At 36.8% G+C, this 72,089-nt stretch overlaps 2 protein-coding genes across 2 annotated transcripts; one reads left to right on the forward strand and one right to left on the reverse strand.

Annotated features, from left to right (window-relative positions):
• The first annotated feature begins 13,893 nt into the window (after nt 1–13,893).
• On the forward strand, nt 13,894–15,195 carry LOC111918385 (protein OXIDATIVE STRESS 3). The gene is made up of 2 exons (XM_023914060.3): nt 13,894–14,420; nt 14,576–15,195. The coding sequence occupies exons 1-2, from the start codon at nt 14,170–14,172 to the stop codon at nt 14,838–14,840; spliced, it is 516 nt and encodes a 171-aa protein (XP_023769828.1). The 5' UTR covers nt 13,894–14,169; the 3' UTR covers nt 14,841–15,195.
• Nucleotides 15,196–68,286: 53,091 nt separating this feature from the next.
• On the reverse strand, nt 68,287–70,499 carry LOC111918386 (protein IQ-domain 26). The gene is made up of 3 exons (XM_023914061.3): nt 70,012–70,499; nt 69,733–69,909; nt 68,287–69,117 (listed from the first exon to the last, which is right to left on the reverse strand). The coding sequence occupies exons 1-3, from the start codon at nt 70,375–70,377 to the stop codon at nt 68,518–68,520; spliced, it is 1,143 nt and encodes a 380-aa protein (XP_023769829.1). The 5' UTR covers nt 70,378–70,499; the 3' UTR covers nt 68,287–68,517.
• Nucleotides 70,500–72,089: the final 1,590 nt, after the last annotated feature.

The following is a 72,089-nucleotide window of genomic DNA, read 5'->3' on the forward strand; positions in this document are numbered from 1 at the left end:
AAATCGAGGTAGTCATGCGGTGGGAGGTTCCGAAATCTCCCTCAGACATCAGGACCTTTTTGGGATTGGTAGGGTACTACCAGAGATTCATACAGGATTTCTCTAAGATTGCAGTACCCTCACTCGTCTGACGAGGAAGGGGGGGATTTCTAGTGGGGTTTCGAGCAGCAGAGGGCGTTTGTGACCCTCCATCAGCGATTGTGTGAGGCTCCAATTTTGACACTCCCAGAGGGAGTTGGGGAATTCGTGGTGTTCTGTGATGCATCCATCACAGGTTTAGGAGCAGTCCTCATGCAGAGGGGACGGGTGATAGCTGATGCATTGCGGCAGTTGAATCCGCATGAGACGAGATATCCTACACATGATCTGGGGCTGGGAGCGGTGGTGTTCGCTCTCAAGATATGGAGACATTACTTATATGGGGTTCGTTGTACCATATATATGGATCACAAGAGTTTGAGACACATCATGGATCAGCCAAACCTGAACATGAGGCAACGTACGTGGTTAGATGTAGTCAAAGACTACGACTGCGAGATCCTTTACCACCCCGGTAAAGCGAATGTGGTTGCGGACACTTTGAGCCGAGAGTTAGTTGGGTGTTCCTTTCTAGCGGTATGTATGAGGATATCGGTGGATTCTCCGCTTGTGAGTTTGATCAGAGATGCCCAAGTTGAGGGCATGCGACCAGAGAACTAGAGGTTGGAAAGGATCAAGGGTGAGAACACTTGTGCAAGATAGGCGAGGATTATTGACCTGGTGCGGTCGGGTATGGGTTCCGATGTTTGGTGGAGTCAGACAGACAGTCATGGAGGTGGATCATAAGTCTCACTTCTCTATTCACTCGGGGGCCACCAAGATGTACATGGATTTGAGTTTGAGCTACTGGTAGCCGTGCATGAAGCGAGAAACCGCTTGGTACGTCGAGAGGTGGTTGACCTGTAGGATGGTCAAGGTCGAGCATCAGAGGTCGCATGGAAAGCAGCAGCCCCTGGAGATTCCCATGTAGAAATGGGAACATATCACGATGGATTTTATTACCAAGTTGTCGAGAACGGCAAAGGGATTTGATGCTATATGGGTCGTCGTGGATAGATTGACTAAGAGTGCCCACTTCTTGGCCATACGGGCGAGTGCGTCGGCCGAGAAATTGGCCGACATATATGTCTGCGAGATCATTGCTCGCCATGGGGTTCCGGTCTCCATTGTCTCCGACCGAGATGTTAGATTTACCTCCCGCTTCTGGCAAAAGTTCCACGAGGAACTGGGCACGCGGTTGCACTTCAACACAACATTTCACCCCCAAACAGACGGCCAGATCAAGCGGACCATTCAGACCCTCGAGGATATGTTGAGGGTATGTATCATTGACTTCGGTGGGAGCTGGGATTCCCACCTACCGCTTGCAGAGTTCGCCTACAACAAAAACTATCATTCCAGCATTGGTGCCCCGCCTTACGAGCTGTTGTACGGGCAGAGATGTCGCACCCCGGTTTGTTGGGGTGAGGTCAGACATAGGGTGATGGGTCGGACGGAGGTGGTCTTGCAGACTACCGAGAAGATTCAACAGATTAGGAAGCGACTGTAGACCGTTCAGAGTCGGTAGAAGATTTATGCCGACCGGCGCCGATTCAAACTCGAGTTTCAGGTCGGTGATATGGTACTCCTGAAGGTCTCGCCTTGGAAGGGTGTGATCTGCTTCAGGAAGAAGGGAAAATTGGGTCCCCGATATATTGGGCTGTTCAGGATCATTGTCAGGATTGGCAAGGTGGCATACAGGTTAGAGCTTCCGGAGGAGCATAGTCGAATTCACAGCACCTTCCACGTTTCGCAATTGTGAAAGTGTGTTATGGACCAGGAGGCGGTGGTATCACTGGATGATATTGAGGTCGATGAGTGCCTGAATTACGTGGAGAGGCATGTGGCCATACTGGAGAGAAAGATGAAGATTCTGAGGAACAAGGAGATACCCTTGGTGAAGGTACAGTGGGAACATTGTAGGGGGTCCGAGTGGACGTGGGAGCCATAGGTAGAGATGTGGGAGCATTATCCGGAACTGTTCACTGCGGCAGACTTCGAGGATGAATTCTAGTTCAAGTGGGGGAGAATTGTAACACCCCGTTTTTCATGTATTGATTTAATATAAATTTTCTTGATTTCAAGGGCTACTCAATGAGTTGGTTTCCCTACTCGTCGAGTAGCAGCGGGTTAGTCCACGCGTTTTAATGACCTACTCGTTGAGTCCAAGGAGGGAATCGACGAGTAGGAGCTGGCAGATGAAACCCTAAATCCCGGGGTTTTGCACCCTATTTAAAGGATCAACAACCTCCCTTTATCCCCCTTGCAGTCTTTTGAGAACCAAACCAACCCTAATTCGTGTGTGTGCTTCATTTTGTGTGTTATAAGTTTGGAAGTTGAATCTTAGTGAGGAAAGCTTGGAGAAACAAGTGGCTAGAAGCAAGGAACTTGTGGGGATCTGAAATCTACCTCAGTTAGCATCATTTGAAGATATCAAGTCGTCACCTTTACCTCATTCCTTTCTAGATCTCATTTGGGTGGAGTTTAGGGTATTTTTTGCTTGGTTATTGTAACGCCCATAAATCTGGACTAGTCAATTTAGAGATAATAGGGGTCGAAAACGACTTTTCGACAAAAGACTATTTAGAATAAATAATCGTAACCAAGTTGTATAATATGTCTCAAGGGTTCCGTACATATAAAGAGCGCTGTAATCCGAGTTATAACGAAGAAGTTATGACCCGTCGAAGTTTAGCGACGGAACCGACACAGCACCGCGAAGACGCAAATAGTGAATTTATGATAGAGCGGCTTTTAGCCTTACTAATCTAAATTAAAGTCGTAGAATATGTTTACCTGAGAACGTCCATAAAAAGAAAGCCTAAATCTGACTTTGTATGAGGAAGTTATGATTTTTCGAAGTTTCGGCTTAGCGGTGTACAGCCCGAAGTTCGAGTATTAGATCGAGCGGTTTTTAGCCGACACAACCTAAACGAGAATCGAAGATCTCGTTATTAGTAGCGTAACAATAAAAAGACAGACGAAAATGGACATTGGATGAAGAAGTTATGTGATTTTAATGGACCAATCCTGTCCCGGCCTGTTAAAAATATAACTTTAAAAATAAATTCAAAATTAGCCGACGGAGTCTAAACGAAAGTTGTAGAGTATGTCTCCACCTACGCGTGGATATAAAGAACGTCAAAAACGGAGTTCGTATGAACGAGTTACAAATTATAATAGCATATTTACGTATTAAAATAAAGTATAAATCATATATATACGTACACACACACACACACACATATATATATATATATATATATATATATATATATATATATATATATATATATATATATATATACATATGTATATATCATTAGAAAGGTATCGACGATGCGGTCATTATAAGACTAATGTTGAGTTCTTTCGATATTAGTTTAGTACAAATATCGTTAAATCTATTTAAAATAGTAATATAAAGGGGTGTTTAGTTGTTTATATAACTATAAGGTCATTAATTAATTATGGGGGGTAGTTTTTGTAACTTCAATTACTATAAATAAGAGGCTTGGGCTTTCATATTTCTTGCACCATTCTCTTGATTCAAGAGTCTTTCTCCTTATCCCCCGAGCATTTCGGTCCCTCGTGATTCAATTTCTCTTTTTGTAGTTTTAGTATAGTAAGGTGAGCGTCGAAGCGCTGCACGAATCTTTCTTAAAAAGATTCAGCGACGAAGTTGTGCCCCTGCAGAGCCCGACTCCTAGCTAAAACCCCCTTGTAAGTAAGTTATGTTTACCCTATTTTAATATAGCTTATATTTAAAATTAGTATTGTTATTATGAACTTATAATAAATATTTGAGCTATTATTATATAAGTGTCGTTATAATATCTTTTTAACTACTCGCGGTACAGGGAATCTGGTTTAAAGGGCCGCATAGGGTTGTTGGATTTCAGAAGTGCTATATTCCAAAATGGTCCTGCCCTCCGGTGTTTTATGTCTGGCCCCTATCTGTACATAATGGTTGGAAAGTATTGTTTAAACGCTTATATAATAATAATAATAATAATAATAATAATAATAATAATAATAATAATAATAATAATAAGACTAATAAATTAGTCACGGTAAATATTAGACTAAAATCTAGTGGTATTAATACTAGGTTTCGTTGAAGGAAATTATTTTAAAGTAAACGAAGCGTTGTCCGAGTACCGAGTCACCACCTTCTCACGTGAGTGCATAGTTACTTTCATCTTACACATAGATATGAAGTATTTAATATAAATTACGTGCTATGTGTGCATATTATCTATATACTTGCTATCTATACTGGATGAACGTTTTATACATGTTTTAACTGACTTAAACTGTATACGTATTTTATATCTACAAATATGTTGGGTATAACATGGGTAGATGAATGTTGAGAGATAAAAGATGATGTAAGTAAACATTGGCAACTATAAACTTAGTGCCCAATAAATAAACACCGGCAGCTATGGACTTAGTGCCTATTGGACAAACGATGGTAGCTATAGACTTAGTACTTATTAGGTAAACACAGGTAGCTATGGACTTAGTACTTGTTAGGTGTTGGTAGCTATGGACTTAGTACCTGTTAGATAAATGTTGGTAGCTATGGACTTAGTACCTACACTGGTAGCTATGGATTTAGTACCCAATGAATAAACTATAGCAGCTATGGAATTACTGCTTTACGAACGAGCATTGGCAGCTATAGATTTAGTGCCAGTCTTATAACCTTGGAAGCAAGGGACTTCGGAATAAACGAATGCCCGATATATGACTCTTAGGATACATCCTTAAGAGTAAAGAAGATAATGGGGATAGGTAATTGGGTTGATTGTTTGATTGTTTAAACATAATAATTATATTATTGTGGGTTGAAAACCCTATGTACTCACCAGGTTTCCCAACCTGACCCACTCAGTTTATTTATATCACAGGTGTCGATATGAAGTTACACTACATTGAGAGATTAAGGAGATATAAATCACTAGTGATAATAAATATAAGTTCTGTTTATGCTTATGTTTCTGTATTGACGATGACATCCCAAATGTTTTAAAATGAATAAAAATACTTTTCTTCGAAATTCTTTGATAACGTATTTATCATGTTTTACTAGGAACAAATTCCGCAACACTTTTATTAAAAGAGATACTCTGATTTTTATAAAGCATAAACAAAATCGGTCTTTTCTGGCCGTGAAAATGGGGATGTCACAGTTATGATGATATTGTGGTGTATGAGCTAGATCTGAAGTTGCAACTTCATATCTGGACCATTCTAGGTTCATAAAGTTTCGAGCTTGGTTCTGCATGAACCCCAATTTCTATTTTGCGTCGGGCCTTAAATGGGCTTGGAACGGCCCTGATCCTTTGGAACTACTCCAAGGGTCCCAAAATCCGACCATAAAGCTTGAAGGTTCAAAGGCTTAACCAAGAATCACTAAATCCTTATAGACTGAAACCCAACCTTTCCAAAAGAAGAGATTCTAGCAACAAAACCATCCTAAAGGTCAATGCTTTATAGACATGAATGTCCACTACATGTCTTGAACCCAAAATAGGTAAAAAAAAATGTGGATTTATGACTTACTCTCCATGTATGGCATCAAAACTTGACTATAGGTCATATCCAAGACTCTACAAGGTCACTTAGACTTGGAGATTCATAAAGTTGCTAACTTTATGAGATCCAACCATTCCCTCACTCAAGAACAACAAGAAAAGGGCCAAAACTCAAGATCTAGCAACATAGAGGAATAAAAATCAGATCTTGGACACTTACAAAGGTCCAGAAGAGTGCCAAACTAAAAGATGAGGGATTGCTTGTTGGATTCTTAGTTCCTTCTTCCAACTTCTTCCTTCTTTGGCTCCAAAAACACCACACTAACTCACAAATAAGAGGGAAAGATGATTAGGGTTCTCAAGGGTCGATATGGGGAGTTAGAGGCTGATAAAAGACCACCCCTTGGAACTTAAGGAGAATATATAGGGTGCAAAACCCTAAAAATTAGGGTTTTCTCAACAATCCACCAACACGTCGTGTTGCTCCATAAACACGTCGTGTTGACCTTAAAGAAAGTCGTGTTTCTTCAATTTAGAGACGTCGTGTTGGTTCCTCTAACACGCTGTGTCTACCCTGTAAAGGGGATTTATTTCCACAATTATTCTTCAAGATTTCGGGTGTTACACTAATCCAATCTGGTCTCTACCCTAAATGATTCAAATCAGAACATACGTATTTTCAACAAATTTTGTATGAGAAAAACAAACATGTACTTAACAAATTGTGATAATTCAGACTAAATGACAAGACATGAAAAGAATTACCAAAATTGGTCCATTGATAGCTCAGTAGGCTTATTGAGTAGTGTATCTTTCTATGGTTTTCAAGCAAACTTGTGTTGTATATTTTTGTGTGATTTTTAAGGAACCATTCTCAAGCAACTTTTCTATAAGTATAGACCAATATGTACTCAATTCCTTGCAAACTTGAACACGTATAATAGAAAAATGGAAACTTTGATATTGAAAAATTATTAAAAAAAAAAAGATTAAATAAAATTTAAGATTAATATTTTTCCTTACCTCTTTGATCACTCTCCAAATGGATTCAAATTGATAAACCTCGGAGGGTTTAACAATATGTTTTTTCTTCTAACAAAATTTCTACATAAGAAAGTACAGAATTTCCAATCCTATCAGATTCTATCAGAATCTAGGAAGTAAAGACGGTTACAAAAACAATCAAGCAACCATTTCTATGGTGGGGAATAATCTTACAACATCTTTGAATTGAAGCACATGTGCACAAGAGATATTTGGATCATTTGTTTCAAAAGGGACCATTTTACCCCAACATCAATGAAATTCTCATCATTTACAAATAGTAAAGTTATTTTATTTAACAACCAAATATTTTTACATATAAAATAGTTAAATGTACATACTTTCACCACTTTTTACAAAAATAACAACATACTCTAGATTTCATAGTACTTGTAGTTTTAAGATATGTTACCGAAAACAAAAATAGGCATCAGATATATAGTTTGAATTACATTTTCTATTTTTGCTATTATAAAATATTAAGGTTTTGGTTTCATATAAAATTAAAATGACAATTTATTTATTTATGATACTTGCGGTTTTAATTTAAACATATAGTTATACTCACTATAGTAGTGATAGTTTCATTGCAAAATAATTATTAAAAACTGCCAGAATTTACGCATTTAAGAAAGCATATTTTTTTGGTATATGATGATGAATAATTTATAATGAAAAACTACATATACAATAATTAAAATCAATTCAAAACCCTATACCTGAAAATGTCGCAACCATCTTCATAACTTTCCTCTTGTCTTTTTCATCATTCAATTCTAACTTCAATATAAATTTCTGGAAATCCAATACAATTTAAAAAAAACATTGTGATATTGCCATATTTATACACATTTTTAGGCAATATTTTAATACATTTTGTTTAATATTTTGGTTATTTGAAAAGATATATGGTACTTAATAGATTGAATTATATTTTGCAGCCAAAAGGAGCATTTTTGAATATAAAGGACAAAAAACGAAAAGAATTAGAACTTTTTAGGCTTGGAGCTCAAAAGAAGAAGAATCAAGCTGAAAAGTCAACCTCAAGACGTAAGCATCAATATTCTAGAAGATAAACATTTGGAGGATAGATTCTTTGTTCGATATGGATTACAACTAAACTCACGACATGAGCAGAGCTTTTTCAAATATTATATATATAACTTGGCACTTACGATTTTCGGGAGACTACAGGGTTTTTTCTGGAGACTTGGAGGGTTTAGAAAGAGATCTAATCAAGAAAACCAAGTCCAAACATTGAATCAATGAAATTGATTAAAGGTTTAGAGATTAAAGATTATAAACATCACTTTAGTTAGGTACATTTAATCATGTTTTTATTTATTGGATTTGTGTTTGTTTTATCAGCCATGAGTAGTTGAATTTAGCTTCTTTCGTTTAGCTAGATGAAGCTCAACTTTATGGTTTAGTTATTTGATTTATGGATCTTTAATACTCGTTTATGTGTTTGTGTTTGATTGTTAATACCTAACATGCTAATATTAGATATTAAAATTTCTTGAATTCATGTCTTGTGTAGTTTAGTGACTGTTAAACTACATGAACTTAACACCTAGTGATTTAGTGACCATTGAATTGCTAGAGCTAGGATCGACCCAATCTTAGATAAGTAGTTGAAGTAATTGAATTTAGTTGTGCTGGAGAACATAAATTATGACCATAATTGTGTTTGATAAACAATCTTACATAGCCCCAACCATAATTAATAGTTGATTATCTGTTAGATTGTGTGTCGCCATACATAGTTTTGCATGAATTAGTTAAACATTAGTAAATTTGGACTTAAATTGCTAATAATATAAAATTTGGTAACCAAATTTAATGATCCATAATTAGTTGCTAACCATAAAGGAGTAGTGGATTCAAACTAAACGAAAGTGTTTCTGATATTTGATTGAATAGTTGTTAAGTGATTAAGTTTTTCTAAACTTACAAAATCAGATAAAAACCATTTAAACTTTTTCATAAATTTTAGGTTAATTTAGTAGTAATTAGGTTAATTAATTAAATCTTTTCTCTGTGTTTGATACCCAACTGTTTGTGCTATACTATTAGCGAAAAGGTACACTGCCTTTAGTCGAATAGCTATTTAGATAGTAGGTAAAATTAGGCGTAGTAATATTTCGACATCACCTGGTATTGGAACTTTGGGATAGATTTTGTGAAGAAGGTGAATATTAGGATCCAACTCTTGTCTCACAACGCACAAATCCAATAAACAAATAATTAACCCATTTTGTTATAATAGCATACAACCTATGTTAGTAGATTGAGTCAAAATCTTACTCCTTGTAAGATATGATGAATAAAACTAATCACTTCTCAAGAAGGCATCTCTTGTCTTGAAAAAAAAGTGGAAGACAAATAAGTAACCAATAAAACAATATCATATATTTAGATATTTGGGTTATCTATGAAATTAGTTAACAATCAAAGCAATCCAAAAGACAATGAAGAAGGCAACAAATGGTATATCTATGCATTTTAACATGTTAAAAAGATAAAAATCAGAAAATAAGAAAGAGTCATTTCATTACCATCAAAAGCTCTAACAAGACTTTCATCAAACAACTTATATGCATAACTCAAAATAAGAAAAAATGTTATTTTCATAAACAAAATACTACCATGCATCCCATGTTTTACCAAGAATGAGAATGAGCATCTGGTGTCAACCTTTCCAAACAAATGCAACAATTCCCAATTTAATCGATCAACTTCAAACTACTCAAAAACTGAGCTCTAATTTCACATAAAAACAGATTTTTTAGTGTATTACATAGACAAACGAAATGAAGATACTATTAACTTGCCATCGTTTTCCTGTAATAAATTGTGATGATTGGCAGCTTTTTACCACATCTGGTGTAGAAAATGAATCAACATTTGAAGAGTCAATTGAACATCTATCTACAAAGCTTGTATTTTTCCATTACAATTGAGAAGTAGAAGGTCAAAACAAACCCATGTTCCAAGAAAGGCTAAAAATTTATACTAACAAGAAAAAGTCAAACCAAATATAGTAGATTTGACAAATTCAAAAATAAAATAATTTAAATGCAAACCCCAATAAAAAAGTGTCCTTTCTATAATCTATAAATCATCGTGGAATCAACAATCCTTTTTTGGATACAAAGTATTTAACAATAAAAGAACTGATACCTGGAAATCATGTTTATTGCTAAACCTTTGAAAGCATTGATTTCTTCTGTCACAACTAAAGAAACACATTCACGCAAGAAATTATAGTAGAAACTTAATAATTTTGAATTTGATGAGACAGAAAAGAGGAGAGAAATTACGGTCAAAGATGAACAACAAAAGTAAGATTAATGAAAGCAGAGGAAATTAGTGGTCTTATGCACTGAACGTCGCTGCATCAACAAGGCATCAACACCAGCAAAGATCAGAGTAGTGGTCATGTTATAGAGGGAAGAGCGGTAAAGTGTGAGTGCGAGAACATGTTAAAAAATGGATGATGAGCACACAAAAATTGATAAAGAGTATGAGATATATTTGAATGAAGTATTTGAGTTGGTGAGGTGGTAGAAGGAAGAGAGGGCGATGACTAAGCATAACCAACCGGATATTAGGTTAAAATTATACAATCTAATAAGTAAGGGAGCAAAGCTGCCGAAGTCTGAAAAAACAGTGGCAAGAGTCTAAAGCCCACAAAATGTATTTCCTAACCTTTTATGAATATATATATATATATATATATATATATATATATATATATATATATATATATATAATGTTAATAATAATGCATAATTTTACTTAAATTTGCATTTTTAATGGACCCAAAAAATCTCAAAGGATAAGACTAAACATTTTATAAAAGCTTAAGAGTTTTTATAACATTAATTTAAAAAGTATAATAATTATTAGGTTAAACGGTATCATAAAGGGGACACCTGCGGTGTCCGACGTGGCCCTCTCTCACCGCCGGTGAACACCGCACCATGAAGGGGATTTCACCGCTGGTGGTCCTTTACCGATGGAAAATGTGTGATTTTTGTGGGGATTTTAAAAATGGAGCATTGCCAAACAGTCAGGCAACGCCTAGTTTGACATATTTCAAAAAAAAAATTAATCTACTATATATACAAATCAAATTTCCAAAAAATAACCACACTATACACTCTCAACAACATTTTTTTCTTTGAAAATGTCTTCTTCCAACAATCCAAACTCTACCGAACAAAATGCTCCAAACCAAAATTTTAACAACGCCTACGCATTTGTTGCCTACGATCCGTCATAATCACCACCTTACCAGCCACAAATGGATGATGTTCCTAGCTATTATTCACAATTCCAAATGCCCTAACAATTCCATTTCCAATCTCAACCTCAAACCCAATTTCCATCCCAACTGCCATTCACACCTTCAACGTAACACATAGAATAGCAGCAACAACCTCAACAACAAAAGAAATGGAAGGTTGATCCGAGAAGATGGACACAAAAAGAAGAAGTTGAGTTAGAAAGGGCATGGGTCGACATATCTGAAGATGGTGGCACAGGAAAGGGTCAAAATCGTGATCAGTTTTGGTTACGTATCACGGAGCGCTTTTGTAGGGAAAAGGGTCAAAATCCATATTATCGGACCTCCGACCAATGTAACTCCAAATGGAATCTTATGAACAAAGTCGTCATACATTGGAATCGAATTTACACAAACTTTGAGTAGCAATGGGCTAGCGGAGAAAATGACACAAGTTTGTTGAACAAAACACACACTACATTCCAAGATGATATGCAAAAGTCTTTTAAGTTTTTTCATGTGTGAGAAGTTGTCAAAAGAAGCATTAGGTGGAGGGAACTTGCAACACATGAAGAAATTGCAAATCCACTAAAAAGAAGTCGGACAACTTCATATTCGAGCTCGCAACAAGTTTCATTGGATGGTCACGTAGGCGTTAATCTTAATGATGATAACAACGACATTGAAGAAATACGCCCACCTCCTCGTCCAATGGGAAGGGACAAAACAAAAGATCGAGCAAAAGGAAAAGGGAAAACGATTTCTTCAAATTCTTTAGTCGGAACCAAGCGGTCAGCCAGATCGAAAGAAATGATAACACAAATGGCACAATTAAATTCAACTTTGGAGAGACATATGACTAAAACCGTCCGACTCACCGAGTATACGTTGTTAATGCAAGACATGAGACACCTCGACCCCGAAGATCAAGAAGCGACAAGAATTATGAAAGCATCGATTAGGGAAAAATATAATCTGAAACACAACTGAAAATTCGATGCTTCATTTTTTTTTTCTAGGTTTTTAAATTTTAACATCATGTTTTATTTTTATTTTTTAGGTTTTCAATGTAATTTTAATTTTCATGTTTTTTTTTAATTTTTAGGATTTTTAAATTGTAAATTTTAAGTTTATGTTATTTTAAATTTTGGTATGGTTTTAAAAAATTTAATATTTTTTTTAAAATGAAATTAAAAAGAAAACTCATAGGCATGACACTATAATTCGTAGGTAAAAAATGTGAAAATTATAAAAATCTAAATAACGCCTACGTGACGTCGTAAGAAAAACATAGCATCCTTTAGCCTTAGAGTGATTTTGTATTATTATAAATTTCATATAAGAATGATAAGATTAAAAGTACGATAATTATGGATCGAAACCTCAAGTCAAAAGTCATAGATGAGCCTTTGAACCAAGGTGACCAGGCAATTGCAACCATGTCAAATTCACAACCACATAAAACTAAGATGTATTAGCCAATTTATATCCATTAATTTATGTGGCTGAGATTGCTATGAGTATAATTTTAAATTGTTAAATAAAATGATTAAAAACACCATTTCATCATTTGGGATGGTAACAAAACAAATACAAAACAAAAGATCGTGTTAATGCGCTAGTGATGTATTTTGTATCCATTTTCACGTATTCTTTTGTTTTTTGTTCCCCTTCCAACTTTGGAATTGGATCTAATTTATGCCGATGACTTGATGGCATGTTCATTCCGGCACAATTGATGAGGAATAGAAAATTGTTGTCACAAAGTAATATGAAATTCAATGAATTTTTTACTAATTTTGCTTTATTTGATTGTTGTATAAACATTATATCGCACATAAATTGTTTGATAATTTATTGTGGTTTGGTATTATTAAAAAACATATTGAGTAAATTAAAGTGTTTAAAAATGATAAATTATATCATTTGGACAGCCAATGACGAACCCTCATATATGAAGCCCTATCACGTGATAGTAAATCTCAAAGCACTAACAATATTCAATATTTTAAATGTACCATGTATTTAACCTTAATAATTTTTGTGGTTCCAAACACTAGAAGTCTAGAAACTCATCATATGGACAAAAAAAATGTTTATTGTCTTAAGTAATCAGTGATAAATTATTTCTTTCTAACTTATTTAAACGTGATTATAACTTCTTTGAAAATGTTTATTATATGTGAAAACTAATTTACTATTTACTGATATTTTAACCCTAAAAATCATATAGATCATTGCCTTTGATCAACAATATACATACCAATTTATATTTATTCATGATCACCAATATACATATCAATTTACATTTTTAGCATTGTTTTTTTATGTCATTTTATTTATACAAACAAAATTTGTTGAACACTAAAATAAAATTTATTAATTTATTTTGTTTTGATACCATATATATATTAACTCAAACATATATATTTTTAAAACTCTTTTAATCCCATATAAACTACTAACCACACTTCAAAACATAAGGTGTTTTTAAAAGAATAAATCCCGAACACCCTCATAATGTAGTCATATATGTGTGGAAAGTGTAAAAACCAAAGACTTTGGGTGATGTAGTGGAAATTTGAGAAAAGGGAAAAAGTGAAGGAAAGTGTGGGGTGTAAAAGAGTGCATATGAAAGAGACCAAAGTGGCCATAAGTGGAAGGTTTGTTTGGTGACTAGATGTGGATGAATTCTTATCCTATTCCTAGTTCCTAGTACCATTTACAAAAAAATTTGAACCATACACGAAGTATGGGTGGCAACTCCAAGGATAAAACCAAGTAACATGGACCCATTCAACATTATCTACCACTTTTGCCCTTTCAGTATTTGAATCTCTATGTTATATTTTTAAAATCCACGTTTATTATGCATTCACATGTATATGTTATGGCTTGGTATACCTTATCCATACAAAAGGAAGTATAATCATAATTTTCAACTTAAAGTTTTTATATTTGAAATAGTTTCGGAATAACTTGTACATCATGTTATAAAAGCTATACAATTGTTATGATCTTGAAAAAGCGACATTCAAAAGAAAGGTTTATACTTTATAGTTTATACCTTATCTATGCCACGTATATCCTCTATATATATGTTCCCTCAAACACATGCCATTTTCAAGAATCTGTGCTTCATAGTTCATACTCTTTCTAACTTGTTTCCAAAAGGTTTCTTTCTTTTTTATCAAGATTTGATCATAGCACAAGATGGGTGAGATTGAGAAAAGTAAGATATGTCAAGATATGGGATTCAAAAAGAATGATGCTCAATGGGTTTTAATGGAAGCTAAAGATGATGTTTGCAAGTATGGCCTTATGGAATCGGATTCAGAGGATTTATCTTTCGAGTCATCTTCTTCATCGGAAATGATAGATGATGCATCTTCATCATCTTCGTCTTCATCTTCATGTGGTCCTTTGTTCGAACTATCTGAACTCATGGCACAACTACCTATTAAGTAAGTAACTCCAACCTTTTTTAAAATTTTATGACTTGGGTATCAAGAAAAGATCGTTCAAGTTCAACCTTTGGTGTTCTAAGGGGTGTATAGTACATCCCTCGATGTAAATGTTACAATATTAGATTGCTTATATGATCACTTGTATTATGTAGGAGGGGCATATCAAAGTTTTATCAAGGGAAGTCCGAATCATTTGCATCACTAACAAGTGTGCAAAGCATTGAAGATCTTGCAAAGAAAGGGAAGTATTGTTGTAGATCAAGAAGGTCAATGAAAACCTATGGAGGTGGTTTAGACGGTCAAAGTCAAAGATTAAGTCCAAAAGCCACCATAGCCAAGAACAAGAAGGGTTCTTCAACTGCTAGGACATCAATATTTTCTTCACTAGGAGAAATGAGTTCTTTATTGGCTAATTAACTTTAATACTTTTTAGCCTTTGGTACAAATTATGGCTACCCATCGGATCGAGGTTTTTTCAATCTTCCTTTTTGAGGATTGTTATTTAATCATTTGGGTATATTAGGGTTTCTTTTTTATATATTTTTGGTTCTTGTTTTATCAAAATTGTACCTGAATGTAGTTTTTTTAAACGGCAAGACAGTTGTTTGCAGATATCTCATGAAACTACACGTTTATGTAGTTGGGATATATGTTTTGTTACTTTTTATCGTGATAAACATATTTGAAGTCTTGTACATCTATGTATAGTGTATTGATACTGTTGTTTTAAATCATACGATAATTATATCTGGATAAGCTTAAGCTTTGTTTCTGTATGTTGTCAAATTACGAGATCGCTTTTTGTTTAGATAAATATCAAATAGTAGGATTTGAAATTAATGTCCTTAGATCGTCACGAATAACCTAGACAACGTAAACAAACCCAACCCGATGATGGAAGAGATTAGCAGTTGAGACCAAATAATAAAGAATGTGATATAGAAGAATTGTTTATTTTACAAAATCAATTCTAAAAAGTAAAAACTCTCTCCAAACCTTAATCATAGTTTGAAAATGATGAGGGGAAATTTTTACAGTATGTTTGTAGTAATAGCAGGTTTACTTTTTGAGATTTTTTTATGATTATGTTTGATAAATCGAAAATAACTTACAAACTCTTCTTTTAATAAAAGAAAAAAAAACTATTTATTAGTGTTTGATTAATGGGTTTTCATGTAATTTGATTAGAACTAGGAAAGAGTCATGGGTTAGAAAAAATCTAGAGTTTTGTCATTTCCATATAAAAGAAGTGATGATAGCAACCAAAAGCATGTGACAAAGAAGAATTCCAAGAGTGTAAACCAGGAAAACATTAAGAAAAATCAATGAAAAGGGTTAATTTTGTCAATGAATTCTTATGCGGCTGTATTTTTGACCTTGTAATTCCTCTTATCCTAATTCTAATTGCAGCTGAAGCAAAGGAACCAAAACCTTCCAAAATACAAGGGTAAGAATGTATGAAGTCTACATTTGAAATAATCATTAGTTTCTTGTGCATTGTCAACTTCTTGAAGTGGCTTTGTCTATATTTTAGAGATATGGTAAAAATATTTATGTTCCGTATTGTAGACTTGAAGCTCCACGATAGAATTCTATATCTGCTTCCTTCATTTTATTGTATTCTTCAAGGTCAACATCTATCTAGTATGTGTCATGCAACATTTTCTGAACAATTTTTGTTGTCGCAATGATCTGATAAACCTGTGAAAATGATAATTTATTTGTAGTTAGATTAGACCAAAAAACATGACAGTTAGATGTTTAGCTTTTGTTGTCAAAATGGCATGAAATAACATCAATATTAGAACTAAACCAAAAAGTGTTTTGTACAAATAAAGTCAATATTATAGCAAAATCAAAGCGTTTTGTAACATAGCTCACGATCTAAATGACATGCTATAAAACCAATTTTCTTGGAAAAAACCAACCCAAATAAGTAAACAAACTATTGATCACGTATTGCCTAAATATGTAGAAAAATGAAAGTTGGGTTTGTTGCCTAATTTGGTAAATATGGTAGAGTAAGTTCGGTCCTTTTAGCTTATTCCATGTTTTTGTTTAGCTGACATGGGTTGATGTAGGCTTGTTTACTCTAAAATTCTTGATTTGAGTACAAGTTGAGGCATGCTCAAATTGTTGACTCATTAACACCCTCACTGATGACTCATTCAATCAGGAAAGATCACGCTCATTTTCCTAGATTAGACATCCAAAGCTCTACACTAAACAAAGTGGGACAAGTACAATTGAAAAGAAAGCATGGCAGTAACCATGTATATGATGATATAAATCTCTGGGAACCGGTGAACCATTTTCCATTAAAATATGGTCATTTTGTTCCATTAAAATATACATAAAATTCAAAAAAAAAAAATTCACAAACACATTCAAAACATTCCATAATTCAATATCGAGAAACATAGGGGTAAAAAAGTAAATGTAGTTAGGACTTTTAATAGGTACAATGAATACCTCATTCATTTAAAATGGATAATCCAACAAATATAATCAACCAATGAATTAGGTAAACTAACCTGGAATTAATACCTTAATCGGATCAGGCATTTCATCGAACGCCTTATAGGCATGTTTCTCATCCAAAAGCAGTAACCTTGTTGAGCCTTTCCACTTCCCAAACCTGTACTCAACGTCTCCAACTAACCCATTCAAATCCTCCTGCCCACGTATTCCTAACAGACATAACTACAGGGAGTCTACAAAATGCAAGAACTCGTGAAGTTTCAGCCCCAAGGGCACTTAAGGCTCCTGAAATAGCGAAATGGAACAATCACAACAAAAACAAATGTCATCTGATGGTTTTGGTTAAGCTATTTGAGGTGTGGGAAGGAGAAATCAACAACGAAAGAATATAATATAATAATAAAAAAAATTACCTTACTCCACTTTGGAAGAAGCATATGGCGGTGAAACAGATCCCCCTTTGAATGAGGGTCCACACGTAACAATGGTTTAAAGATTCGGAAAGTGTAAGAACTATTGCTGGAGCAAAACAAACGTCTCAATTAGTTCGGAGAATATTAAAATTCGTCATGAAAGACGAACAATAGAAAAAAAACGATAGCTGATGCACCGACTGTTACCTGGGCGCGAGCACCGCCATTGACTACCCTTTGTGCGGGTATGTGGTGATGGCGGTTGATGTTGCTCTATCGCAGCAACAACAATCGACGTTTAGAAGGGTGGAGAGAAAGGGGTGGGTGGAGAAGAAAAGGCTACATGGCTTCAAAATAAGCAACTTCAAATCAAGGGTTTTTTAATTAGCATATTCGACGGGCAACAGTCTGGATGTAAAATCGATGTTAAGACAGGGGAAAACAGTGAAGCAGGAAGTAGGAAGGTCGGGGACGCTCTGAAAGATGGAGGTGGTGAAAGGGTGACGTGTAGGGTGATGGTGGTGATTGTGAGATGGTCGGATAAGAAATTTTGAGACTTTGAGGATATCGGGGTAGATGAAAGGTAGAAGGCGGTGGAAGGAGTCGGTGCATTGGAAGATAGAGGCGGCTTGAGGATATCGGGATAGATGAAAGGTATAAGGGGGTGGAAGGAGTCGGTGCATCATCTGATTGGAAGACAGAGGAGGCCAGGGAGGAAAAGGTAAACTCCTATGGTGGCAAATCTATGAAGGAAAGAAAGTATGTGCCTAAAGTCAGAATGATAAAAAGTTCCTGCTCAAACGTCCCATGAGATTTAATATATGTATATAATTGCATTTAACTCGTGACTTCGGTGTTTGGTAAAAAAAAGTATGCAAAGTTAGGTTTATGTCATTTTTTGTCATTTAACTTTTGGTTTTGTGTTCATTTGTTCACTTAATTCTTTTTAAGTTTTAAAAGGTCATCAAATTTTTGACTTTGTGTTCATTTAGTCACTTAACTTTTGGTTTGGTCACTTAACTTTTAGATTTGTGTTCATTTAGTCACCTAACTTTTAAAATTGTGCTCATTTAGTCACTAAACTTTTGAAAACATTTAAAAGTTTAGTGACTAAATGAGCACAATTTTAAAAGTTAGGTGACTAAATGTGACCAAACCAAAAGTTAAGTGATAAAATGAGCATAATGCCAAAAGTTTGATAACCTTTTAAAACTTAAAAAGAATTAAATGACTAAATGAGCACAAAACCAAAAGTCAAGTGACCAAAAATGACCTAAACCCAAAAAGTTACATAAATCTATAAAATTACTTTTTTGAATTCCTAAATTTATTAAACACATCTTAGCAAGTGATTAGAGCTAGAAAAAAAAACAGACACATGTAAAATGGACAACTCCAACCCGCCCAATTATAATTTTCAGATTTACCTTTATGTTTTACCCACCCATACACCAGTGAAATTATGTAGTCTCTCGTCTTTGTCGGGATAGAACTAATATTGCTAAACACCTTATCGTTTCTCACATTCCAAATACTTCATATGGGTATGTATATAATAGCTAGCAATGTCTTCTTTTTTGTTGGACAGTTACCCCAATTAGCTGCAAAATTAATATAATCGTTTATAATTGGTCTTCTTTGAGCTGGGATACAACACCATTTGAATATTCATTCCAAAACCTCTTGAGTGAAAGGACGGGTTGCAAGAAGACGACTGAAGACAACTAAAAGTTTCAACTTCATCAGAACACATTGGGTAAACTTGTGATGAGATATTCACGTCTCTCCAACCCAAATCTATAAAATGTTGGATGGTTCTTAGAAAAGCTTCATATACCCGTAAAATTTTATTTTCTACGTATTATTAATTGTTAGACGAATAAACCACATAAATCATCATTGTGATTGACATTTTGACATCATCTGTGTATTTAATCTTTTTTTTTAAATTGGAATATCTATGTGGTTTGTTTTTGTTTCGTATTTGATTAGGTTGACTTAAAATGATTCTTACCGAATATTTTTATATTTTTTTTTATTATTATTATTATTACTATTTCTTTTCTTATTTTAAAATTATTATAAGACGTGACAACTACTCTAAAGCCTAAGTACAACCATCCTCTTATACCAATAAAACTTTGTCAATCTCATTTGACAAATGAAAACTTAAGCAAACACCATCGTTCCTCTCCTCTCTCAATGACATTCGTAAGGAACATGAGAATCCAACCGAGATCAATAATCATCAGAATTCTCTTCCGTCATAATGGAGACTGTTCTTATACCCCGAGTAATCTCCTTCACCTGAAACTCGTCGGCTTTGGGTTATATCAGCATTGTCTTGAAGACAAATATGTGATAATGGGTTGAATTTAGTGCTTATTGTAATTGCTTTGAGTTATGTGTGGTGTCGTAATAAGGGATGCATTTGTAGAAAAAAGTTGTGGATCTTGATATTTCAACACGTTGCATGTTCAAAATTGAAACAAATACATTAGTAGGAGACACTCTATTTTGCAAGTTTTACACGACATTAAAACTCGTTTTGCCATGTCATTTCTTAGCCTTTGTGTGTATTATGCAAATGAGGTTGGTATTTCTTAGGTTGTATTTGGAGCGTTTTTAGATCCAACTGGGTTTGGAATTTGAACCCTTCACCTCTCGCAACCACCACAACCTTATGTATATTTCTAATAACGATGACTTTGAACTCGTAGGAGTCAAAGGTGGTGATGCAGGGAACGAGACAAGATACAAGTGAATGTACTAATGTTTAACAATGACAAGATAAAGGGTTGAGGGGTGAGTGGGTTTGTCGGTGACCCACGTCCAGGTTATAATGGCGGCCGAAGAACGGTTATGGTGTTGGAGGGTTGTCGTCAACAGAATAGAGGAAGGAGAAGAGGTTGTCATGCTTTGGATTGAGAAAAGATGACAGATGACGAGAGACATAAGGGGGTGGGAAACACAAATTTAATTTGACTCTTTTCTTTAATAATGTAGAATAAATAAATAAAAATAAAAATATCAATAAGGGTAAAATAGTCATTTTATTTCTCTAAAGGATAAAAAATAAAACAAACTCAAACCTTAAGTATCATCCGAGTTAAAGAAAATAGATAAGGACCAAACATACAAATTATCTCAACCCATATGGACAGATTATGTAATATAGAATAACCATGAAATACCTTTTTAAACCCCATTGATCTCTTTTTCTTTCTCAAACACACAAAGAACAACACTCTCTCATTCCCTTTCCTATCATTCTCTCGAACATGCACTTCCCATCGTCAACCCATATGCCAACCATTCACAACCTAAATGCCATCTGTAGGGGGTTCCAAATGCCGATTAAGAGTCTTGGTCATCTCGTTGGATCAAAGTATAGTGTGTAAAGAAGAAAAACATATGTGAGTTGCAATGGATGTTTACTACAAGCGGAAGCAAAACATGGGGGTTGGGGGTCCGATTAATGTGAATCAAGAACAATCAAAAACTTTTTTGACATCGGATTCTAACATATTTTATAAACAAAATGGCAAATCATGATCGTACTATCCATCAAATAAATTAAAGTTGAGAGACATGAAAAAGAAAACGCTAAGTTCAACATTTTCTACAACTTCAAACGCCATAGTGATCAATTGGAAACAAATATAACTATGGTGTAACACCCTGTTTCGAGAAGTTTCTTATTTCGGGATTGTGGGCAATAAATGGTTCAAGTAAAGGCCTCATGCTTCAAGGGAATAAGGTTTAGACCCTATTGAATGTTGATTATATTGGTTATGTGATCTATGATGGGTTTTGAGCATAACATACAAAAACCTATGTGTGCATGCAACCTTAATTCTTGGATCTATGTTTTCTCTAATTGAACATACAACTTTTAAACATAAAACAGAAAACCCCAGAAGGTATAAACTATTTTCGAAATCTATAAAATAGGGTTAATAAAACATACCTTGATTGTTATATAGCAATAACAATTGAAAACCTAGTAGTCATGCCTCTTGTAGATCACGCTCAAACTAAGCAACGGGATGAGAGAGGAGAAAGGAGGAGAAGCTCTTAGAAATTCAGTTATCATTCTAAGATTCAGATGGCCAAAAATTTCAAGCCCTATGGGTCTATTTATAGTGTAGACAGGATACACTGAATAATCCTAATTTGAATAAAAAATTATTAATTCAAATTGGTAATTATCCACCTCCTTAATTATCAACATGAGATAATCTTGAAACCCTAATTATCCTTAAAAATTTCAGCCACCACCTTCTAGGAAGGTTCTGGAACCTATTGTTTAACTATTGAACAATTGCATTGTAGTCCCTGCACTTCAATTATTTCTTTTAATCCTGAAATTAAATCCAATTAATTTCTGATTAAATATTAATTAAATAATATGATTTCTAATTAATATATTTTTTTTCATAATACATTAATAAATCATTTATTTCAATTTATTAATAAAATAATAAATTCAACCTCTCTCCAAAAGTCATCCTGTCTAGTTGCTAGTTATAAGGGCAACCTAAAAGGTTTGTACTACTATTAATTCAAGTATCTAACGATTATAGTTATGGGCTTAGACACCTAATCCAACAGTCACCCACTTGGATAAGTCTAATAACCATAATTCCCAGTATAACTTCAAAAACTGATTAGCAAATTGTAGTTCTCAAAGCCACTGTCGAACTCTGACCCAGTCAGTTATGTGTCCTAAGATAAATGGTCATATAATCCTCCATTCTACATGATATCATGTGGAAAAACGACATGGAACATAATCAATCTCATTATCCAACAGTTTGTTTCCTAATTTCTGATTTATAGTGACAAAGAACTACTAATCGAACATATCAATTTTAGTCCTGGTCGGGATCGACACTATAAGTCAACACCAAATCATTAAGAGGCCCAAGATATCGCTTTTCCCGTTAGGGCACAAGGGACAAACAAAAATTAACTTATACGCTTGTACTATTTACTCATCAAATCATGTACAACAATACCTTTTATAACATCTAGTTACTATTGCATTTACATATCATCAACACACAACCAACTCATAAACAACAACTCATATATCTCCGTTTAAGTATTATAAGATATTATCGTCTGAGAATTACTCGTGATAAATTCCATGAACTAATTCTCCGAGTATGGGTTAATCCAAAACTTCAATCCCTATTTCAAAAGTACTCCTAAATATTATAGAAAACATTTGCTATGTCTAAACCCTTAGAAAATATACAGTTTGATTCATGAAAATCTTGATTTATTACTTACTTCCAAAAGTATGATCGGGTGTGGATGTTTGAATAATCCAATTATTCGGGAAGTAAAACATGCAAAATGAAACACAATAATAAACAATCGACAAATGTTAGTAAACAATACTCACAAATAATTCTCTATTATTTAATCATCAGAAGTCTATTACATTTACTTTGTTACAAGTTTCTAAATATCTATCTAACTACTAAAACTAATATCATCCTTCAGACCAATGCTCCTTGCATGTTAAATGTGCTTAACCTTACTCAGACCCTTTGTGAGGGGATCTGCAAAATTTTCTTCTGAAGATACCCTCTTTATGACGATGTATCCTTCTTCTACTCTATGTTTGATAAAATGGTATTTTTTTTGTCGATATGTCTCGATCTGACTTGATCTCTTAGTTCCTTTGTCAAGGCAACCGCTCCTTCATCATCACAGAAAATCTCCATTGGATCCTTTATGGCTAGCACAACTCCAACGTCTCCGAGGAAATTCTTCAACCATATAGCTTCCCTTGATGCTTCGATTGCTGCTATATACTCTGATTCACAGGTAGAATCAGCAACAGTCTCCTGTTTGGAACTTTTCCAAGTCACTGCTCCTCTATTAAGAGTTAACACCCAGCCAAACTGAGAATGGAAGTTGTCTCTGTCTATTTGAAACTTGGCGTCTCTATACCTAGTTACTCTTAGGTCATCACTACCACCAAGCACAAGGACCCATCCCTTAGTTCTCCGCAAATACTTAAGAATTTTTATGACCGCTATCTAATGAGCTCTACCCAGATTTCCATGATATCGACTAACAATGCTCAAAGGAAAAACCACATCAGGGCAAGTACATGTCATATCATACATGATCGATCCAATGGCGGAAGCATAAAGAACTTGACTCATTTCTACTATCTCTGCATCAGTACTTGGACTCTGAGTCTTACTCAGTTTGGTATTACTCTGGATAGGCAAATCTCCTTTCTTGGAATTCTCCATGCTAAAACGTGTTAACACTTTATCCAAATACATACTTTGACTGATCCCAATTAGTCTTTTACTCCTATTTCTCAAAATCCTTATCCCTAGAATATAGACAGCCTCTCCCAGATCCTTCATAGCAAAACACTTTCCAAGCCAATACTTAACTTCTTGCAAAGTTGGAATGTTGTTTCCTATGAGAAGTATTTCGTCAACATACAATGCCAGGAAGTTCATGTTGGGTTTTGAGCATTCTAACACTCCTAAGTGTACATGCAACCCTAAATACCTTGGATCTATGTTTTCTCTATTATACATGCAAATATGAATATTCCAAGGTATTACCCTAACTAGCATACAATCTTTTGATATTTGAATAATAAACTAGATAGAAATACATACCTTGTTGATGTAGCTTAACTCCATGAAGCTAGAGAGCCTAGTGCCCCAAGTGTGACACCTCAAATGGTTCACACAACATCATCAACACTTGGAATAACCATGAAAAGAAGACACTTCATGCTCAAATTAGCTAGCCCTTATATAAATATCACTAGTGCCAATTTCTTGAGCTAAAGGGGTCTTTATATAGAGTGGCTATTAGGGTTACACCATGTAACTCATGAATTTACCCATTCCTTATGTTCCATGGGTTTTAACCTCCATGGAGTATCCATGGGTCACCACATGGGTTAAACCCAACATAAGGAATCTTGGATCATAAGCCCACATATATAAGAATTAACCATTTTCACAATCAATCCCCATATATTTAATTAGTCTCTTTTGATCACTAAATTAAGTCCAAATTAATTCTTGATCAATACTAATTAAATAACATGATTTCATATTAATATATTAGAACTTATAATATATTAATATGTCACAAATGTCCTCTTCTCACAAACGGTCTATCCAAATGTTCTGATGCCATGCAACCCAAATGGACCATGCCGAGTCGGGTCAAGTACATACCAATTATAGTCAGTGTTGTAAAAATCCCGATTAATCTCCGATTAATCCCTATGCGCTACTTGACCGATTAGAGAGCGCCTAGCGATTAATCCATGCATACAAAATGACTGAAACAGTAGAACCCGATGAAATTTTAACACTTTGAAGAAGTTATATCTCGACAGAAACTATTTGATGTATGATTAGTGTTGTATTTATCATATTAACCTATTTTTTTATGATATTAGTGGTATTTATGAACTTTTATATGATATTAGTCATATTTAATTTTTTAAGTCTAACAAATTATCAATTAATGGTCCCCGATTAATCTCCGCCTAGCCGATTAATCCCTTGACCCCAGTCCACCGACTAGCTAACGTCGAACGATTTTTACAACCTTGATTATAGTTATGGACTTAAACACTAATCCAACAGTTCACTATACTCCCACTATCTTTGACATATACACAAGATCCATCTTCACTTCTAGAGAAGCCAAACTCTTTAACTTTCTCATGAAAGCAGAGATTCCATATGAAAGAATCTTGTTTCAATCCATAGTTTGATTTTCAAGCTTACACACTCTATTGGGGTGCTTAGAATCCACAAAACCCTCTAGATGACTCATTTAAAACATCCTCAACCAACTTTCCATTAAGGAAGGCGGTTTTAACATCCATCTACCCAATTTCATAGTCATGAAACACAGCTATGACTACCATTATCCTAATAGATTTAATCTTAGCTACTGGTGAGAAGGTCTCATCATAGTCAACCCTGGGGTTTGAGTGAAGCCCTTTACAACTAATCGAGCCTTGAAAGTGTTCACCTTTCCATCCATGTAGGTCTTCTTCTTGAAGATCCATTTGCACCCAACTGTCTTACGACCTAATACATTGTCAACCAAATTCCAAACTTGGTTGTCATACATGGACTTGATCTCGCTATCCATTGCCTCTTTCCACTTGGCAGCCTCAGGGCCCACTATTGCTTCCTTGTAGTTAGTAGGTTCATCCAAATTTACCAATTTTCTATCACTGATAAACCTATCAGCATCTATAGTAATATGGGACCCATAAAAATCAGGTGGCATTCTAACTCTGCTGGAACGTCTAAAAGGTAACGACTCGTTAATTGGTTCAACTGGAATTTCTTCCTCAGGTTGATCCATAGCATTTCTAGAGGTTCCTTCATCTTTTGACTCTTGAAATTCTTTAATAACAGTTTTACTCCTGCTATCATCTTTGGATATGAGCTCTGTCTTGAGAAAGACTCCCCTTCATGCTACGAAGACCACGTTGTCACTAGGTCTATAGAACAAATATCCAAAGGACTTTTGTGGGTAGCCGATGAAAATACATCTCTCACTTCGAGGTTCAAGCTTGTCGTGAGTCTCTCATCTAACGAAAGCTTCACAACCCCAAACCTTGATATGTAGTAACGAGGGAACCTTCCATGTCCACATCTCGTGATGTGTTTTTGCAACCTTCTTAGTTGGGACAAGATTAAGAATATGGGTGACAGTCTCTAAGGCAGACCCCTAGAATGATAATGGAAGTGAAGCTCGACTCATAATGAAACAAACCATGTCCAACAAGGTTCGATATGACTCTCACCCACACCATTAAGTTGTGGTGTCCTAGGAGGTGTCAATTGTGAAACTATTCGACATTCCTTGAGGTAGTCGTGGAATTTGATACTAAGATACTCACTACCTCTATTCGATTTGAGCGTCTTGATCTTCCCACCCAATTCATTCTCGACTTGTTGTTTGAACTCTTTGAACTTTTCAAAGGTTCTGACTTATGCTTGATTGAGTAGATATAACGATATTTGTTATAATCATCAGTAAAAGTCACATAGAATTGATTTGCATCCCTTGTGGTGGATCTAAAGGTCCCACACACATCTGTGTGTATGAGATCCAACAATCCTTCACCTCTTTCACAAGAACCATTGAAAGGTGATTTTTGTCATCTTTCCAAGTAAACAAGTTTCACATGTATCATCTGACCTTAGGTCAAATGATACCAACACTCCATCCTTTTGGAGTTGGGCAATGCATTTCCTATTGACATGTCCAAGACGACAATGCCACAAGCATGCTTTGTCGAAACCATTAGACGAATCAATTTGTAAAACACTATTACCTAAATTGTCTACAACCATCACAGTTTCATACACGCCATCACAACGTAAAGCTTCAAAATAAAATAACCATTTTTAAAAGCATAAGTAGATCCATTTTCATATTGAAAGAATATCTAAAACCTTGTTTATATGATGCATGAAATGAAATGATGTTTTGTGTCATCTATGACGAGTAGCAACAATTATTCAAATCTAAAAACAACCCACTACTAAGCACTAAGTTATAAACTCCGATCTTGTTAACAGGTGACGATCTTCTATTTCCCATGATCAAGTTTATTCTCCCATGGTCCACATTCTCACGTTTTCTTAGCCCCTACAAATCAGAACAAATGTGGAAACCACATCTTGTATCAAGGACCCAATAATGGGAATATGATAAGTTTTTTTTTTATAAGATAACGTAATACTTGCTGAGGTTGGTTTCACCTTGCCATCCTTTATGTCTTGCTAGTACTTAGGGCAACTTTGTTTCCAACTCCCTTTTCGTGACAATAAAAGCAAGTATTCTCTACAGGATCAGAGGCGGGAGGAGCATCAGAACTGGCCTTTCCTTTCGATCCATTGCTTGAGGACCCAACTTGGGACTTACCCTTACAATTCTGTTTAGGAGGACCTTTCCTCTTCTTCCATTTTCCTTGCCCAATGGCCAAGACAGGAGCAGCAGCAGGAGTAGAGGTAACACTTTTTCTCTTCATTCCTGCTTCAGCTGTTCGCAGGAGGTTCTGAAGTTGAGCCAATGTGGTCTATTGGTTGTTCAAATGATAAGTTAGGATAAACTGATCATAACAACTGGGAAATGAGTGCAAGACTATATCAATAGCCAATTCCTCATCAAAGTTCACATTTAGCTTTAGCAAGCGCTCTATGTATCGTTGCATTTTTTTCATGTGGCTACTGACAGACTCTCCGTCTTTCATCTTGCTAGTGATGAGGGACTTTACTACCTCATACTTTTCTTAATGATATCGTTGGTGGTATTTTCCACTAAGTCCTTATTCATCTCGTATGGTTAGTAATCCTCATAGAACCTTTGAAGCTCAGGAGTCATTGTAGCCACCATGATGCATGCCACTTTGGTTGCATCATTTTAGTGCTTCCTATACTCAGCTAGTTCTGCGACAGTAGCTTTGGTTTCATCAATCTTGAGAAGTTCCTTTTTGAGTACATACTCTTTGTCCTCGAAACGTAGAGCCATTTTCATGTTATGCGTCCAATAATTATAATTGGTGCCATCAAAAGTAACTCTCGACAGATGTTCAAGAGCAAGAAGTTGTTGATGGAGGAGTTGTTTTTGGAGGAGGAACCAAAAGCATCGTTGGGAGTTGACATCTAAAAGAGAAGAAGGAGAAGTTTTAGATTAGATAGGATTATTCCTCTATATAACAACCAAATGAAATATTAAGGTTAGGATCCTACTAGTAATTTCACAACTTATAAAAGGGATGTCGTAATCTAATTGTGAAATAAATAAAGGTATGTAAATGCCGATTTACCAATTTCACCACGAAAAACAAAATTTAAACGAATTAGGTTTTTAATGACATTCCTAGATCTTTTGAGATTCATTGAACTATTTAATGGCATGTTTAATCTTGATTATGCTCTTCCATTTATGATTGTGATATCGAGGATTACAAAAAAGATGTGAATAACCATGCAAATCAGCTTGGTACTCTCGATATCATTTATCATCTAATTAATGTGTCGTTTAGCCACATGCGCTCCATTAATCAATGATAATTTACGAGACACCCATTGCCACCCTTTATTAGTCCACATTAGTGTGCCAGTTAACCACACATGCTCCACTAACGAATTATAAAGTGCAATGTGCAATTTCAAAGATTAGCATCAAATTCACATTTTTCCTAAAGTAACTACGATTGAGAATTTTATAAAAAATTAAATTACTTTATAATTTCATTATACTTATTAATGAGAAATATTTTTTCTGTCATACCCGTACGGCTAACGACCCTCCACCAATCAAGGAAGCAGTGGGTGAGAGTGGACACTCATTCAACTACCGTTTTATAGGCATTTTCCTTATACCCCCCCCCCCCCCTTATAGACCGGCTTCATGATTGAGTTGTACTAACGGTTCGACTGACTTGTCTTATATATAGTAAATATTAAACATTTAATTTTACATATAGTATAAGGTGTATTTTAAACTTTTCAAAACACTAGGGTTTTATAATCTTTTAAATTTCAAAACTAAAACAATTTAATTTAAATTTAAAAGAAATTGATTTAATAATTATCTATTAATTTAACCTTTAATTAATTTATTAAACCAATTAAGGATTATCCAATTAAATTAATCAAAATAATTTAACCTAATCCTCTCCCCCTAATTTTCAAAAAACATGGGAGGGATAATTCAAATTTTATAATTATCCAATTAATCACATAAAGAGATAATTACCAAAAATAAGAAAACCCTATCATGAAACACTAATTTTTGAAAATACCTAATCTTAGGGAGGAAGGAAAGGATTTCAATCCTTTGCCTATTTCGAAAATTAAGAGGGTTTAGGAAACCCTAATTTCAAAACTTATAGGATAAGGGAAAGGGTTAAAAACCTTTTCAAAATTTTGCAACCTAGGATTAGGAAACCCTAATTTTGAAAAACCCTAAGGCCAAAAGATTTTAATTTCCATAAACCCTAATTTATCAAATTCAAACAATTGCAATTGAATTCAATAGAAAACAAGCCAAGGCTCTGATACCACTGATAAATTTTGAGCATAACATACAAAAACATAATGTGCAAGCAACCCTGATTCTTGGATCTATGTTGTCTCTAATTGAACATACAACTTCTGAACATCAAACAAAAAACCCTAAAAGGTATACACTATTTTCGAAATCTATAAAATAGGGTTAAGAAAACATACGTTGATTGTTATATAGCAATAAAAATTGAAAACCTAGTAATCTTGAACTTTGAGAGAAAGCGTCACAAGTGTCACACCTCTAGTAGATCACACTCAAACTAAGCAAGAGGATGAGAGAGGAGAGAGGAGGAGAAGCTCTTAGAAATTTGGTTATCCCTCTGGGATTTAGACGGCTGAAAATCTCAAGCCCTATTGCTCTATTTATAGTGCAGACAGGATACACTGGATAATCCTAATTTGAATAAAAAATTATTAATTTAAATTGGTAATTATCCACCTCCTTAATTATCCACATGGGATAATCTAGACACCCTAATTATCCTTAGGAACTTCGTCCACCACCTTCTAGGAAGGTTCTGGAACCTCTTGTTCAGCTATTGAATAATTGCACTTTAGTCCCTACACTTTCAGTTAATTCTTTTAATCCCGAAATTAATTCCAGTTAATTTATGATTAAATATTAATTAAATAATATGATTTATAATTAATATATTATTTTTAGAATACATTAATAGATCATTTATTTCAATTTATTAATCAGATAATAAAGTCAATCTCTCTCCAAAAGTCACCCTGTCGAGTTGTTAGTTATACGAACAACCCAAAAGGACTGTGCTACTATTAATTCAAGTATCTACCCATTATATTTATGGGCTTAGACACCTTATCCAACAATATATGCCCTTGGTTTGTATTTTGGAGCCAAAGGGTAAAATGGGAAAAGTTTTATGTTAGGCTTCTTGCATGTATTATGGTTTTTACTTTGACATTTGTTAAGCCAAAATTAACTAGATGGACGTGTAGGGCTTTTCAATACGTTTCTGTGGATATAAAGATCTATGAAAATAGAGTTGAAACGAATAAGTTATGGTTGTTTGAAGTTGAGGTGGATTTAGCTGAAAACTGTCCTCACGGAGTGGGGATCAGAGCCCACAGCATGGTAGTCGCCACTACACGGCGAAGCGTGGCCACTACACGGGGATCATTCAACCCCAAGTCCATGTTTTTAGGGTTTTCTACATATTTAAGCATAATGTTCCGACTTTTTGTACATTTTATCAACCTCCATCACCTCTAAAACCCCTTGGGAGAAACCTTAGCCTCCACCTTTAAGATTTGAGCTTCTCAACTATCCTCTCTCCTCTTTTGGGTGCTTTTTATGATATTTTGATGAAGTTAAAGATCAATAAGGCTTCTTTTGGTTGCAAGGAATGATGCTTCAAGTTTAGATCCACTAAATACACTACAATTCTTGACTATTGTAAGTATAAAGTTCTAATCTTGCTATCTAGTTCTTGAGATCTTGTCATTTTAGGGTTCTTCTGGTACTTTTGGTCCATTTTATGGGTGATCTTGGAATTGAGTGGATTGCCACATCTTTTGACCGGTTTAGAATGCTTCATAGACCTCAGGTGTGACATTCCCAATTTTCACGGCCAGAAAAGACCGAGTTTGTTTATGCTTTATAAAAATCAGAGTACTTCATTTCATAAAAATGTTGTGGAATTTGTTCCCAGAAAAACACGATAAATACGTTATCAAAACAATTTCCAAGAAACGTATTTTATTCATTTTACAATGTTTGGGATGTCATCGTCACTACAGAAACATAAGCATAAGCGGAACTTACATTTATTTACACTAGTGATCTACATCTCTTTAATCTCTCAGTGTAATGTGACTTCGTATCAACACCTGTGATATAAATGAACTGAGTGGGTCAGGTTGGGAAACCTGGTGAGTACATAGGGTTTTCAACCCACAATAATATAATTATTATGTTTAAACAATCAAACAATCAACCCAATTACCCATCCCCATTATCTTCTTTACTCTTAAGGATTTATCCTAAGAGTCATATATCCTGCATTCGTTCATTCAGAAGTCCCTTACTTCCAGGGTTATAGGACTGGCAATAAATCCATAGCTGCCAATGTTCGTTCGTAAAGCACTAATTCCATAGCTGCTATAGTCTACTCACCGGGTACTAAATCCATAGCTACCAGTGTTTATCTAATAGGTACTAAGTCCATAGCTACCAATTCCTAACAGGTACTAAATCCATTGCTACCGGTGTTTGTCCAATAGGCACTAAGTCCATAGCTGCCGATGTTTATTAGGCACTAAGTCCATAGTTGTCGATGTTTATTAGGCACTAAGTCCGTAGCTGCCAATGTTTACTCACATCATCTTTTATCTCTCATCATTCATCTACCCATGTCATGCCCAACATATTTGTATATATAACATACCTATACAGTTTAAATCCTTTAAAACATGTATAAAACATTCATCCAGCATAGACAGCAAGTATTCAGATAATATGCGTACATAGCACGTAGTTTATATAAAATACTTCATATCTATGTGTAAGATGAAAGGGGCTATGCACTCACTTGATTAGGTGGTGACTCGGTACTTGAACATCACTTCGTTATCTCAAAACAATTTTTCCATGACCAAAACCTAGTATTAATACCACTAGAGTTTAGTTTTAACGTTAATCGCGACTAATTAATAGTCTATCTATTATTACTATTCTATAAGCGTTAAATAACACTCAATATAACTCATAATAATAACCCAAATAATTATTTTAAGGTCCTAATAATGTTACTATAATTAAATAAAATCTATATTAAATATAGTATAGGCGTAACTCACTTACAACGGATTTTTATTAAAAACCGGGCTTCGCTGGAGCAGCGTTTCCGAGCCGAAAGCTTTTCTTGTCGGAGCCGTCAGGCGCTCCGGGGCTTTCTTCTCGTGATAGGGAGGTTCCCTAGACTTGGGAGGGGTTTAGGGAGGTTAGAGAGAAGTTAGAGAGAGAAAGAAAGGTTTGAAGGTGTGAGGAAATTATGAAGAGTTCATCTCTTATTTATAGGAATTGTATAGTAAAGTAGTCTCCAAGCTTCGTCCGTAACTTTTGTATACGAGCTCCGTTTTTGTCTGTCTTTTTACCGTTGATTTCCTATTAATGAGATCTTCAACTCTCATTTAGACCTCGTTGGCTAATTCTCATTCTATCTCGGATTTACAAAACTGTATCGAATTCGCCGCGCTCGAAAAGTAGAGACTAAGCTTCGTCCATAACTTTCGCATACGAGCTCTATTATTGACGTTCTTTATATCCACGCGTTGGTATTTATGAGTAATACAACTATCATTTAGATCCCGTCGGCTAATTCTCACTCTATCTTAAATTCACTATTTACGCCTCCCGGTATCGTGTCGGTTCCGTCGCGAAACTTCGACGGGTCATAACTGCTTCGTTATAACTCGGATTTCGACGCTCTTTATATGTACGGAAACCTTGTAACATATACTAGAACTTGGTTGAGATTATTTATTCTTAATAATCTTTTGTCGAAAAGTCGTTTTCGACCCCTATTGCCTCTAAATTGACTAGCCCGGATCTACGGGCATTACATCAGGGACTAGGAAAGTTGTGATATTTTTCCTTCGGTTATAGCCATGCAAGTTATCTTGGTCATTTAGGTCATTTTTGTGTATTAAAGTTTAGATCTTGGAAGCTTGAGACATTGTTATGGATAAATTTGGAAACTTTATCCATCTAAACATCATGTTGATTCAGATTTGAAGGTTGGAGACTTGGAATTAATGGATTAAGTTAATAAAGATGCATTTTGGGTCCCTTTGAGACTTAAAGTCTACACCTTGATGGTTTGGACCTTCCTAATGGATAAAGCTAGAAACTATATCCATTAAGACCATGGAAAGGATTAGATCTATGCTTTGGACCTCCTGAACTCGGAAGAAAATGGATTAAGCTCGTTTGATTTTTTCAGGTCATTCCCCACGGTGTGGCCTTAGGCTGCCATGATGTGGCGTCTAGGTAATGATTGACTGTTTTGGCATTTTGTGCCCACGACGTGGTGGCCAAGGAAGGCCACGACGTGGAGGGATGATGTTGGCAATTTTGACCTTAGCTTTGACTGTTATAATTGAGTATTTGACTAAGGATTGGTCTTGATTTGGCTTAGGAAGCTTGGGTTGGCTGTTATGTTGTTGAGGTAGCTATTCGGGGACTTTTGAATAGTTTGGGTGAGTTTTCCTCACTGTACTCATGGGTCGAAGGCACCAATACTGGTCCACTAGGTTGTGTTATTTATCTTGGTATATATGATGTTGTTATGTTGTAGTGATCTGTTAGATTGATAGATCTTTATGATTACATGTACTTGTTGATAACGTTTATTTGTTGCATATGTTGACATAATGCGATTGGTTTGAGGTGATACTGCTTTTTGTGGAAGCTAGACATAAGTTGAGGGTCGGGAGAGCAATCTAGACTTATGTTGTGCTATAACATCTAGGTTTCTAGGTAATTACACTTTTGACCCTTATTATGAAAATTATTTTCAAGATGGTCCTATAGGACACTTATATAAAACGTGTGGGCTAATAGTGTACATTGGGTATGTTGGGCGTAAGTGGTTGAAGGCCAAACCCTAATTTTTAGGGTTTGGATCCTATTTAAACAACATTAGCTCTTAAGATCTTGATCATTCACTAGCCTCCGTCCTCATTTTCGTACCTAGCGAACCTTAATCCATTTTATGAGCATCCTTGAGCCATTAGTGTGTGTTTTGGTTTTTTAGAGGAATGAGAAGGAAAGAAGAACATCTTGGAAGCTTGAAGCAACATTGGATCTAGAAGTTTTGCACCCTTCTCCATCTGCAGAAGGTATAAAGTTTATACCTTGATGCTTATTTTTGTTAGATCTAGCTTGTATGATGCTATTATATGCCTTTTGTCCCCAAACTATGGTGTTCTTGAGTATAACATGCTCTAGACCAAATGGATTGTCCTTTTGGACATTTTGTAGTGTCTAGATTCATAAAAGTGCAAACTTGGTTCCTTATTTCCTTCCATGCAAATGCAAGAAAGCTTAAGGGATTAAGACACACTAGGGTATTGGTGTTGGGAAATTTCTAGACATGCAAACTCATAAAGATGGAAACTTTATGGTTTGGAATGATATGTAGTGTCCCAAAAACATGGATTAAATTTTCGTTTTTAATTTAATTAAAAACCATCAAGTGCTCATAACAAACCCAAACAAAGCATGTCAAATGAGTTAAATCATCAGAGTGCAAATCTAAATCTTAGAGAAAACGCGGAACATGGGTGGATATGCTGCGATCATGCTCGTCCCTTCCCTTTGGTACCAGAAGTTCCTGAAACCACAAAAATAATTGTAAGCACAAAGCTTAGTGGGCTTCCCCAAAATACCACATACATCAAACACATAATATATCAGTACGTGGCTGTGTCAGGTCCGTATCAACACCTGGGTTCGTATCAACCCTAAATAACAACAATTAGTTGTGTCGGGTCCGTATCAACCCAATCCATAGTGACTACGAGCCCAGATTATCTCCACACATAAATCATGCAAACACACTAGTTAAAGTTATAAAATAACATACATTTTACTCATACAATACAGTGGACCGGCCTAGGTGGCTTCAACCCAATAAGGTGGTAAGAAGACTCACCTATCAAATGGTGATCAACTGCTACTACTGTTGTGAACAAAGATGCCACTAACCACCTATATTGTCATATAAAGTACACTCTTAGCTTCTCGTCCAAGATTATGGGTTTGACCACGGTCAACGCAAGTCAAGAGTCAAAGTCAATGGCCATCGTTGACTTGCCACGACGTGGTGGTCCTTCACCATGTCGATGTCCCTAAAGGACAAAACAAATGATCTGACCTCTAGTCGCCACAGCTTGGTGAGCTAACACCACGTCGTGGTGACGAGGTTCCAAACAGCTTAATTGATTAAGCTATTTTCTTCAACCTCTCAAGCTACAAGGCTCAGATCTCATTGAATACATGATCTAGAGGGATAAAGTTTCTAAATTTACCCTTAAGGACCATCCAAAAAGGTCCAAACTCAAACCCTAGGTTCCATAAGGCATGAACTTAACCATTAAGCACTTATTCCTTTAAATCCGAAGTCCATATTCTCCACTAGTTTTTCTAACACTAAATCAACATAAAGTTGATGCTTTAAAGACATGAACGTCCAATGCATGTCTTGAACTCATATTAGATCAAAATGAGAGTTTATGACCTAAATATCATGCATGATTACAATATGGAACTATACTTCAGATCCAAGCCACCAATTTCACCAAATGTCCCAGAGATTCATAAAGTTGAAAACTTTATGAAATTTCACCATTCTAACTAACAAGAATAAGAAGATTACAGGAAAAATCTAAAGATCTAGCATCTTATCATGATAAAAGTCAAAGTTTGTACACTTACAATGGTCTAGAAGAGTGCCTAGATAAAGAATGGAGGCTTGATTTGTGCATCCTATCTCAAAAATTATTCGTTCTCCCTTTAAGAGCTTCCAAGACTACCAAAAATGAGCACAATACCACCAAGGAGGATTAGGGTTAGAGTTGTTGGGTTTGAGGGTGGTGGAGGCTGAAGGTGCGCAACCCTAGCCTCCCTGCTTTCCTTTAAATACCCGAAAATTAGGGTTTTTTCCATCAGGACGCCACCATGTTATGGCTAAATGCTTCCACGCTATGGTGACTAAATGAAACATGCGATCTAATCTCAACTTGGCACGTCATGGTGGTTCTTCACTACATCGTGGCAACCATGATCATAGAAGAAAATAATTACCAAGTACCTCAAAAAATGGAAGTTACAACTATCCCACACTTGAATCAGACTTTGTCCTTGAAGTCCGACGCCACAAATAACTCGGGGTAATGCTCTCTCATCTCGTTCTTTGGCTCACATGTCCACTTTGAACTCCTTCGGTGCTACCATTCACTACTAGAAAAAAGGCCTTTTACGACGCGCAAACCACGACACTCGTTGATTTATGTTACGCAAAAGAGAGTGACATTAAAAAAATGTCATCTATTCAAAAAATTTAAGGATAGGGGACATGCATTATTGCGTGCCCTTAAATTAGCGTCATAAGAAAAAAAATTAAAAACACGGAGGGCGCTGTATCTTAAGTGGGCGTCCTCTAGAAGTGTTGCTTTATAAATTTAATGAAAGGCGCGTTTAGTAGATTAGGGGAAAATGAAATCCAAAAATTTTGAGAACCCGCTTCTTTTTTATCCTCCACTTTTGTTCTCAGTTTCCCTCTTGCCCTAATTACTATTCTCCTTCTTTCCCCCTCCAGAGAATGACTGTCGGCTTGCCCTAGTTATCGATGCTCCTTCCTTTCCCTCTTGCCCTAATTATCGATGCTCCTTCCTTTCCATCTTGTCTCTCTCAGTCGCTACCTAGGGTTTTTATTGAAAGCTTGAATCGATCGACTGAGGTAACCAAAGGTCAAGCGAACCGGGAAAGGGTTTTCAGTGAAATCTATTGTTACTCTTTGAAATCGGATCCAATCCTACCTTCGCCCCATCCTTCTTGTCTCTATCAGTTGCTACCTAGGGTTTTTCGTGAAAGCTTGAATCGATCGACTATGGTAACTAAAGGGTAAGCGAACCGGGAAAGGGAAGCAATAAATCCAACACTCACCCTCAAATCGATTCTACTGGACAAGGTTTCAATTTGGGGCTCTCTACATTCTGATCAATTCTACTTTCATTCAAGCTTACATTGGTTATTTTGGTATCCAGTAACCGAAGCTTACATTCTCATCGATTCCACTTTCTCTCTCAGAACAAAAATATATCATATTCTCTAAAAGCCCTAAACCAGCCACCGCCGGCTACCACCTCCACCATCGTTGTTGTCGTCCTACTTCCCAGATGGTATGTGTGTGTGCACAGCAAGACTGAACAGAAAATGGGAAAGAAAAGAAAAAACGAGCAGAAAGAGAGAGAAGAGAGTTTAAGGCTGAGGGGAGGATGCATCGGAGCTGTGGTACTGTTCTTAACGTCTTTTCAAAATACACTAACCTTATTATGGGCTTGAAGAAAAAAATGATCGTTTCCTCTGTTTTGCAGTTCTAGATGATATGGGTTCACCCAGATATGGTTTAGAGAAGTTTACATTCATCTCTGAAGATCACAATCATACATACCTTATTTTGAATTTCTCTCTCTCTCTCTCTCTCTCTCTCTCTCTCTCAAAACATTTCCTCTCTTCTTTCTTTCTAAAACCCTAGCCTATCATCATTGCAGAGGAATTTTCGTGTTGTTTTCCAGCATCTGTGCTGGACCAGACCAGTTTTCACTTGACCAAGCTTTGAATTGTAAGAAAAGAGTTGTGGTATTCATGGTGTGTTCTTGACAAAAGTTGCGAAATTATTAAGGTAAGCCAATTCTCATTGATAAATTCGAGGTATATGTATGATAAGTACAATAAATGAAATGATAATATGATTATACATGTGTTATAAGTTCGATTTTGAGTTATAGATTGACAAGAGGCGGAATGCAAAACCATGATTTTGACCTAAAATACTCAAATATGTGAATTTTTCATTAGTATAGATTGGATGGTTAAATTAATCGTATATGATGATGTGTTGACATTGAATGTCCTGTAACTAGGTTGTAGCCTTAGAAAGAATCCAACACAAATGTAGCTATTCCTGGAATACGTTTTAAAGGTCTATCATAGGGCCAACCAGTGGATCTAGAGCTCAGCAAGTCATGGGGATGGTGGAAGGTAAAGAAGTGGACGGTCCATATATTAAACCGCCTCTATACCCGGTGAGTAGTCAATCACATCATTTAGATGTTTCTTTAATTTAATTGTTTTTGGCTGGCTTTCAGACATGTATTTATTGTCTTCTTGCTCAATTTTTTACTTTTTACTATTTTCTCAGCTTTGGAGATTTAAAATTGAAAAACCCAGAGAACAAAGCTTTTGCACAACACTTCCTGAAGAACAAAGCTTTTACCTGCCAGAGTTTCCAACCTTATTTTGCAATACTTGAGCAACAGGTATGTTTAATTTTGTAGTAATCCATGATTTATATATCAGAAGTAGTAACAGGTAATGGTGGTTCTCGGTTTTAATAAAAACACAGATTTTTTTTGTTCTGTTGCAGGCTCTCGATGGGGACAATGAACAGTGTCCTTCTTACTTCTCCGTATTCTTCTTCTTTCAATCTCGAGCTTGAAATTGAAAACGAAGCAGCAGGTGGTTCAAAAACTTCTCCATGCTTAGCAACATATATATATATATATATATATATATATATATATATATATATATATATATATATGGATATTTTAGTACATACCTGACATATACTTGTTTTACAATTTAATCAATAGTGTGAAAAGAGCTGGTTCAAAAACTTCTCCATGCTTAGGAACATCTATATGGAGAAAGTTTAGTAAATTTTTATGAAGTTACACATTTGACTCTTAAATATCAAATACCGACTCTTTTAGGACAAAAAAGTGATAATATTAACTTTCAAACATTCACCCTAAATAAACCTAAATCATAAAATTTATTAAACTATTAGTATCTTTAATGAAAAATATATATTTATAAAAAAACTTACATCATGACGATCAGCTAAGTCAGCTAGACTCCTCCACTAGCCCAAATTTTGTCTATAACACCAAAAACTACCCTCCATATTTTGGCATCAAGTGTAGTAAGTACCTAAAATGTATATACAAATGAAAATCAGAAAATGAATTTAGAAAAGAAAAGGGAATTTTATAAATTTACTACAAACCCCAAAAGACATGTTACAATTGCTTCTTTGGTGTTTATGATGTTTATATTGGTAAAATGGAGAAATTTTCTGGCTAAAATGATGTTTATATTGGTAAAATGACAATTATACCCTATGATCAAACTCGTCGTCGGCTCGGATGTATGATATGAGCTGTTGAATGTGACCAACGTTACATACTCTGCAAAGGTCCACTTCCTCTAGATATCGAATTTGACTTGCAGGTTAGTTGGTTGTTTGGTCTTTTAATTAAACTCACTTTCTTTTATTTCTTATTTAGAGATTGTTGTATTAATAATTGAAGAGGAATGTACGTGTAGGATTTGTTTGGTGATTTACGTCCAAACATGACTCATTATTCCACCATTGAAAAAGCTGATGCTGTTCTGGTTCAGCTGGAGGAACATGAACGCTCAGGTGAGAAGCACCACACAGAGCAGGAAAAGCAAAGAAGCATGTCAGGCAGCTCCTCCATGGTCAATGGTCAGTTTGTTGTTGCAAATGGTATGGAAGAAGAAAACGGTGGGACCCATCATGAAGTGGAATCTGACAATGCATCTCAGGGCAGCACCATGGATCCAGAAGATTGTAGGACAACATGTTCGTGTTGATTCTGTTTTTGCATTGCGTTCTTTTGTTGAATCCTGCGAAGGTAAAATGCACAACTATTTTAACTGATCTTCTTTTATATTGTGCTTTCTTTCTTTCTTTCACACATATACAATTTATTTAAAAAAAACCTATCTTTACATATCATCTCCAATGCAAAACCTTTTTTTTAACAATTACATGTGTATCCGCATCTATTTGAAATATTGTTTAAAGACCCCTTATCTAATTTGTTGTTTTTGAGCACATGCCATTTGATATTGATCATGTATGTAGTTCTAATACAAAAAATGTTTAATTTTATTTTGCATATTTAACAAAATAGATTTATTAGTCAAATATAACTAAGTTTAAAAAATTACTGAAATGGTTGGATAAAATACCAAAAAACGTTTTCCACTCCAATTGTCAACAAAGACTTGTTGAAATAGCAATAAGCTATAAAATAACCTTCCATTGGAGATGCTCATAACAGAAAGATTGGAAGTAGAATCCTGTATGTACTAAAAAGATATGAAAGTAGCTACGAATGTATGATGTTATAATAAATAAATATATAATGGAAGCATGTGGCTACATAGTCGGTTGTACTAAAAAGATATATATTTTTTGTTTTGTTTTGCAGAGGATACCCCTCACATTTTCCCAAATTACCCCTTCCTCTATAATGTTTTTTTTGTTTCTGTGTATTTTGTGCATCAGGTAAATTTGATGGAAGAAAGTAAAGACTTGGAGTTGAATTTGGCTAAGTCATTCTTGAGTGAGATGGGCCAATGTACAACTGCTTATCCATATAATCAGCTGCTTGGAGCATTAGTCTTAAATTATAAAAGGCAAGATACAACTTTACTTAGTTGGAATTTGATGTACAGAGTAGATTAGATGCAAATTTGTATATGGTATTTTATTTTATATTATGCAATGGATTGTATTTTTTGTATATGATATTTTATTTCTATTATGAGAGATTAAATGCAAATTTAATTTATAAATTAATAAATATATAAATATATTTTTTTTTAAAAAAAAATTAAAATTACGATACGCAAAAATGTGTGTCGTCTTCATTTATGACATGGCCTTTCTTGACTGGTGCTTCCTTGATACGCATTGCGTGTCATATACACGCGCGTCGTAAGGTTACGACACGCAAATGCGTGTCGTCTTCCTTTATGACAGGGCCTTCCTTGATACGCAATGCGTGTCATAACCGCGCGTCGTAAATGCGCGTCATAAATGCGCGTCGAAAATGCGCGTCGTCTATAGACGACGCGCAAAAGCGCATCGTCTCTCTTTATGACAGGGCCTTCCTTGACGCGCATTTGCGCGTCGTCTGAGCGTTTTACGACGCGCAATGAGCGTCATAAAAGGCCTTTTTTCTAGTAGTGATTGCATCTTCACCAGTTTCACCTCCTCTTTGTGCAGAGATTGTATCTTTCTATCAAGAATAACAATCGGTCACTCCACATAGTTTAAGCTCTCATCGATGTGAATATCAACCAAAGGAATCACTGCCGATTCATTGGCTACACACTTCCGAAGCTGAGAAACATGGAATGTGTTGTGGATTTGGCTGAGCTCATCATGTAAATCCAACGGGTATGCAACCTTGCCCACTCGGGAGGTAATCTTGAAAGGACCGATAAAACAGGGGTCCAGCTTGCCCTACTTCCGAAATCGGATGACACCTTTCCAAGGTGACACCTTTAGAAGCACCAAGTCCTCCTCTTGAATCTCGAAGTCTGAATTTCGCCGATATGCATAACTCTTTTTCCGGTTTTGCACGACTTGCAACTTGCCGCGCACATGTTGAATCAACTTAGTAGTCTTGAGTACCACCTCAGTACTCCCCATGACCTGATGTTCAACCTCCCCTAGCAAATTGGGGTCCTGCACCTCCTCCTATACAACATCTCAAATGGTGGTTGGTCAATGCTGACATGATAACTATTGTTGTTTGAGAACTTGGCCATTGGAAGGTAAGTATCCTAACTCCCTCCAAAATCTAGCACACATGCCCATAGCTTATCTTTGAGCATCTGAATCGTCTACTCACTCTCTCAATATGTCTAGGGGTGGTATGTTGTGCTGAAATGCAACTGAGTACCTGAATCCTCATGGAACTTCTTCCAAAACCTAGAGGTGAAACGAACATCCCGGTTTGAAACTACTGAAAATAGCCTTCTGTGTCGAACCACCACCTCCCAAATATAGGTGTCAGCTAGCTTCTCAGCAGATATACTCTCGACAATAGGTATGAAATGTGAACTCTTGGTTAAGCTATCCACAATGACCCAGATAGAATCGATTCCGCGCGTTGTCTTTGGCAACTTTGTGATAAAATCTAGGGTGATCTCCTCCCACTTCCATATGGGAATGGGTAATGACTGCATCTGGTTCCGGGGTCTCTGATGTTCGTCCTTGACATTATTGCAAGTTAGGCATCGCTCCACAAACCACACTATCTCCTTTTTTCATGTAGGGTCACAAACAACTCAGCTTCAGATCCCGATACATCTTAGTGGTCCTTGGAAGGATTAAAAACTTAGACTTATGAGCCTCGTCCGATACTATCTGCCACACCCCACCAGTAGTCGGAACCCAAAATCTACAACATTGATTCAATAATCCACCACTATCTCCGATAAATACAGAAATTTGCCTGCTAATCCACTCCTTTTTCCAATTTTCCTTTTTCAAACCCTCCACCTGAGCCTTCTTAATCATGTCTAACAGAGGCAAAACAATAACCATCCTCAAACATAAAATTCTAATAGCAGTACTTACTACTTAATGACTCAAAGCATCGGCCACCACGTTGGCCTTCCCATGGTGGTATAGGATCTTGCAATCATAATCCTTTACCACATCCAACCATCTCCATTATCGCATATTTAAATTCGGTTGGTCCATCAAGTACCTCAAACTTTTGTGGTCAGTGTAGATCGTACACCTAACCCTATATAGATAGTGTCTCAAAATATTGAGGGCAAACATCAAAGCCCCCAACTCCAAAGAACACGTAGGATAATTTGATTCATGAGACCTCAGTTTCCTCAAAGGGTAAGCAATCACATGCCCCTCTACATAAGAACAACTCCTAAATCCCATATAGAAGTGTCACAGTAAACCAAAAAAATCATCCATACCCTTGGGAAGTATGAGGATCGGGACCTCGCACAATCTCTGCCTTATAATCTCAACAGCCAACTGGTGATCATGCCCCCATTGAAAAGTAACATTCTTCTTCGTCAAGCGGGTCAAAGGAACTGCAATCTTAGAGAAATCCTAGATAAATCTCCGATAATACCCTACGAGATCCAAGAAGCTCTGAATCTCAGATGGGGTCCTCGGAACTTCTTGTCACATCACGACCTTGATCTTGGTCGGGTCGACTAATATACCCTTCTAGTTAACGATGTGCCCCAAGAACTACACCTCGTGCAAACAGAACTCACATTTGGAGAACTTGGCATACAACCTCTCCCTCCTTAGGGTCTCCAACACCTCTCGCAAGTGCTCTCCATTCCCTTCCTTGGTCTTGGAGTAGACCAGGATATCATCTATGAATACTATCATTGATCGATCCAACATCGGACTACAAACCCAGTTCATGAGATCCATGAACAATGTCGGTGCATTAGTGAGCCCAAATTCGAGCTCCACAAACTCATAATGACCATAACGAGTTCTGATAGTTGTCTTCTATACATTATCATCTCCGACCCTTATCTGATGGAAACCAGATCTCAAATCAATCTTGCAAAAATCAAGATGCACCCTGAAGCTGGACAAATAAATCGTCGATCCTTGGAAGTAGGTAACGGTTCTTCATCGTTATCTAATTCAACTCCCAATAGTCAATGCACATACTGTGCGAACCATCCTTCTTTTTCATGAGCAGGATCGATGGTCCCCAAGGTGAGATACTTGGTCGAATAAATCCCCTGTCTAGCAGCTCCTAAATCTGCATAGACAAATCATGCATCTCTGGTAGTGCTAAGCGATACAGTGCTTTGGCTATTAGAGCCGCTCCAGGAACCAGATCAATTCGAAACTTGACTTGCCTCTCGAGAGGCACTCCTGGTAACTCCTATGGAAACACATAGAGGAAATCCTGAACGATGGACACCTTACTCAACGTCGTCGTACCCTCAATTCGAGTATTTGCCACATAAGCTAGGAACCCAAAACAACCCTGATGTAGATATCTCCAAGCCCTCGTAGTTGAACAAATAATTGGCTCATGTGAAGCTCCCTCGCTATAAATAAATATTTCTCCCCCACTTAGGGTTCGAACTCTCATTAGATGGCGCTCACAGTCAATCATGGCCCCATTGGGATCCAACCAGTCCATCCCAGTGATAAACTTCGATCCTCATAGAGGAATCAACACCAAATTGATAGAATACCTCTTGTTGAACAGGTTCAGGACATAACCACGATGAACCCTATAATCACTCACAGAACGATCATCAGATATCTCGACCTCCAACGGGTAATCTAGAATCTCGGGAGCATTGTGCAACTTCTTGCTAAGCGCAAGAGATACAAAGGATCGGGTGGTTCCCAAATCAAACAATACATGAGCGGTAAAACCATCGACCAAAAACATCCCTATATAAGATCTAATATAATCATGAGCATAAATAAGGAAAGCAATAAAATATATGAATAAGAAACATACCAGTAACCACATCTGGTGTTGCACGAGCCTCATTGGTGGTCAGCTGAAATGCCCAGCTCTTCACCACAGGTGCCTCCACCTTTCCCTGAGGGCCATCAATAATCCTCATGGTTGTCGGTGCAAGCACTGTCACTACCCCTCCTGACAACCTCAAACAATCGGCTTTCTTATGGCATGTCTGGTTGCAATGAAAACAGATCAATGCACTATGTGGGCAATCCCAACTCATATGATCAGTCTGCTCATATCTGTAACAACCTAAAACTACTGATCGACATGCCCCACTGTGCTACTTGCCGCACTTGCTGTAGCAGCCTCAACCCTATTGGACCCTAAAGTGAGAATCAAAAACCTTTGGCCTCTTAGCCTGGTCCACCGTAGTCTACACCTGTTCCGTATTTAACTTCGATCGAAGCTCCAACTCAATCTCCCACTCATGGGCCCTCTCAATCATATCATTCAGGGTCTTGCACCCCTAGAAGCTCATAAGCTCCCTGATGTCATACCTCAACATGTCATGGTATCTCATCTTCTTCATCTTCTCATCTGCAGTGTACTACTGAACCAAATGAACCCTCTCCCAGAACTTGGTGGTGATCTCCTCCATAATATCAGTAGTCAGGTGAAGGTCCTGAAACTCCCTTGCCAGCTGTTGCACCTCAATCGTCGGTGCAAGCTCCCTTAGAAATCCTGTAACGAACTCCTCCCAAGGCATGACTGCCACATCCGCAATCCCTTAATAAACATGATGCAAACCCTACCTTTTCCCCATCAGGGCAAAAGCTCGTCCGCTGAGCATTCTCCATGTCAGCGATCCAGCATCGACTAGGAATGGGGTCCTTAGCCCCAAAGAACTCAGGAACTCCACAAGCTTTGAACTCCCGAAACGATGGAGTTAGCGCCCTTATCTGACTTACAAAAATCTCATCTTGAAAGGCTCTGAGTCGCTCATCCATGAGCTCCATAATCCCCTCCTTGATGTTACAAAACATCACAAGGGTACCATCCAAAATTCCACGACTAACCTCGGCTACAATAAGTTCATGCAACCTCTCATCAATCGGTTTTGTGCTTGAGCCAGAACCTGAACTTGAATCTGAACCGGAACCTCCTCCCTAAGTAATCATCACCATCCTCAAGCTGAAACACAACATAGAAACAATCATCATAAGACTTGAGGAGATTCTCACAATACATGTCTCCTTAGAGTCTCCAGATCTATCCTTGTCTCAAGTACAGATCATGTGCTTCCAGTAGTACGAGCCTAATACTATGTTTCACACCAATTTGTACCTACCTCAAGAACCGTCCTAACTCCTCTAAGTCATCACACTAGGACTATATACCAATCATATGCTAGACATCATACATATCCTAGGCTATCCTAGGAATCCTCAACTCCCATCACCCGCAATACCGAGAACCTCAATCAACACCATTGGTTGCCTTATGCATGATAGTTATACACAAAATGGGATCATATAGACTATCAAATGATGATTATATCCTAACTCGACAACCATACAAGGAACATGAAATGAGGCTAAAACGATCATTCTAAGACAATATAATCCTAATTTTATATATATATATATATATATATATATATATATATATATATATATATACACACACACACAACTTTGAAAGCATGCATTTAGCAATTAACTGAGCCGATATCAATTACAAGTAATACATAGCATCCAATCCTCCTAGGCTATAAGGCATCACACAAATCATGCAATTTTATCATATGATTCCTAAAGATATCCTTAGCCCTACTCTATCATGCAATTCACATATCAAGCATACTAATCACAATACATAGGTATGCATAATTTGGGAACCACTTACTTGAGCTCAACTGATTGCATGCATTGCATCCCCTTTTTTCTTAATAAAAATCTTTTCAAAAATTCGATTTCTTTTTCTATTGAAAAAAAGTATCATTTACGCAGTTTGAGTTCTAACACACCTGAAAGTGTGCCCGAATCTCTCAAACCAAGGCTCTGATACCAACTTGTAACGTCCCAAAAACATGGATAAAATTTACATTTTCAATTTAATTGAAAACCATCAAGTGTTCATAACAAACCCAAACAAAGTATGTCAAATGAGAGAAATCATCATAGTACAAATCTAAATCTCAGAGAAAATATAGAACATGGGTGCATGCATTGTGATAATTTCAGGCCCTTCCCTAATGTATGAGAAGTACCTAAAACCAAAAACATAACTGTAAACACAAAGCTTAGTGAGCTCCCCCAAAATACCACATACATCATACACATAATTTAACAGCACGTGGATGTGTCCGGTCCATAGCAACCCCTGAGTTTGTATCAACCCCAAATAACATCAATTATTTGTATTAGGTCGGTATCAACCCTGAGTCCATAATGAATCCGAGCCCATATTAGCTCCATAAATCAATCATGCAATCACATCGGTCAAAGTCATACAATAACATACATTCTACGCATACAATATAGTGGGTCGGCCTTGGTGCCTTCGACCCACTAAGATGGTAAGAAGACTCACCTATCAAACGATGATCAACTATAAATGCTACTACTATTATGAACATAGATGCTACCAACCACCTATGCTGACATATAAAGTACACTCTTAGCTTATCATCGAAGACTAGGGGTTTGACCAGGGTCAACGCAAGTCAAGAGTCAAAGTCAACGGCCAACGTTGACCTGTCACGACGTGGTGGTCCTTCACTGCGACATGGTCCCTAAAGGACAAAATAGATGATCTGACCTCTATTCTCCATGGTGTGGTGAACTGACACCACATCGTGGTGACGGTGTTCCACACAACTTAATTGATTAAGTTGTTTTCTTCAACCTCTCGAGCTACAAGGCTTAGATCTCACTCAATACATGATCTAGAGGGATAAATTTTCTAACTTTACCCTTAAGGACCATCCAAAAAGGTCCAAACTCAAACCTTAGGTTCCATAAGACATAAACTAAATCATTAAGCACGTATTCCTTTAAATTTGAAGTCCATCTTCTCCAGTAGTGTTTCTAACACTAAAATCAACATGAAAGTTGGTGCTTTATAGACATGCATGTCCAATGCATGTCTTGAACCCATATTAGGTCAAAATGAGAGTTTATGACCTAAATCTCCTACATGATTACAATATGCAACAATAATTCATATCTAAGCCACCAATTTCACCAAATGTCCCATAGATTCATAAATTTGAAAACTTTATGAAATCCCACCATTCTAGCTAACAAGAATAAGAAGATTATGGGATATTGTTATGTTGTAGTGATTTGTTAGATCTATATCCTGGTATATAGGATGTTGTAATGCGGTAGTGATCTATAGATCTACATGTTGCCTGTTGTCTGTTTATATGTTTATCTGTTGCATATGTCGACATAGCATGGTTTTAGGTTGAGGCTTTACTGTTATGTGTGTGAGCCAATAGACCAGGAATAATCCAACCCGATAGCTATGGACCCGAGGGTATACTAATCTGATGACTAATTGGACCCATGGTATAGTGGCATTCTAGTTCGATAACTGGTCGGGCTGGAGTAATCTTTCTTGATGGTTGTATAACCGAAGGTATTCCTGTCCGATGAGTGATTAGAACTAGCATGCATAATTATATATGTTATATATGTTGTGTGTAGTACTTTGGGGGAACTCACTAAGCGTTGCCTTACAGTTTCACTTTATTGTTTCAGACACTTCAGACGATCTTAGGAAAGCAAAGGTGTGATCGTGCACAACCTCTTGGTTTTTATGATTTTGTATTTTTGGATACTCTAATGTTACTATTATTCTTGGAAACAATGTTTTGTAAACAATTGTGGTTGTTAGATTGTTTTTTCAAAAATGAAAACTCTACTCTAATTTTTAGGATGTTACAAGTTGGTATCAGAATGCTAGTTTGAGAGAATTAGATGAACATTCTTGTGAATCCAGACTCAAACTACGAATCTGTAAAAGTTTTCAAAATGATTTTCAATTTTTTTTCAAAAGTAACCAAGAAAGGACAAGATTTGTACGATCAACCGGAGCAAGAAAGTATACCCCAAGTTACCCACACTGTTATTTGTTATTTATGATTATGATAGAACCACATGCTAGTGGTAGGCTAGGGATCTTCAGGTATTGCATGATAGAATTGCCTGATATATGATGCCTAATAACCTAGGAGGACTCCTCGTGTGTTAAATGTAATTGGCATCCTTATTGTAATTGCTTAGTGTGTGTGCATCATAGTTATACATAACTAAGACTCTATAGCCTAAGAATGTTTGATTTAGGCTTATTTCATGTTCCTTTTTTGGTTGTCAGCTTAGGGTAGAATCAAGTATTTTATTGTCTATGGGATCCATTGTTATGTATGATTAGCATGCACGAGTGGTTACAAGATTGGTGGAAGTTTCATAAGTGAGTATGTAGGTGTAGCTAGCCAGTTGAGGAAGGATTTGCCACTCATGAGAGAGCAAGGACAAGATTTATAAGTATTCTAGTTGTGGGTTTGTTTCCAGGAAATTTGTGATGATCCATTGATACAAATACGGGTAGGTGTGGAAGGTAATGTTGACCCGTACTAATGAAAGCACAGGACCCATATGCATAGCACGGAAGTCACAAACACTGAGGGTTAGTCATGTCATGATGGTTATAGCAGTATGAATTATGGCCATTCTGATGTATATCTTGGTTTATTTTTCAGTATGGTGATGCCAAGAGGTTCTGGTTCGGGAGTTGTTGGCCAAGATAGGTCGGGACTGAAAGATGATGACATTCGTGAGTTGATCACTACTGATGCAATTATTGGTGTCCAAATCTCTATTCAGGATCTATTTGGGTCTATCAAGACCGCTATGATTGAGCTATTTGATGATCGCTATGTTGCACTCACTGAGGTTGTTGTTGCAACTACCTCGGTTGTTGTTGATATGGGGATTCGATGGGAGAGATCATTTCACTATCAGGACACCGACAACACGAAGCCCCTACAGTTTGATGGGTTTAAGGACCCGATTGTGTCGATGAGGTGGTTTTCTGATATGGAGGGTTGTTTCTTCACATGTTCTTGCCCGTATGACCAGAAGGTCATGTGCACCACAAACCTTCTTCTGCTATGGGCAAATGATTGGTGACCAGTTCGTACACTCCTGAGCAGAGGGTTGTTGTTACTTAGGAGTAGTTCTCAGAGATTTTACGTATGAGATATGTTCCCTTGATGGAGAGGGAAGGATTGAATTAGAAGTACCTGGATCTGAGGAAGATGACTGAGAAGATGACGGAGATCACCATGATGTTTACGGAGAGGGATTTCTTTTGTCCTAAATTCATTGGTTCGGAGCAGGCTTAAATAATGTGGTACTTTGGTATGCTCAAGACCGACATCTGACAGTTTGTGTCCACCCAATGTTACAGAACCCTAGCCGAGCTCCAGGATGTCGGGAGGAGGTAAGGGATCGAGATGGAGATCCAGACAAGGGAGCTGCTACAGGCTCCCATTCAGTCATCGCCTACAGCGAAGTGCTTCAATCCCGTTGATTCATGATCTGGGGGACAGAGAGCCGCACTTGTGGCTAGTGTGGCAAGGTTCATGAGGGTGCTTGTTGATCTTCTTCTGGATGCCACAAATATGGCAGGGAGGGCCGCATGTCTAGGGATTGTCGTCACCAGGCCTCGCCGGTGAGCACCAGGATTGTTACCGCTGAGAGTAGGTTGGCCATGTAAATGCCAGTTGTTCCTTGCTCGCTGCGAGACTGGCGTAGGCTCCATCACCAGCTACTTTTAAGATCACAAATGAACGCCAGGGTAGGGCGGAGCCCCCAAGTGCTTGGGCTCGTGCTTTTCATCTCACATCAGAGGTGGCCAGGACGGCATCGTGTATCGTTACTGATATGTTTTCATTTATTATTTTGTTAGTTATTTATGGTATGCTTATGTTTATGATTCTGCTAGGTACTTTCTTAGTGAACTTATTGCTTGATCTAGTGATTTTGACTCGGGTGAAAGTTGGTCTTTCGTGTCTCAGAATTTCGGTATGAGTTTTGATAAGGCTCTAGGAGAGTTGGAGTGTCTGTTGCAAGTTTCTATCACCAACGAACGTGGGGTTTCTGCATCAAGAATTTATCGGGGTTGTGTCTTGGAGATTTTCGGTGTGTCTTATCTGATTGACTTGATCCCTATTCCCATGGGGGATGTATGCACGATAGTAGGGATAGATGTGATGAGTAGGTTTGGTGTGATGATTGACTGCGGGAAGAAGCGGGTGGTAGTTCAAACCCCTTGTGGGGGAGAACTGGTTATTTATGGAGAGGGTACGAGGATTGGATTAACCTTTTGTTCTACTGCCAAGGCTTAACAGTATCTGTAACATGGGTATATGGGTTATCTTAAATATGCATTTGACACTTGGTTCGGGAAGGATGTTTCAGTTTCGTATGTGCCTATAGTTAGAGAGTTCCCATATGTGTTTCTCTAGGAATCACCCGGCATGCCTCCTAATAGACAGGTTGAGTTCAAGATCGATTTGGTCCCTAGTTGTAACATACGAGATCAGAAAGGTCAAGAAAGGAAAGGAAAAACCCTAGGTTGAAGAGGGTTGACTCGTCGAGTCCAGGGAGGAACTCGACGAGTCGGAGCGGGATCCGGGTGTAAAGCAATTGACCGACTCGGCGAGTCGGCAAGTGGACTCGGCGAGTCAGGTCTGGGTTTGGAAACCCTAATTTCGGGACTTGGTACCCTATAGTCCAGAACCAGAAACCCTAAGTCTCCATTGTTGCTCATTCAAGCTTTCTTGCCTTTTTGGGTGATTTGAAGGAAGAAGGAAGAAGGCACACATTGGGGATTCAAGAATTGGCAGTAGATCCAGAGTTTGTGAGGTCTTCCAGAGCATTTGAAGGTAATGAGTCGTTACCTTCCCTCTTTTGCATATAGATCAACCTTTATCATGGAACTTGGGGCTTTTAGGACAAGTTCATGAACCATTTCGAGTTAAAAGCCCAGATCTGAAGTTGCTACTTCAGATCTATGTGTATCTTGGCCTAGAGAATCATAAAGCATCAGTCTATGGGATGATTGTTGAGCCCCTTTGTCTCAAACCCTAGTTTATAGTGATTTGAGCCTAGATCTCTTTAGCTACACGTAAAGTTTGCCACTTTACGTATGGAATAGGTTTTAGAAGAGTGGATCTACAGTTTGGAGCCCATGCATGACTCAAAAGTCCTTTGCATGTATGTAGAACTGAATGGACTCGGCGAGTCCTTCGAGTGGACTCGGCGAGTAGCTTGAAGATGAAGAGGAACTCGACGAGTGGGATGAATAGCTCGTCGAGTCGGATGAAGTTAAGCATGAACTCGGTGAGTTGGAAGAACAACTCGACGAGTTGGTTGAAGATTGCCTTGGACTCGGCGAGTCAGGTCGCGAAACCCCAAACCCTTCGAGTTGAGACCCGAATCAGTGAGTCGGGTGGTGACTCAGCGAGTTGGACAGGACAGGACTTGGAACTAGTTGGACTCGGCGAGTCATAGACTGACTCGGCGAGTCGAGTCACGAATACAAAAGACCCTGAGCATATGAACTCGGCGAGTCATTAGGAGGACTCGGCGAGTAGGGTTGACCTGGAAGGTTAACTTTGACCAGGATTTTGACCTTGACCAGACTTGACCTAGTTGACCTTTGGAGGTCAGTTGGACTAAGTGTTTTATGGATATTGATAGCTCGGAGAGCTAGAGGAGCAGTGGTTCAGGAGATTGTCGAGTAGCAGCCAGAGATTTATTAGCAGAGCTCAGCAGTTCAGGTGAGTTTCCCTTCAGTGGGAGCGGGTCTAAGGCCACAATGCCGGCCCGTTCAACTAGCAGTAGTTTTCGGACTACGGTCCGATGTAGGGGATGAAGGTCCCAGTCAGCTTCGGACTTCGGTCCGATGTAGTAGTTAGTATGTTTGATGCCTTCGTGGCTCAAACAGGGTTTATGTGTTTATGCTAGTTGATATGTTTATGCTATGTTCAACCAGCTTCGGACTTCGGTCCGATGTAGGGGACAAGGTCCCAGCCAGCTTCGGACTTCGGTCCGATGTAGGGGACAAGGTCCCAGTCAGCTTCGGACTTCGGTCCGATGTCAGCTTCGGACTTCGGTCCGATGTAGGGGACAAGGTCCCAGTCAGCTTCAGACTTCGGTCCGATGTAGGGGGCAAGGCCCCAGTTAGTCCGGACTTCGGTCCGGTGCAGTGGGCAAGGCCCAGTATGTGCTTTATATGTTATTGTGTGGTATGTGGTAAATTGGGGGAGCTCACTAAGCTTCATGCTTATGGTTTTCAGTTTTGGTTTCAGGTACTCGGTTTTCAAAAGAGAAGCTCGGGAAGATTGCAGAGCACACACCATAGTCAGTTAGCCTGGGGACGTTTGACTCTGATAATGAGATTATGTTTTGAATTAATAATCTAAAAATTATGTTATGACTTATGATACAGTTTTGTAAATATGGTTTTAGTAATGTTTTAAAAGAAATTTTTAGTCGTGATTTTTGGGTCGTTACACTAGTGCGACCCCGATTGCTAAGGCGCCATATCGATTGGCACCACCGGAGATGCATGAGATGTTCCCACAACTTTAAGAGCTGTTGGGCAAGTAGTTTATTAGACTGAGTAGTTCGCTAAGGGGAGCACCGATTTTATTTGTTAAGAAGAAGGATGAGTCACACCGGATGTGCATTGATTATTGGGAGTTAAACAAGTTAACGGTGAAGAACCGTTATCCACTCCCATGGATTGATGATCTCTTCGATCAGTTGTAGGGTACATCTTGGTTCTCCAAGATCAATTTGTGGTTAGGATATCATCATATGAGGTTTAGAGAAGATGACGTGGAGAAGGCCGCATTTCGGGCTCGTTATGGTCATTACAAGTTCGTGAAGATGTCGTTTTGGCTCACCAATGCACCATCAACATTCATGGATTTGATGAATCGAGTGTGCAGGTTGTTATGTAATGGGAGGTTCTGAAGTCTCCCTTAGAGATATGGAGTTTTCTGGGATTAGCCGGGTATTATCGGAGATTTATTCAAGATTTCTCCAAGGTTGTTGTACCCCTCACTCGCTTGGCGAGGAAGGGTGTGGATTTTCTTTGGGGTCCTGAGCAGTAGGCTGCGTTCGAGAAGTTGAGACAGAAGTTATGTGAGGCCCTAGTGTTGATTCTCCCTAATGGTGTGGAGGATTTTGTTGCGTATTGTTATGCTTCCATCACTGGGTTGGGGGCAGTTCTTATGCAGCGAGGGAGGGTTCTTTCGTATGCTTCTACATAGCTAAAGTCGCATGAGGTTCAGTATCTGACACATGATTTAGATTTGGGAGTAGTGGTGTTTGCTCTCAAGATTTGCGACATTATTTGTATGGGGTCCAGTGTACCATCTACATGTATGTGGTCGCTGATCCTTTACCACCTGGTAAAAGCGAATGTGATCGCTGATTCTTTGAGCCGCAAGTCGGCTAGTTCCTCTGTTGGGAGTTTATGTATGAGGATTTCGATTGATTCACTACTTCTGGATTTGATTAAGGAGGCCCAAGCTGAGGGGGTCAAGAAGGAGCATTGGAAACATGAGAGGATCAAGGGCGAGATTGACAGGTTTCCCACCGACATTCATGGATTGTTCGCCTGATGTGGTCGGGTTTGGGTATCGGATTTTGGTGGGACCAGACAATTTGTGCTGGAGGAGACACACAAGTCCAAATTTTCGATACACCATGGAGCCACCAAGATGTATCAGGATTTGCAACTAAGTTACTGGTGGTCATGCATGAAGAGAGAGAGAGACAGAGAGAGAGAGAGAGAGAGAGAAAGAGAGAGAGAGAGAGAGAGAGAGAGAGAGAGAGATAGCTTGGATCTAAGAGGTAATGCATGTTGTTTAGCTGATTAACCTTCATTTTCTTCATTAATCCAGTTACAGGAACTATATCTCCGATGCATTTTTTAATATTTTTTTCTTTTTATTATTATTTACCTCTTAAATTTTTGTTGATAAAGGAGGATACAAATTTCAAAGATTATGGCTTTAATGACTTTACATATGGTTATTGATTCTCTTTGGAATCAAGAATTTCAAAGATGCTTTATGTCTTTAATTTAGCCTATTATGTATAGTATGTTGTTTTTTATTGCATAAAGATGGGTTAAATTCAAGTGATGTATATTGTAAAGCCTTTGCCCCTCCCCTCACGATTAAAAAAATAACTAAAAACAAAGGAATAAGTGCAACATATAGCAACATACTTCCATTTAGTTGTCTACTTTAGCATTTTAATTCAATTTTTATATATTATTGCTTCTTGAATCTATTTTTCTCATATTAATTCATCATGATTTGAAGAATCTACCCAATTTCAATCGCTTTGATGGTACTTTGTTGTTGTTTTGGTTATTATTGTTTATAACGAAAAATTTACCTATTCTCACTTGTTCGATATTTATACTTCGTTTATGTTTCAGGTGTTGTTTCATGAAGCATTTTGCTTTAGATTCTAAGTTTCCAAATCACTTTAGTTGTTACTGTTATTAGATTTTGGATTGAACTGTATTATAACTTTTTCTGATATAGGAGTGTTCCCTCTCAAACCAGATCCTATATTATCCACTTTTCTGCTACTATTACTCATTTTAAAATCTTTTATTTTGGTGATAATATGTAATCCTAATATTGCTTGGCATTGCAACTCAATTGTCATTTATACACTTTTTTGACAATTTTCTGATTATGATTCCTACGCTTTTCTTCAAATATATACGCTTTTCATCAATCATATTTCCATCAATTTTGAAATTCACATTTAAAAAAAAGTAATATTGTAACGACCCAAAAATCAAGAGTAAAAATTTCATTTTTAGTATAACTAAAACATTGATACCATTTAATTCAACATTCCAAATCATAGTTACGTAAATCATTTATCAGAGTTTATCCCAAATCATTCATTGCGGAAATCATAGTGTGTGCACTGCGATCAATCCAAGCACTTCTTTTCCAAATCGATGATACCTAAAACCAAAACTGTAAACCGTAAGCACAAAGCTTAGTGAGTTCCCCAGAGCATACCTCACACAGTCCACATAATCACATAATCCATACTAGCTATAAAAGCTACGTAAACCACATAAGCCATGCATACAACATATAGGGATGTCATGGAAACCCTCCAGGGTCTTACTCTGGGTGCCATGGGAACCCCCACATAGTCTTAACCAAGAAAACCATGGAAAACCTCCATGGTCTTAAACACTAGTGCCTCAAAAACCCCCAAGGTCTTTACCTTGGATACCGTGGAAACCCTCCAAGGTCTTATACCTAAGTGCCTCGGGAATCCCCCGAGGTCTTCCATGAAAGTATCATAAAGATAACTAGCATACCACATATCACACAATCAACTAGCATACAACATATAACTAATTGTCATGGGACCCCCGCATGGTCTTCACATAAAGACATAATGTATCGATAGCACATTCCCAATAATCATCACAACTAAATAAATAGGTCGGCCTTGGTACCTTAGACCCATTGGTATGTTGAGGAGACTTACCTCGCACTACAGAAGCTTCCCGCATGAATTCCTTAGTTGTTGCCCCGCCAACTTCCCGAGCTGTCACTACCAATCAATATACCCAATTAGCAATTGGGTCCCATACCATAATCCTTAATCCATGCATGGAGTAAAATGACTATTCTACCCCTGACCCAGTATGATCCAAAACTAAGGCCCAAACTTAAAACAAAAGCCCAACACTATAATGTCCATAAAACCATAAATGGCCCAATTTTCAAAATTAGGCCCGAACCTTTCTAATGGACCTTATACTAAACCCAATATTCTCCATAGTCAATAATCTTGACCCCAATTTGCCCACGAAGGCCCTCAACAACCAAATCCAAAAATTGGACCAAATTGAGGCCCATAAATGTGAAGTCGATTTCTATAATGGGCCACAAGGCCCAAGTATTTCAATATTGGCCCATGACACATTCAAACCCAACAAACAGCAAATCTGGACCCAAAACGATTAGGGCCCATAGGTCCGAAGTCCACTAAGGCCCAAGTTCTCCTGAGAGTGTATGCCCAACGTACCTCTTCTGTATGCTTAGCGTATTGGGAAAATGGACTGTACACCCAGCGTACAAACAACTCATGCCCAAAATTCATTAAGTACTTAATACTTGATCCCACCAGTCCAAATCACAGATCTGAGCTAAACTTAACATCTAAACCCATAAAGTCACTGACTTGGTGACTTTGCATGCCCCAAATAAACCCAAACTCCAAAAATGGCATTCTACTTCCATAAAAGTGACCCTAACGCATGAATGAACCCATTAAGACCTTCAAGATGGCAACTGTCTATCTTAGGGACTCAAATAGCATCAAGGGTGGCAACCCCAAGTCTAAGAATCGAATTTGAACCATTAAGCTTCATCCTTGGGACCAAAAAGGAACCAAAACCCAAAAATGGTAGATGTAAGAGATGAATGATCAAGTTCAAAGATTTATACCTTCATCAAGTTGAGAATGAGTCCTAAAATCCAGATCCATAATCTCCTCCTTGATTTCCATCCTTGCATCAAACTCCATCTTCTTGAAAATGGATTAAACACCCCAAAAATGGACTCTATAAGCTCAAAATGCCACCATGGGTGATATATGACGATTTCTAGGGTTTAGAGGGGTGGAGGCTGAAGATATTAAGGTTAGGTGATGAGATAAGGAGCTTAAATAGGGTCCAAGACCCTAAAATAGGGTTCTGATCTGACTGGAGTATGCCCAGTGTACATATGGTACTCCCATCGTACTCCGGGGAACATTCACAACCATCCTTGTCAGTATTCCCAACATACTCCAAGGTATGCCCAACACACTACCTTCTTCACTAATACGCCCCGCATACTCTTTGTGTACTCGGTAAGCCTGAAAACCACAAAACTTTCGAAGGCCATAACTTCTTCGTTATAAGCCCGATTCCGACGATCCTTATATCCACGGAAAGGTGACGAGAATCACTACACTTCTAACAACTCAAACCTTTCTTAAGACCTTCCGAACAAAAATCCATTTTCCAAAAAATCCCGAACTGCCACTTTACCAAAAATACCCCTAGGCTCCAAAACACGAACCGAACACCCGGATCACTTCTAATACATCACATGCACCCAAATGGCCCTAGATCTTACCTTCCCAAAAGCCATAATCCTTATAATGACCAGCTTCGAGCCACAACCTCGGAATAGGAGTCAATTCGGAACAGAGCGTTACAACTCTCCCCCACTTAAATTAGATTTCTTCCTCGAAATCATGCATCACCATCCCCGACATACCAGACAACCTGAGCAACACAGCCATAAACCCAATAATACCACAACCGTCCCAAGGCAACTGAAACCAACCCTCATAGGGTTCTAGAACCCGAAGATGAAACAAATTCCTTGTAACATAATTCCGTTTACTCAATCTGAGACCCGAAGTCTCGAGATGGCATGTCGCCCATATCGAATCATTGTTGAGTTCACTGCACTTATCTCCCAACTGGCTATCCAATTTCTGACATTATTAGGTCCAACTGTAAATGACTTAGAATATATCCTGAATGGCATGTAGCTCATACACGGACCCCAAATCACTGAAACCACTCTAACTCATCTTGCTGCCACATAGCAGCTTTCCTGAAGAACAACCGGGACCTCCCTGGTCCCAACTTGTCTGCCAACAGTCTGAAATACCGGACACCTACCCGATCACTGAGACAGAAACACACGTACAACAGTCCCACATTACTTCCAAAGGATAATTCGTCTAACGATAACTGCCCTACCTATACAGCCACTCATGGCTCCTTCCATCCATTTGATCCATCCGATCATGATAGGTTGACAACCTGTCGCCACTGAATCCAACGCAAAAGGTGAAAACTACCAGAATATCTATAGTCATACATTATACCTGGTTTCCTTCAACCTACGGACTCCTGATTCCCGTTTTTATTACCACCTGCTCACCACCTTGTAAACTGGCCCACCCTAGCATAAGTCATCTAAATGAATCCGTGAATGCTATGGCTACGCCCGCAAACTTACAACACTTTCCATAATATTTGGCCGCTTGTGAATGCTACAGCTACCCCCGTAGACTTACAACACTTCCCGCACCATCTGGCTGCTAGTGAATGCTACGGAACCCTCGTAGTCTTACAACACTTCCCGTACCATATGGCTGCTATTGAATGCTACGGAACCCCCGTAGTCTTACAATACTTTCGCCCTAACATCAACACAACCCAAATCCCTTATCCCCATCCTATCAATTCGAACTGCATACAGAGTTGAGCACGCACTCGATTGAACACCCAAATTGAACTCAATCCATGATCGGAACCCCAACTTGATTCCCCAAATTTTGCTATCAAGCATCAATGAGACGCGATTCATATGCTAGGGAGTTTTTCCAAACTCCAAACTCACACAACCCTCAAACTAAATAGCCAATTGGGCCGCCATTTTTCCTCGATGAGGATGAGAAACCCATCCCGATCTCATACCTGCCCCTGTCCTGAACACTTGCGTGATTCTCCCCCACTTAGATTCAACCAAGTCCGTTTGGCTTGTGATATTTGAAGGATTCTCAATCCTTATTAAGTTCCAATAATCAATCTGCTGACGATCGGTGCTTACTAAACTAGTGCACCATAAGTAACCCCTCCCCAAAACAACTCAACTTCTGAAACCAGCTAGCATCTCTTGAATCCCAACCACATCAATGAATTTAGATGCTTAAAACGATATCACATTCTGATCTCGCTGTCCAAAGGACGGATGGTCTAACTAAAACCTCAACAACAATTCTCTCTTCCCTCGGTAATCCCGATTGTTCTTCCAAACATAAATACTCAAGCTACTGAAAACTAGACATAACTCCCTCGTACCAGCCCTTGAACCAACCCCGACTACACCCCGGATGACATCCGAGCACTGGGAACCCACTACTTATAAGGTGATGACCTCGTACTATTCCACCAAAGATTCATGGTATGCAGATGGCATGTAACCCTTTCTGAATATAATTAACTCAACCACCAACAGAGATAACAACCCCATGATATGCTTACGTCACGCTGATGCGACATTACCGTAAAAAATACAGGTAAAGCTAGAAGGAAAGCAAAAGGGTACGTACCCCGCACCCTCGCCTGCTGAAGTTCCAATCTCCCCTACCTGGTATTATGAAGTGTGGCCCCTCTCTGATCATCAGACAATCGACCTCCTTGCTGCCCACCTGATCACAATGAAAATATAACTGGCTTCCCCCCCCCCCCCCGGGGGCAATCCCTGCTGACGTAACCAATCCTACTATACCTGTAGCAACCTAGACTCCTGAACCGATTTCCGACAATGAATCAGAACAATAACGGTACATGCGGGATCCGCTCCGCGAGATACATCCATCTGAAGATCTCTCAAAGATTCCTCGGCATGTTGACTGGTATCTGAAAATCCTTGCTCACTCAAACTATAGCAGAGACCTGATCCAAGATCCCAATTACCGCAATTCCAAAGTGATGCAAATTCCCGACATCCACCTGGAGTGGCAGAAGATAGCATATCCGCAAACATCCAAAAGAACCCTGACCACTTCTTCATGTGTTACCTCGACCATCCTGAAGACATGGTGTAAACTTCTTTCTATTCCCAACGACAATCTAAACCCCTGGAACAAAACTCCATCGCACAGTTTTCGCAAGTGTTGCACTGAATTCGATCCTGTTGGCTTCTCAAAAGCTGATCCAAACTCTTGGGTCTCCGCCCGAGATCCTCCAATAAATTCTCCTGACCTGAGCCTCTCTCATTGAGATACTCCTAGTCAATCTTCCGTCCACAACTCTAGGATCCATATCATTCAGGGTCTCGCACCCAGACACACTCACCAGCTCAATCGTCAATGGTTGAAGTGCAGTAGCTGGAGCAACCTCTACTCTAAACCGGCTACAAGCTATTCCCAAGACATAGTTTCAAATCCCAAAGCACAATAAATCACACCATCAACCCTTGTCGCCTGATACAAGAGATCCAAAGTGAACTCGAAATCCTGGCAGTCCTTCTATTAACTGGCTCACCACCGGAGTTGGGACCAAACCCTGGTCCTACCCACGTGTACCCATCCTCATTCTACAAAGCAGCTATTCCCACGATCAAGGCATAACCAAGAATTCTCCTTCCCGTAAGCTTCTCAGATTCTCGAAGACTCTCACTGATTCGAGTATGGATCCTATGCTTTCAGTAGTACGGGCCCAATACTACCTCCCATACCTACCCATAATTTCCTCAGTAATCCTCCTGAATCCTCTAAGTCACTTACTCCACTGATATACTAAATGTTTGCTAAACAGCAAGACGATCTCTACCGTAGCATCTCCTAGGTTCCCAACTTCACCGAACCGCCCCACTAAGCTCACTAGAGTGTATCCTAGGCATTCCTAGGTTCCCAACCTCACCCTGCCCTCAGCTGCTGAAAGATTCCCACTAATGTCAACTAGCTACCTCATGAATATAGCCACATATAGCAGAGATCAGATAATCCTTCAAGTAAAAGTCTCATCCCTAGAACGGTTGGACTCATATGAGAGCTGCACAATAGGGTCAAGTCCATCACTTTGAGATTATCCATTATGTGCTACATGTGACTTAGCATATTCACTTAATAGCTAACTCGCATTAATAGGAGTCCTACAAAGCACAAAGCAAGAAGCATTCAGGTAATCGATAAATCTAACCAGTATACACTAGACAAGTCAATCTATCCATCCGTACAATCTACAAGCAGGTAACACCTGTCACTAATATCATCCTAGGCTCTCCCTAGGGCACTCTCCAACTAGCAATGCTATCATCGGACATTCGGTCCACGTACCACAACCCATGCTCTCACATCCACTCTCATTGTCGACTGCATTATGCATGCAAATTGTACACAAAACAGGAAATGAGCCAAACCAATTATTATGAGGCTATAAAATCCTAACCTTATTATTTTTTTTTAAAACATACACTTAGCAGTTATCAATACCAAGAATCATTCTCATTCTAGCATGGCATCCAATATTCCAAGGCTACAAGCATCACATATCTGGCCAATCTATCGCTGACTACTCAGCACTAGCATGCAAGTCTACCATCTCATACAACATATAAAGGCATATCTCCTAGCCCTAACTAGCATGTGATACATAGATTCATAATCAAATCATAATAGATAACAAATGTGGATATTCTGGGGGAACTTACTTGAGCTCGGCTGATTGCATGCACCACACCCTTTCTTTTCTTAGAAAACTTTTTCTTGAAAACATTTTTCCTTTATAAACATTACAGATCCTCAGTTTGATTTCAGACACACCCGAAAATATGTCCGAATCCCTCAAACCAATGCTCTGAGACCAACTTGTAATGACCCAAAAATCAAAGGTAAAAATTTCATTTTTAATATAACTAAAACATTGATACCATTTAATTCAACATTCCAAATCATAGTTAAGTAAATCATTTATCAAAGTTTATCCCAAAATCATTCATTGCGGAAATCATAGGTGTGTGCACTGCAAGTAATCCGAGTTCTTTGTTTCCAAATTGATGATACCTTAAACCAAAACTGTAAACCGAAACACAAAGCTTAGTGGGTTCCCCAGAGCATACCCACATAGTCCACATAATCACATAATCCTTATTAGCTATAAAAGCTATGTAAACCACATAAGTCATGCATACAACATATAGAGATGTTGTGGAAACCCTCCATGGTCTTACTCTTTTTGCCATGGGAAACCCCACATGGTCTTAGCCCAATGTCATGGGAACCCCCACATAGTCTTAACTAAGGATACCATGGAAAACCTCCATGGTCTTAAACCCTAGTGCCTCGGAAACCCCTCGAGGTCTTTACCTTGAATGCTGTGGAAACCTTCCAAGGTCTTATACCTAAGTGCCCCGAAAATCCCCTGAGGTCTTCCATGCAAGTATCACTAAGACAACTAGCATACCACATATCACACAATCAACTAGCATACAACATATAACTAATTGTCATGGGAACCCCCACATGGTCTTCACATAAATACATAATGTATCGATAACACATTCTCAATAATCATCATAACTAAATAAATGGACCATCCTTGATGCCTTAGACCCATTGGTATGGTAAGGAGGCTCACCTCGCACTACAGAAGCTTCCCGCATGAATTCCTTAGTTGTTGCCCTTCCAGCTTTCTGAGCTGTCACTACCATTCAATATACCCAATTAGCAATTTGGGTCCCATACCATAATCCGTAATCCATGCATGGGGTAAAATGATCATTCTACCCCTGGCCCAGTATGATCCAAAACTAAGGCCCAAACCTAAAATAAAATCGCAACACTATAATGTCCATAAAACCATCAATGGCCCAATTTTCCAAATTTGGCTCGGACCTTTCTAATGGACCTTATACTACAACCCAATATTCTCCTTAGTCAATAATCTTGACCCCAATTGGCTCACGAAGGTCCTCAACAACCTAATCCAAAAATTGGCCCAAACCAAGGCCCATAAATGTGAAGTCCATTTCTATATTGGGCCACAAGGCCCAATAGGCCCAACTATTCCAATATTGGCCCATGATACATTCAGACCCAACAAACCACAAATCCATGCCCAAAACCATTAGGGCCCAAAGGTCCGAAGTCCATTAAGGCCCAAGTCCTCCTGAGACCGTACGCCTAGCGTACCTCTTCTATACGCTTAGCGTACTAGGCAAATGGATTCTACGCACAATGTAGTACATTGTATGCCCAACGTACAAACAACTCATGCCTAAAATTCATTAAGTTCTTAATGCTTGATCCCACCAGTCTAAATCATAGATCTAAGCTATAGTTAACGTCTAAACCCACAAAGTCGCTGACTTGGTGACTTTGCATGCCCCAAACTACAAAAATGGCATTCTACTTCCATAAAAGTGACCCTAACTCATGAATGAACCCATTAAGACCTTCAAGATGACAACTTTCTGCCTTAGGGACTCAAATAGCATCAAGGGTGGCAACCCCAAGTCTAAGAATCGAATTTGAAGCATAAAGCTTCATCCTTGGGAGCAAAAAGGAACCAAAACCCAAAAATGGTAGATCTAAGAGATGAATGATCAATTTCAAAGATTTATACCTTCATCAAGCTGAGAATGAGTCATAAAAGACAGATCCATAAGCTCCTCCTTGATTCCCATCCTTGCATCGAACTCCATCTTCTTGAAAATGGATCAAACACCCCAAAAATGAACTCCATAAGCTCAAAATGCCACCATGGATGATATATGAAGATTTCTAGGGTTTAAAGGGGTGGAGGCTGAAGATATTAGGGTTAGGTTATGAGATAAGGAGCTTAAATAGGGTCAAAGACCCTAAATTAGGGTTCTAATCTGACTGGAGTACGCCCGACGTACATATGGTACGCCGATCGTACTTCGGGGAACATTCGCGACCATCCTGGTCAGTATGCCCAACGTACTCCAAGGTACGACCAACATACTACCTTCTTTACTAGTACGTCCCGCGTACTCTTTGTGTACGCCCCGTGTATTTGGCTAAGCCTGAAAACCACGAAACTTCCAAAGGCCATAACTTCTTCGTTATAAGCCCGATTCCGATGATCCTTATATCCACGGAAAGGTGACGAGAAGCCCTATACTTCTAACAAATCAACCCTTTCTTAAGACCTTCCGAACAAAAATCCATTTTCTACAAAAGCCCGAACTGCCACTTTACCGAAATACCCCTAGGCTCCAAAACACGAACCAAACACCCGGATCACTTATAATACATCACCTGCACCCAAATGGGCCTAGATCTTACCTACCCAAAATCCAAAATCCTTATAATGACCGACCTTCGAGCCACAACCTCAGACTAGGAGTCAATTCGGAACAGAACGTTACAAATACAACATAATATTAAAATGGTAGTTTTATATTAAAAAAAGGGTTGCATAGTTGGGTTTAATGATTCAAATACCAAAATACATTTGAAACCTTGCAGTATGGACCAAAATCGGATGAAAAAGTTGCAAGAATGATCCCTATGGTCTGTCAAAAATTGCCACTTTGGTTCAAAAAGGTTTGGATTTGCACCACCGGTCCAAACTTTTAATTTTGTTGCAAGTTCGGTCCAATTTGTTTTGTATATTTTTAAAATGATGAAATTACCCCTTGATATTTTCATTATCATTTATTTATATTAGAATAACTAAAAAAAGAAAAAAAAACATATAATCACCCTCCCTTTGTTCATATTTTCTCAAAGTACATGAATGGTTCATATTATTTATATTATTTTATTTTATTTTTAAAAAGATACATAAACTATTACCATTTTTTGTTATAAAAGTAAAAAACAAAGTCTGTTGGTATTTTTAAAAAAAAAGTTTTATTTTGCAAGATTACCTTAAAATAAGGGAAAATGACATATATGCCCTATAAACTTTTTATGGTTAACTCTTTTAGTCACTTAACTTTTTAAGTGGCTTTATAAGGGAACAAACTTGTGGCTACCTGTCTTTTTAGTCTTCTTGACTTGTTATAACCGGTTTGAGTGCCACATATCCAAAAATTGGGCCCATTTCTTTACTGTTTATCATTTTCCTCTGTGTTAAATGGAAGAGTTTGAAAAAAGGCATTCGATCGAGAATGAAGAGGAACGCAACTAAAATTAGAAAAGTGGAAGCCTTTCGGTGCTTGGTTGACTCGACGAAGGTGAAACAGAAGCAGAAAAGTTTCAATCGATGGCTTGTTTGTGTGCGGCGGCCGGTGGAGTTGCAGGGGCGCCATAGATGTAATTTGTGTTTCGAAGCTTGGAATCTGTGTTTTGCCATCAAGATTCATTGTTTTAACATAACACATTGCATCATTTTAGCTGGGTGAAAGCAATAGAAGATCTGCAGGGAAGAATTCGTCTTTTTCTACTTTCACTATATCTCCACTCTTAGTTTCTTCCATTGGCTCGATTCAAAAACTCCACCACTACGATGAACTTTAACTTTTTCGATTATTTACTTCATGATCCTGAAGATAGATTAGAAATTTCGAAATTAAATAAGGTTTAACTTCCTATCAGATCTACCATTCAATCATGAAATATCTAAATTTCAAACTTGTGGACATACCTGTTGTTGTCTTTGCCAATATTTGATCCCTTCTTTCACCATTGTAGCACCAATGACGATAATAAGAGGAATAATCAGGTGAGTAAGGAGCTAATGGTGTAACAGCTAAGGTCCCAGTAACAAGAAAGTAGAAATTAGCGACAATGATTTTGGGAGAAATGTTATTGGGTGTGTACTTTGTTAACCTCACATAATTATCGGCGTAATCAGAACATGACAACATGATTTTGATGTTTACTAATGTGTATCAGGCAACATGGTTGAGGGATATCAGATGGGGAAGAAGATTAATAGTATTGAGATAAGAAATAATTGGTCAACAAACATCTGATGTGGCAAAGGGGTAACCGGGTAACCCCTTCATTTTGCCCAAAAGGACCTAATCGACACGACAAAGTGTAATTTGTTCCCTTAGAAAGCCACAAAATAAGTTAAGTGGCTAAATGGGTAAACCCTAGAAAGTTTAAAGGGCATATATGTCATTTTCCCTTAAAATAACAATGTATTCTACATTGCTATAATCGAAGTGAATGGTAAAGTGTCTATTTTTATGAAAAAAAAATATTTTAATAACTTATTAGTATGTCATATATACTCTTTGAGATTCAATCACTCAATGTAGTTTTGTAAGCCTTTATTTTGTGTTCCGGAAAAACAAACAATATCTTTGTCTATATCTTTGTCTATGTGTATGTGTCTGTATGTTTGTACGTATTTTCTATGTTTTTTTACCATTGAAGTCTATTTTATTATTTTGTAATTATTTTTTTATTTTCTTTTTGTGAATATAAAACAATAGTATTATCATATATGATTGTCTAGGTTTTTTTCAATCTATTACATGTATTTCATTACAACACACAACATAATGATTTTATCATTAATCTTACATTAAAGATCATTTTTTTATATTTAGAAACCATATTACATATTAATTAAAAATATCGATAATAAACTTACGAAAAAATAATCCAATGTTGTATTTAAAATCTACTTGCAAATTTATGATTGATTAATGATTATGACATTTATAGTTTTTATGTTATTTTATTTTGTCAACCATGTACTATACGAGTTATAACTATATATATATATATATATATATATATATATATATATATATATATATATATATATATATATATATAAACATTTTCCAATGGGTAATATTTTGTTTGGCTTATTTAGGCATAATATACAAAATTTTTAGAAGTTAGTTTTTGCTAGTCCAACATTTTCAGATATTTGAAGTTAATATCCGAATTTGTATCCGAAATTCTGCATACAAATACGGATATTATAACCTAGCTATCCGAATTTTTGGATATCCAATGTTTGGATATCTAGTTTTCAACACCCCTAACAGTTAGTACCTCCAATGGATTAAATATATGTTTTATCATTTTACTCTTATTATTATGAGATTTTCTAATATGTGCCCTAAGTGCACATATAAAAAAACATTAAATATAAAGAATATTATCATAATTAAATGTGATAAGTATTAAATATAAATAATATTCTTTATAATTAATGTATTTACATTTAGTTATGGTAATATAACACATTATTAATGTTTATCATATTTAATTATGGTAATATTTTTTATAATTAGTACTCCAAATAATACTTCTTATATGTGTACTTAGGGCATATATTAGAAAACTAGTTGTAAGATTCGTATAGTATAAGGGTTGATGAAAACAAAATGTTAAATAAGAACAATTAAATGGAAAGTTTATTTGAATTTGAAAATTATGAGAAAAAAACATGCAAAAAATAAATAAATTAAAATTATATATTTAGTTATCAGACTCATGTATTAAACAGATTAGTTATAACAAAATATTAAACACAAATGTTTAAATTGTAATTTTATTTGAAATTGAAATTGAAATTTAAAATTAATAGTCATTATGGTAGGTTTAATTTATGGAAACTAAATTAATGATATATTGAAAATAAAAAATTAATTAAATGACAAGTGGAAAATAATTATATCTTAAAATAATGACAAAATGACATGTGGTCAATTGAATAAGAGAAAGACATGCGGCAAAATCAATCTTATTTATTAGGATAGATCCATAAATATTTCTAGCGAAATATGATTTCAATTTATTCTTTTAATGTTTTTTTATTAGTTAAATTTAGTTTTTATTAACTATTTAATAGTTGTATGCTATTTTAAATGTTTTATTTAAGAAATTTATGGCACAAGAGGAATAAGATTGATATTTCACTTAAAAAAGTTTGAAGATGGAAAATGATAATACAAAAGAAAAATTATATATATATATATATATATATATATATATATATATATATATATATATATATATATATATATATATATATATATATATATATATATATATATATATATATAAAATGACGCTGATGTAAACAAAAAGGTTTTTAATATATATTTTTCTACCATCCCAAACAATTTAAAGCAAATGTATTATTTGTTTTGACGATTGAGGTAGGCCTATTTTAAGTATAATGTGACATATCTAATTAACAAAATAATCTATTAAGAATAATAAATATTTAAAATTATCCATACAAACATCACTTAATAATGTGATTAAATTAATCTTGATCTCTTGTGTAGGTCAACATTAAACTACTAGTATCATAAATTTCTAAAACCCATATTTTGAAATCACATGTGATCTAGCTTTTGAATCTTATGCACAATTTTTCAATCGAAAAAACTCAAATATCATCAACATAAATGCTTAATGCTCACCATTGAATGTCCGAGGACCCACCAAGCCTACCCATAATAGCATTCTTGAAACTTGTGGCCTCTTGTGCTTGTGAGCTTGATCTTTGCATTTTCACCCCAAAACTTACACTATTTCTTGACTCCATCATTTCATTAAGTGGCACCTTCTTCTTGACTCCAAATCCAAACTCTGGTCTTTGTTTCGGTGCACTATGAGACCTTAACTTAGCATTGAATGACTTAGTGTTAGCCATGTAACTCCGGTTACTCGATGACCCATCTGTGCATACACTCTTAGACGGAGAGACCGGTCTGTATCGAGTGGGCACCAAATGTGGGGCCCACTCGAACTCATGGCTCTGTGAACTAGGTATTGGTAAACGGACTGGGGATTGATGGCGATGTGGGGATGAGGCGGTTTGGGCATACATGTTATCTGAATAACCCGGTGTCCAAGCCCATGTGTTAGCCCTTCTAGATCTTGATTTGGGCCTCCCATACCCAGGGTCCATTTCAACAATTTTTGGGCTTTCATCATTTAAGGAAGATTCAAATGAAGCTGAAAATCTTCTGCTATGAATAGATGTGTGGTCACTTCTCGTCTCATCAAACCTCTCCTATTATGAAACAAATAATGATAAAATAAAATATTGAATTATATCTCATAAGTTAGAAATTTAGAAAAAGTTGGCGTGTGTTCATTATTACTAATTATTCGTACAATAATCTACTTTGGGTTAGACCAAATAAAATAATTTCTTCACATTTGACTAAATAAGATACAAAACGAGTTGACTAGCATGCTTGACTTATAAATTATAATCGCAATTAAATCAATGTTTTTACGGAAGTAGCAGAGAAAACATGAAAAAAACATTCTGTTTTTATGAAAATATACAATAAAATGAATATTCTTATTCTTATGAACCAAAGTTCTGTCTTTCACACATTATAATGAACATGATGATCAGTTTAAAGCTAAAAACAATATAGGAATCGATTAAAAAAGTACATTAATTCAAATATACAATGTTCATCTTTACCTATTCATAATTTAATGCCTAAAATATCAGTTAAAAAACAAAATTAAATCCGTCAATTTGAACTCATTTATAGTTTGTAACGATTGCCAAGCAAACAATTAGTAACCTTAGTAATGAATCATTATAACATGAAAAACTTATAATTGTAAAAGAATTGGAAATTAAGAAAAATGCTGTTTGTTTGCTTACTTTTGAATCTTGAAGTCTGTTCATGGCATGAAATTTCTGCGCACAAACGCTAGATTGCGCTCTCACCAAAGCCTCCATGCTGCGCAGTGTAGCAGCTGCTTGTTTTCTCACCATATATCCTCTCACTAATGCTTGAAGTTTCACTAATCCCTTTAATGCCCTCAATGCTTTTCTTGACTGTTTCAATTTTATTCATTAGATAAGACCCAATTTCGTAATTTAACACAAAAATATGACTAGCACCAAACTCCGGTATAAAGTAATGAAAGTTTTGTTTACCAAATATCCACGAAACAGCGATTGAATTTTGATGGCAGCTGAAACTTCCCGTCCACCACCGGCTAAAAGGCCCTGGCTAGTGAGCTTAACGACGGCAACGGCAGCTTGGGCGGCAGCAACGGCAGCGTCAGCGGCGGCGGCAGTGGCAGCAGCAACTGCAATTGCATGCTTATTCTGGTCTTCCTCCGACTGGGTGATGTAAATTTGTTTATCCGGCGGAGAAATGGTGGGGTCTCTACGTGAGCGGCCGACGCATGAACTATTGGTGTCTTTCCGGTCACCGGAGTCTTTTTGTTTTCTGGTTCCAAACAGCCCCTTCAACCACCGTGTTACTCTGCCCATTGTTCTTCCAGAATCTGAGAACATACAGTAGAGAGATCTATAAAAAAGGGTGAGGAGTGAGGACCAGTTGGAGTATGCAATTTAAAACGCACCAACTTAAAATATTTAAAAGATATTCAAGGGAGAGAGAAAATTTAGGCTTCATTTGTTGCATAAATATGTCACATCTATTGGTCGATTTTCCTCTCTTGCTTTTTTTTTCTTTAATTTTCATAATAAAATCAACAAGCCAAAAAGGTGCTAAAATGAACGTGTGCATGTGCTTTCATTGAATTTTCTTTTTAAAAAATGTCAATTTTTTCAAATATGTATATGAATTTTTTTTTATATCATAAAATATGTTTCTTTTGAATTTTTTCTCAATAATATATATATTTATATATATATATATATATATATATATATATATATATATATATATATATATATATATCGGATGATGACTTATTTTAAAGTGATGATACCTTAAAAAAAATTTAAAAATATTTTAAAAAAATACAAATCAAAATCCGAGCATAGATCTATGTCCGGGAGAAAAAATAAATAAATTTTTTTTCATATATATATATATATATATATATATATATATATATATATATATATATATATATATATATATATATATATATATATATATATATATATATATATATATATATATATATATATATATATATATATATATATATATATATATATAAATGGTAGCAGAATCTGATTCTAAAAGTGGTTTTTGCTTGGGGGAAAAGCAGGAAAAAAGAGAGAAAGTAAAAGGGTGATGTAGAGTGGCTCAAAAGTTTGAACAGTCCACTGATAATGCATTCATTTTAATCAAATAATTGATTTTTATTTCTACTAACTACATAAAAATAAAATTTTAAAATAAATAAATTAAGTTATAACTTAATGATCCCGTTATTTTGTTGTATTAATATTTCGTTTTAGAAAAACTTATTTATGTTTTTTGAGAAAAAAAATGCAACGATTTTTTTAGATGTACATTAATATTTAACTAAGAGCATGTTTGTTATGATTATAAGAATATAATTAAACAGTTAAAATATTTATTTAAGACTTAAAGAAAAACAAAAACTTTTTAAAGATATATTGAATGTCATTACACATTAGGAAAATATACAACACTTTGCCTATTAAATATTTTTTTTAAAGAATTTAGTTTTTATCATCAATAATTTAAATGTATTTTAAGACTTTAAATAATGTATTTTCAGAAATAGAAAAAATATATTGCAGGTAAGTATAACTTTAATAAATTTGTATTTCATATATCATAACTTTCAAACCAATCTTTAAATAGATATAATATAAGTTTTTAATTAGATAAAAGACATCATTGCCAAACGAAGATTACATATAATGAAAGACATTCCGGCTTCCGGTTTGAAAGTAATTCTTAACAAAAACAAAGTGTATGATGTCATTGTTTAATAGTAAGCTGTTGTTTGTTTTTTTAGAGACAAAATGTCTGTAGTCTGTAAACTATATCTACAGACATCTTTAGTAAATATGGACCAAACGTCTGAATTCTATAACAAGAAGACTGTTTTTTAACGTCTGCAGACTCTTAAAATAAATTGAAATTTAGACAAACCGGTTTTTCAAAACTTAAAAAAGTTTTTCAACATTAAAATTTAGATAATCTAGTTTTATAACATTGAAATATAATTTATATAACCACAATAACATTTTTATTTTTATTTTTTTTACAATGATTA

The sequence above is a fragment of the Lactuca sativa genome, chromosome 8, assembly GCF_002870075.4.
Source record: "Lactuca sativa cultivar Salinas chromosome 8, Lsat_Salinas_v11, whole genome shotgun sequence".
NCBI lineage: Eukaryota > Viridiplantae > Streptophyta > Magnoliopsida > Asterales > Asteraceae > Lactuca > Lactuca sativa.

What these genes read in the sequence shown, in the direction of transcription:
- LOC111918385 (XM_023914060.3), top strand. Translation starts at nt 14,170, where the DNA reads ATGGGTGAGATTGAGAAAAGTAAGATATGTCAAGATATGGGATTCAAA. An exon ending in ATGGCACAACTACCTATTAA is followed by an intron (nt 14,421 to 14,575) that starts GTAAGTAACTCC and finishes TGTATTATGTAG; the next exon opens with GAGGGGCATATCAAAGTTTT.
- LOC111918386 (XM_023914061.3), bottom strand. Translation starts at nt 70,377, where the DNA reads ATGTTCTCAGATTCTGGAAGAACAATGGGCAGAGTAACACGGTGGTTG. An exon ending in CGCTGTTTCGTGGATATTTG is followed by an intron (nt 69,910 to 70,011) that starts GTAAACAAAACT and finishes AAATTGAAACAG; the next exon opens with TCAAGAAAAGCATTGAGGGC. An exon ending in ACAGACTTCAAGATTCAAAA is followed by an intron (nt 69,118 to 69,732) that starts GTAAGCAAACAA and finishes GTTTCATAATAG; the next exon opens with GAGAGGTTTGATGAGACGAG.